Source organism: Microtus oregoni, unplaced genomic scaffold (assembly GCF_018167655.1).
Source record: "Microtus oregoni isolate MIOR12 unplaced genomic scaffold, Mior012 000026F_ref0000081, whole genome shotgun sequence".
NCBI classification, from domain to species: domain Eukaryota; kingdom Metazoa; phylum Chordata; class Mammalia; order Rodentia; family Cricetidae; genus Microtus; species Microtus oregoni.
The window spans coordinates 11,963,666-12,035,754 of NW_024543085.1; positions in this window are offsets into that span (position 1 = coordinate 11,963,666).

The window sequence follows — 72,089 nt, forward strand, 5'->3', positions numbered from 1 at the left end:
AACTGATATTTGGTTGAGTAAAAATCAAGTAGACCCAAAGTAAATGTCATTTTCTTCAATCTGTAGAGTTAATATAATAACACCAATAATTATAATTACTGTTAGTGAGAGAAATCCTTCTGAGCACTCAGTATATGTCAGGGACATTTCAAATTGCTTTACCTCTTTCGATTATTTCAAGCCACAAACAACCACATGAGGTAAGTAATGTTATTATTGGCAGACAAGAGTACCAAATTAAGGAGAAATTAAATAATTTTGCTGAGGTAACCTGTGAAACTAAAATTAATATTCAGGTACCCTCTCTCCAGAATCCATATTGGTTCTTCACAGGACTGTAGAATCAGATTATGAGTGTTGTACTTGGCTTGTACCTCCCTCATTTCTGTTTGTTATCAGAGCACTCAGTAAAGAGAGAAAAGGACGAACGTATATGGTTATATGGCAGAAGTCTTTGCATGGCTCCACAATTTAGGACTCAAGACAGTATATAAATGCCTGAGAATACTTCCACTGAATGTTTTCCAGACCGCTGCAGTGCATCTCCCTGTGACTGGGCTGGTTCACACTGGGGTGTGAAGAAGCATTTAGTAAGTGAACAGTGTCATTGCAAACAGGGGGTGGCGGGTATCAGAAGAGGAAGTGGGTAAGGCTGGCTATTATGCCGAGAGCACAAAGAACATTTCAGAAGGGACACGCATCTGGGTGAAATCAGCAGAATTTTCAAAGTTGTGGCTGGATCAAGGAAGAAAAAAAACTGGTTAGCAGGGCTGTGTAGTGTCCACTGCTGCTTGTGACTACAGGCAAGAGCACATGGATTCACACTTATCTCTTGTATAATGTAGGGGACCTGAAAGTAGCTATGGCCTCTATGACCAGACAACGATCTCAAAGGGCCTCTTTAACTTTCTAGGCTGCATTGTACATCAGAGCCAATTCAAAAAATTTATAGCTGAAATCTTACTTTTTACTCTCGAATCTAATGAGTCTTTCGTAATACATATTGGTAAGTCACTGCTCACATAGAAAATACATTTTCTACTTTTATCATCTATTACACTTTTGATTTTAAGAATTAACCCTCCTTCTTATACTTTGGACCTTTTTGTTATCTTTCACAGATTAATATGGAGGAGAAACTTGGCATGTTAGCAGCCGAAGATACCTGATATTATTCTCCACCCATCTGCGCTCCCTACACTTGTCTCCTTCTAAGCATCTGTGAATGTGCTACATACTCTCAGCACATCACTGCAAAAGCTGAGTTAGATGAGGTAGGACAAACAGAGCAACTCTAATGCCTGGCAATCACTAACATGACCCCAAATATTTACAGCTCCATAGACTTCGTCTGCCTTCGTAAGTGACTGTGAGATACATACTCTTAACACAAAGGATATATATATTTTTTCTTTTTTTAATTGATTTCGATTGAGCTCGACATTTTTCTCTGCTACCCATTCTTCTTCTCCCCTCCCCTTAAACCCTCCTGGAAGGTCCCCATGCTCCCAGTTCACTCAGGAGATCTTGTCATTTTCTACTCCCCATGTAGACTAGATCTATGTATGTCTTTCTTAGTGTCTTCATTGTAGTCTAAGTTCTCTGGGATTGTGATTTGTGGGCTGGTTTCTTTGCTTTATGTTTAAAAACCACTTATGAGTGAGTACATGTGATACTTGTCTTTGTGTGTCTGGGTTACCTCACTCAAAACAATGCTTTCTAGCTCCATCCATTTTCCTGCAAAATTCAAGATGTTGTTCAAGTTGTCGTGGAATGAGAGCGCAATTCCCTCCTTATTTGTTAATAACAAGTATCAGCTTGAAAGGATCTGAACCACCTTGGAGACCAGCCTTTGAGCCTGTCTGAGGAGAATGTTCTTCTTCACTGGATTAACAGAGGGGGAAAGACCCAATGAAGAGTGGTATTTTTGTCCCCTGCGCTTTGGCCTTGTATGAGTACCAAAGAGCCAGTTCAGCACTGCTACTTCCTGAAAGTAGGTATACTGTAGGCAGATGCTATGTAACCAGCTTCTTCAAACTCTGGCCACCATGATCCCTGCTACGATGGACTATATTATGAGCCAAAGCAAATCCTCTCTTCTTTTCTTTCGATAGGGTGTTTCATCATGGCAAAGGAAGATGGACTAATGTCCTCTCTTATTCCATGTTCTTTTTTTTTCCCACCCCCTCTAAGTGGTGGTAACAATTTGAGCTAATCAGTCAGCTAAAGGGCCTGCGCTGTCAATTTCCAGTCTGCTACTGTGTTTAATTAACGCTACATTCAACAAACCAAACACGGCTTTGAATTTTTCCTTTAGAACTGGGAAATTTTCTCAGAGCTTTTAAAATGGCAAGATGTGTGTTTAATAGAAAGAGTAATCTCCAGTCCTCTCTGTTTTCTAATGGAGTCCCATTATTTTTGAAGGCATGAAGGTAACATGAAAAGTAAAGAGACAAGAATCACGCACATTTTATTTATTTATTAAAAAAAACTTTTCTTTTAGATTTATTTATTATGTATACAGTGTTCTGCCTACATATATGCTTGCACACCAGAAGAAGGCACCAGATCTCGTAATAGATGGTTGTGAGCCACCATGTGGTTGCTGGGAACTGTACTCGGGACCTCTGGAAAAACAGCCAGTGCTTTTAACCTCTGAGCCATCTCTCCAGCCCCACATTTTATTTCTTTGAATTAAAGGATGACATACAAATGATGATGCACATGAATGGATGAATTAAATGTGAAATTACATAACCCTCTGCCCCGTTTGACATCCTCCTGGGTTATGGGAACACCTAGCATTCTGTTACTCTCCCTGTGTATGGCCCTGTCATTCCCTCTCAAACCCACGGGGAAGCTTCTAGTATTGTCAGCAAGTTTGCAGGCCTGAAATTTATGTAAATAGTATTCAATCAGGCTGTACTTTTCAAGACTAGATTGGTCATTCAGTGTATATGTAAGCAGCTTACGTCTACTTCTTTACACTGTGCGATTGTATGAATTTAAGATATAGGTGATCTCTCATTGATGGGTATTTATTTGTTGGCAGTGTAATGAAAAAGCTGTGGACACTTTTGAATAGCCTTTGCTTTTTGATCTGGAGATAAAATGAATTTCATTTTAGCTCTACCATTAGAACATATCAGTCATCTGGGAGTATTGAGGCAATTTTATCCCAGCACTCAGGAAGCTATGCAGGTAGATCTTTTTGAGCTTAAGACCGCCTTGGTCTACAGAGTGAGTTCAGTTCAGCCATGGTTAAGCAGTGAGACCCTTTCTATAATCAATCAAACAAACAAACAAACAAACAAACATTTATTCTTGTGATGTTCAGATGTATTGTTTCAATTCTTAAAATCAGAAATAAAATAAGAATAGAATCTGTAATTGGTGAATAAAGAGGAAGTGCCACTGGACCCAGTGCTAGGACTGTATAAAAGGTAGGACATGCAGGGATACAATAAAATGAAAAAAAAAACATTGAAAATGGTAACACATCCAATAAAAAAATGCCCAACATAGAGAAACAAACAAAAAATGTTCATAGTAACTATACTCATTAGACCTCAAAAATTAAAATATAGACAAAATTAAAAAATAAAACCATGAATTAAAAAAAATCTGTGTATCTTACTTTGACGGAACAGGTAAGGAACCAACTATCCTGAGAGTAACCAGCATTCTTAGTCTGTCATCTGGCATTTATATACGACTTCAGATTTAAAAATTTCACTTGCATCATGTAGCTAGTAAGTGGTGGACTTGGGTTGCTGGCTTTCGTGTTTCCCCATCACATCCTGATTACACCTCATCAGGAAAAGCTACACTCAACATGATTACTTCTGACCAAGGGTGTTTAATTTTTAATATTTTTAAAGCTGTGTCTCGTACTTTGGAGGGTTTTTCTAATTAGAAATAATTAGCTGCATATGCATCTGATCTACCCTTGTCAGTGGGTTTTAAATTTTCCTCTCTCGTACTTGTCAGTCACTTTAGCAAAGAACTTGTACCTTGTAAGGGGCAAGCTTCCCACTGTGCCAATGAGGAAGTTTATTATTGACACTCTGTTGTTACAGTTTCCATTCATGGGAAATTCAGAAAAATAAAAACAAAGTTTTTGTTTCCTTAATTTTATGCTGTATTTTTTTAAACTACTCAAAGCTTTTTAATGTACAACTCACCTGGTTACTCTATGAAGATCATGCTTAAACAGCCATTTCTATTATACCAGAACTTTAGAGAGAGTTCCAGACAGGAACTTTTATTCTATCTAAATAAGAAGATTCATCCCTAAGGGGGGATAAATAAAATTGAATCAAAGGGGGATCTTATCCACAGAGTAGTTGGTGTTTTCTTCCAAAAACAAACTAAATTCTATATAAGAGAGGGAGCATTAGCCAAATCAGAGCTAAGCTCCTTGGGAGTAGCCAAGCTTGGGTTCCTTCTAGTCCAAATGCAGGTGCTTGCTGAGAACAACAGGTTTAGAACCTAGGAGATTTTTTTATTTGACTTTCAATAATAATGGTCACAATTTAATAAATCAATATCTGAACCTCTTTAGAGATATTATGGATTATCTTCCACCTGGAATATAACTATTAAGCATCGCTCAATGTGTTTATTGAGCTCTATAGAATATGAATACCTTTCACAACAAGCTTTTCTAATAGATACTATAAATTGGTATTATATTAGGGAATAAATCCAGTGATAAATTGTACTGGATGTGTATGTTTAGCTATGTATGTGTGTGTATATGTGTTTGAATGAAATATATAGGATTCATTTGAGCATGAAATTATGAACATGGAACTAATATTAAAAACGGCTAACAAAATGTTCTTATTACTGCATTGTGTGATATTAGTACAGGAAAAAAATGTTCTCTGGTATTAACTAAAGCAGAAGAACAAGATAGAAATGCATGCTTTCTACTTTAAATCGGAGACATGGAGAGACCAATTGATATTTTTCAGAGGATGCCATCCCTAGATGCTGTGTCTCATTTACACATTACCTAGGAGAGCGCCGTGCGGCTGCATATTCTCAGCTCTTGAATGTATTGTGCTCATTTCCAGCAGAAGGACAAGTTTAATGCTTTCTTGGCAGTGTGTACTTTTCACTTGGGCTGTTTCTATTTACCTGTCTGCTTACTTATTTATTGTTTGCATTTAGCTTGCCCTGCGAGTGCTTCTGAGAATTGTAGGGTGAATAGACAATACCTACAAATAAATCTCCCTGTCTCTTCTCCTATTTTATCCTAAGTTTGTTTGAGGATTCATCCCATTATCCCTTTTCTTCAACTTGAAATTGTCTAAAGGACCACATATATTTAAACAAAATGTGAGGGATGTGGTTTTCCTTTTCAAATTTATGAAGCTTGCCCTTAGACTTTAAAATTCTTCTGAAAGAAGTTAAAGTTTAATGAATAGCTTTGTCCTTCACACAGAAGAATGCTTTTGCCAGTATGTAAAAGATAACGCCTGTTCCAGTGTGTTGGGGTAATTGTTAAAATGATTCCCAGATTCATCAACAAAAATTGAAATTGGATACCATGAGTCCTATGATTCAAACTGCTCAGTTTCCCAAAAATCTCTTACTCCAGGAGACTTCCAGAGAGTAAGCTTCATGGGTAGATTAAACCCTGAAAGATGGAGCATGGTGAATAAATAGGTAGCAAACAATTGGAAGGCAGACATGGGAAACAATCACAGCCCTGGCTATGTCAATAGCCACAGACCATGTTAATGATTTTGGAGGGAAGCTCAGCAAAATGCTAATTTATTTAATAAATATTTAATATTGTATTATTTCAATAAATAAATAAGTGTTTACATAGCAAAGAATACAAATGTTTTGTGCATACATTCGTGACCTTCTTCCATAGTCCCCTTTAGATAGTTCCCCAAGAATTATTTTAAAAAGAGATGAACATCAAAATATGTATGTTTATACCAGCTTATGATTGGTAAAATCCATAAAATAATCCAATGGGTTTATCCTGCTTATCTTGAGAATGTTTAATCAACTTTGGTATTTGCTTTACATCAGCGCTGTCAAATGTACATTTGTATAAAATCTCCCAAATCATGAAAGATTTATCATCTGAAATGTATTTGGATTATTCTCCAGTTAATCAGCTGGATAAAAATTAAGAGACCTGTACCTGGAACAATTACTTGAGTTGAGCAGAGTGTTATATGAAGAATCTTTAAAAAAATCATGTGTGTGTGCTGAGTCTATACAAATGAAATTGGTCCATTTGTTATCAAAAATAAAAACGATTATAAGGAGAAATGTGTTCTTCCCAGGCAGCTGGATTAACAGTGGAGGCATAGACCAGATAAGAGGGTAAGGAAACAAGCATGTTGATATTAAAACTACGGTTAGTAGAAATATGTGTGCTAAAGACTTCTGGAATGGCTGTGGTTATGAATGAACCAGTGCTGAGACCACTAAAGACAGGACCAGCAGGAATCCTAGGGAGGAAATGGTTTAAGAAAGAGAACTTCCACTCTCTTACTCCTCCCAGAGGCCCTGATCCCATGTCTGCTGCCTATACTTCCTCCTTGCTTTTAGTCACTATAACTCTCCTGGTTTCTTTCTTAGATGAGGAGTTAGAAAAGTAAAGGGGTTTAAGAGACTTTTAACCTCTACAATTTGTTACTTTAAAGAAATTATTCAAGGGCAGTAGCCTGCTTTGTTTAATCTCAATGTGGAGTTTTTAAAACTTACTTCCAGGACACTATGAAAAGGAGAAAACTGCTTCCTGTTTACGCAAAAAAGTTAAATATTGGAATATTTAAATATTCTAAATAATTTTATTTTCCCATATATTAAATATTGAATGCACGTTATAGAAAAACTGTGCTGCATAAAGCTATTACAATTAAAGTTAATATTAAAACCAATTCTCAATAAGAGAAACCAAAGTTAACTAAAAAGTTTGTTTTATTTCCCCTTGTCACAGAGATCTATGTGTTCCCCATCCCCAGAACTTTCCTCTTTCCTTCTCTGTATCTGTGGACTCTACTATGATTATCTTTTGCTTAACAGCTAATATCCACTTATAATACATATCATGTTTATCCTTCTGGTCTTTTGTATCTTGTTTTGCAAGCTTGGTTGATATCACTGGGTATCCTGCTCTTTTCTGAATGGAAACAGAGGGGCAGTAGATGGGTCAGGAGTGGGGAGGGAAGAAGGAAGAGGAAATGGAAGGAGGAGAGACAAGGGAGGCCATGGTTGAGAAGTATTATACAAAGAATAAAGTAAAATAAAATAAAGTTTGTTGACTGCAGCTGGTGCATTGGCTCTATGGTGTAAGAGTGTTTGAAGTTCTTTAAGAGGATCAATTTGTTGCCTAGCATCCATATCAGGTACCTCCAAACTGTCTGTATCTTCACACATCCTCTTCAGTCTTCATCCCCCCATATACACATATAAAAATAAAATAAAGATTTTAAAGAGAATGTTAATGCTCATTTAGCAGAAATCCTTTAGCAGCAATTATTTAAGGTCCAAATGAGGAGCAGAAGGAGGGAGAACATGAGCAAGGAAGTCAGGACCGCGAGGAGTGCATCCACCCACTGTGACAGTGGGGCTGATCTATTGGGAGCTCACCAAGGTCAGCTGGACTGGGACTGAAAAAGCATGGGATAAAACCGGACTCTCTGAACATGGCGGACAATGAGGGCTGATGAGAAGCCAAGGACAATCTCACTAGGTTTCGATACCATTGCATGAACTGGCTTTGTGGGAGCCTAGCCTGTTTGGATGCTCACCTTCCTGGGCCTGGATGGAGGGGGGAGGACCTTGGACTTCACACAGGGCAGGGAATCTGGACTGCTCTTCAGACTGGAGAGGGAGGGGGAATGGAGTGGGGGGAGGGGGAGAAGGATGGGAGGAGGGCGAGAGGGTGAGAGGAGGGGGAGGGAAATGGTAGGCGGGAAGGAGGTGGAAATTTTTTCAACAAAAAAAAATAATAATTCTTTTAAATCATAGTATAACTTTTGAATAAATTAGATACTACTTAAAAATGAGTTCTAAATATTATTAAATATGTAAAATATCACCAAGATCACTTCTTGCACACATATACACAAACATACACATGCACACAGACACCATATTTGGTAAAATTATAAAGCTACCGACCATTAACATCAACAGTCTTCTTTTCAGACTATTATTATTCACATTAATTACCACATATTTTACACACCTTTTTATATAATGTACAAATACATATATATTTCTACTGTGTATTTGGAGATTGGATGTACAAATACTTTATTTATTTATTTATTTCTGAGATAGGATCTCTCTCATTATGTAGCCCTGGCTGGCCTGGAAGTCCATATGTGGACCAATCTGACTGGGAACTCAAAGAGACACCTTTCTGCTGGTGCTTCCTGGGTGCGGGAATGAAAGGCCCGTGGCACCATGCCTGTCGATTGCTCCATTTTATGTACCTTCTGATAAACGTTTTTCCAAAGCGGTGTCACGGCTTCGCTCTTCATAGCAGCACACAAAGTTCTCTTTATTGTTTATTAAATGATTGTCAGGGAGCATCATACACAGCTTTTCTACTTTGTAACCTCCACTGATCTTCTGACAGTCCATCCGGGTAAGTAGCCATTGCTACATTTAATATTACCCAGCTTAACATCTTCTGCTTTACAGGTCATGTGTAATTTTGTTTATTGTAATTAACTGCATAATGTTAACACCATTTCTATACAAAAGTCCTCCCACAGTTCTGAAAGCTAAGATCTAACTTTGTCTTTTATGAATGCCATTGTTCTTGGCTTTATATTTTAAGCTAAAATGCATTTATGACCTATTTGGAGAGGCTGGAATGATTCACGAGGAGTCTTGGTTCACATTTTTCTGCGTATGGATACACAAATGATCTGATACTCTGGATCAGAAAGAGTCTTCCCCTGTGTGTATTATGGCAGGAGAACTACTGACCACATTCTAGCAGGTCTATCCAGGGAGTGGCATTCTGTTCCATAGTCCGCACTATTACATTACTGCTTTTATTATCTAACTTTGAAGTCATAATTTTTAAAATTACAAGTTCTCTATCTACATTTTATTTTTGTTGATATTCAAAATTTTGTTCATATTCTTGTCCCTCTTGGTTTCTATAAAATATAAAAGTTCATTTTTTTAATTTGAAAAAAATGCTAGCATTTATAAAATCTTCCAAGCTTTTTAGATTTTTAAAATTTTATTTTGTTTTTTTTAATATGTCTGAGTATTCAATATTGCAAAAATCATAATTTTTAACAGCTTGGAGAATTTCCTAGTTATATCTAGTAAGATTCCACTGTGACAGAGAAGATACTCTGATGATTTAAATCCTTTTAGTTATATTCAATCTTTATTATTCAAAATATTACCAGTTTTGAAATGGAGCATTTAGAACTGAGAAAAATATCAAGCCTGTCATTGTTGCGAGTGGGAACCTTTATATGACAATTAGATCTGTTTTTCAACTGTTAGCAGTTTTAGTCACATCTTCTATGCACTTAACTTTTTTTTTGTCATTTCTATTTGGTCTACATGTTTTAAAAATTAGCAAGTGGACTAGAAATCTGCTGTAAACTTTACTGGCAAAAAGTAACATAAGGATAGGAGAATTGACAAAGTTCTACTTAAGCTTTCCTGCTGAATTCTAGGCTGCATCTTCACTGCTATCAAAGTGGCCACTTGTATCCTGTTTGCTCAGGGTTCTCTGTATACAAACTTCCTAAAAATCTAAAAGAAGGGGAACAAAAAGATTATTGAGAAGATTCAGGTTTCTTACATTTTCTCCTTAAAGTGAACCCCAGGAATTATATTTATGGGAAATATTTCTCTATATGTTTTTCAAAATTATGTTATGCTTGAATATAATTTTTCTTAATAGATTTCTCATGAATCTTTAAGTTTTCAATACTAATTGCTTTTGTAAGTATCGATATCCAGAACTTGAATATGTCTTACGAAAGTGTTTTGTTTGCCTTATAAGTGTGAGGACTAGAGTTTGATTCCAGCACCTAACATAAGAGACCCAGGAGTGGAGGCCCATGCTTGTATTCCTAGTGCTGGGAGGCAAAGACAAGCGTGTCCCTGGCACTCACTGACAAACTACTTACCCTGTGATTACTCTGTGAGCTCCAGGCCAATGAGATATCCTGTATCAAAGTAACAGGTGGGAAAGAAATTACATGAGGTTGGCATGTGTGTATGCCCTCACATCAGGATGCATTCCCCAACAAACATATGCACATACACACACCCATGTGTGCACGCAGACACACATATGTACACACACATGCTTGTGCTACTGCACACACATACACACAAGTCATAAGTTTCGGAGAAACAAATATTTCCAATATTTTCTATATCATTACCCAAAAAAGCCTTTGAAAATCCTGTGACTGAGCAGATTTCATGTAAAGATGAACAGATTAATAGTAAGTCAGTCATGATCATACACTCACCAAAATATTTGTGATGCTCTCAGAGGTTTGATGCAATAAAAATGTTATATCCATATAAAGTGATGTCCCTTAAAAGTAGTGGCATTTCTAAGTGTTTGGATCTGTTCATCACTTTTCTTTCTTAGACTTAAAACAACTAGAAGCCTGTTCTCAGCAAGTCTGCCGCATCTCAAGGCCATAGAGATTTATTGCTTGCCAATAAATCTGTATGACTCGGCATGATATCAACCTTCCATATTCCAGATGGGAAGTGCATGAGAACATCTGTGGGGACCGTATCCACAAAAGAAGTTCCCAGAAGAGGGCACACCAGAGGGTGCTGGGGCAGACTGGGCTAAGTGTCATAATCAATGATGCGTGGACAGAAGCAATGACTGTGTATCACAAATGAAACCTGCCAGCAGTTCACAAAAGGTGCTGTCAGCACTACCTGACATGGACTGCTGAATACCAAAAAACAAAAAAATCTAAATGACAATATTCAAGTTAAACAAATTTGCACATGTGGATTAAAATTAAAAAAAAAAAACGGGCTAAAAAAAGTCAGGGAAGGAGAGCTACAGTGGGTGATCCTGAGAGTACACGGAAAGAGGATGCATTTACTGATGTTCCCATTATGTAAATATCTTGACTGCACAGGCGTTATCCCTTGGCAGAGGAAGTTAGCTTTCTTTTTATTTTTCTTTCTCATAAACACTTTGAGGGCTGTTTTCCCTTGCTTACAGTGAAAGCTGAAAAATGCACCTAAGTACAGTGGAAATAAATTCAATGCCATTCCCAAAGGAAACCACAGTTAATAGTTTGTAAGACATATGCTCACTCTTTCCCACATAAATATATATGCGTTTAAGAAGTCGATTTAATCACACTCTACACAGATGTTGTAAATATTAGGCAATCCATTCCTCCTAACTACTCTGATTCCTGTTTCCAGCCCTTCTCTCTGCCTTGCCACCTCCTTAGGTATCAAGAAAAGAAAAAAAAAAGAGAGAGAAGAAAAATGGAAATATCTATTCTCATATTATTTGTTCACTTACCTTGAAATTCATCCTGTCACACTTTTTAAATTTTAAAATTACGCACCTTTTCCATTCCTTACCCATCCTGGTTTAATTATTGTCCCCATACTTATTACTATTACATATGCTACGTGTCTCACCATAATTTTTTCAACATTTTTATACCTTAACCAGAAATGTCCATGGGAGAAAAGATTTTTTTTTTAAACTTCCATTTCATTGCTGTGTCCCCAATGCCAAGACCAGTGTTATTTACAGAGGAAATTGTTGTAAGGGGCTGCTTGTTTGTTTCCCAGCCACCCAGACTCCTGAAATAACCACAAAGAAACTATGTTTTTTTGCAATACTGTTTGACCAATAGCTTAAGTGCATTTCCAGCTAACTCATATCCTAAAGTAACCCATCTCCATTAATCTGTGTATCACCACGTGGCCGTGGCTTACAGACAAAGTTTCGGCATGTCTGTCTCTAGTAGTAGCTTCATGGCTTCTTCTTGACCCTGCCTTCTTCCTCCCAGCATTCAGTTTAATTTTTCCCTACTACCTATACTCTACCCTACACAGGCCTAAGACAGTTTATTTATTCACCAATGGTATTCACAGCATACAAAGAGGAATCCCACATCAGGAAATCTTCAAATCCTATGTTTTGAAACAAAAAATGAATGAATTGGTTGCCTAGGAGAGGTCTGACCTCCAATGTTCAGGATTCACTGTGGTCTTAGAGTTTTATTGCTGTGAAGAGACACCATGACCAGGCAACTCTTAAGAAGGAAAACATTTTATTGGGGTGGCTTACAGTTCAGAGGTTTTGTCCATTATTATTGTGGCTGGAAACAAGGCAGCATTCAGGTGGATCTAATGCTTTGAAGGGAGGCTGAGAGTTTTACATCTGGATCGGAGCCAGCAGGAAGTGATTCACTTACTGGGTATGGTTTGAACATCTAAGGCATTAAAGCCCACTCCCAGTAACCACTTTCTCTACCTGGCCACACCTCCTGGCTCAAGGCTACACCTCCTAATAGTGTCCCTCCATATGTGCCTGTGGAGGCCATTTTCTTTCAAACCACTGTAATCATTGTCTCTTTCTGCATAGATGGGACTCTCTCTCTCTCTCTCTCTCTCTCTCTCTCTCTCTCTGTGTGTGTGTGTGTGTGTGTGTGTGTTTGATTCTCTTCTCTCTCTGTACACACACACACACACACACACACACACACACGTAGATAGATAGGTAGGTAGATGTGCACACACACAGAAAGACAGAGAGAGATAGAGGGAGAGTAAAGATCCTTCTAGGTTCTACCTGCCAACGTCAGCAATGTCATGCTCTTGTGAAAATTAAATGAGCTCATTTTATTCTTTTTTTTTTCCTAGTTCCCTTTAAGCAACTCCCAACACAAGGCCATTAGGATCGACTCATCAAACTGAAGCCTGTGTTTTAGTGAGGCTTTTGTTTTGTTTTGTTTTTTTTTTTTGTTTTTTGGGTACCCTGACTATTCTACCGTGATCTAAATCTTTACTGTCTTAATCGTTTGGTCACTGGACCTGTTTGTCTATTGGGTATTAGAAGTGGATCAAGTCTGAACTACTTTATTGTAAACATAATATGCCATTGAAATTATTATAAAGAAAACATTTTTTTAATTGTAAGTTAACTCATTAGTAGGTTTGTTAATATATGTTGGACTATTATTCTGGTTATACCAGATTGAATGAGATTAATAATTAGTATGCACTTCACAAAATTATTTTCACAAGGCTACTACAAAATAGAATATTAACATGTAAGTTGGTTGCATGGTTTCTGTCATGTTTTCATTCACCAATGCTTTCTAAAGCTTCCTCCATCCACTGCCATGAGGGAGACTACCTAGCTCAATGAAGCTGGGTGTGAATCAATATCTCTCTCTCTCTCTCTCTCTCTCTCTCTCTTAGTATCTTGGGAATTTCCTGTGGGACCTTTGACTTTTCTTTCATTTGAAATGCTTCTCCTGCCCTGTGGCAGTGCACTATGTGCCCAAAGACTTTTACTGGAAAAGATACATATTCTTTAAATGTATGGGGGTGTCAAGGGCAGGGGTTTAAATTTGTGTGTAGGATTCCTGACCTGCCATAAGGATGTAGAACATCTCATTTCTTTTTCTATGTCATAAAACCTGGCTTTAAAGCTTTGCTGATAGACAATACTTGAAGTAATCGTGTCCCTCTTGATAGTATCTTATCTATCTCCAAAACATCAAAATCTTATCCTTTGCTATAAGGATGAGACATCCACCCAAAATATCATGTACATTTATGATATGAATACATATCCTACAATGCTGTGAAATATTGTCTGTATTACATAGGTGATGTTCCATCTCTTTATTCAAGGTAATTTTTGTCATCTGCAGTTTTCCCATTCAAACGCTCTATGACTAGAAGAATAAAGCTGGACTCCTGGCTGGAGGTTGCTGTAGGTGAGGTTCATAGTTGCTGCGAAGAATTTTCTAACTACATCTGTCAACAGCTCCCTAAGCTCACACACAACAGATTTTGCATATATATATATATATATATATATATATATATATATATATAATTTATTTATTATGCATACAATATTCTGTCTGTGTGTATGTCTGCAGGCCAGAAGAGGGCATCAGACCTCATTACAGATGGTTGTGAGCCACCATGTGGTTGCTGGGAATTGAACTCAGGACCTTTGGAAGAGCAGGCAATACTCTTAACCACTGAGCCATCTCTCCAGCCCCCACAAAAGATTTAGATCATTCATCTCTGTATACCTCTGGCTCCCACTTCTAGAAATAGCATGCTGAAGGAGAGTTTGGAGTTCATTGTAATCTTCAGTTACACAGTCAATTCAAGGCCAGGTAGGGTTGTAAAAACTCTGTCTTAAAGAACAAAAGCAACACACACACAGACATAAACATAGACACACTCACATACATATACACACAGATACACATAAAGACACACACAGAGACATACACACACAGACACTCACAAATAGACATGCATATAGACACACACATGTGTACACACAGACATACACACAGACACACAGACATACACATACAGATACACATCCATACACACAGACACATACATAGACATACACATACACACAACACATACACACAGATACACACATACATACATGAAATAGGAAACCCTACATCCCTACATAGAAACAATAAGTTATTTATTTGAATGGTTCTGTTGCTCTCAGAGTCTAAAATATGTATTTCAGAAGTGGCACTTTCCTTTGAACTCAAAAGTATTATTTCCCAATACATAGTCTCTGTTGTAGCTAGGTCTCACAGCGTCAAATACCAAGAGTTCTACATTGCTGTGGGTCAGGTATTTCAATCCTCATCCACACAAAGAAAGTTTAAGAGAAGGGAGAGGGTCAAGTGGGGAAACATCCGCATCCGACAGCAGAAAACTGAGTGTGAGAAGAATTTTCTGGCCCTGGCCCTGTGCAGACAAAGACAACCTTCTCCTCACAACGGTTTCTTTTTTTTTTTTTTTATTTTTCGAGACAGGGTTTCTCTGTAGCTTTTGGTTCCTGTCCTGGAACTAGCTCTTGTAGACCAGGCTGGCCTCGAACTCACAGAGATCCGCCTGCCTCTGCCTCCCGAGTGCTGGGATTAAAGGCGTGCGCCACCACCGCCCGGCTTCTTAAAGTCTACCCGACAAATGAAATTAAACATAATTAAAATAAGCAAATATTGTTAATTTTTTTTTTGTTGTTGGTTCATCTGAGACAAGGTTTCAATATGTAGCCCTGGTTGGCCTGGAACTCATCACGTGGACCAGACTGGTTTCAAACCTACAACCACCTATCTTCACAAGGGTTAAAGACATATGCCACAATTCCCTACATATATTGTTTTGAGATTAAATATATGTACATATATATTAACCTTTTGAAAGACAGATTATTATTAATATCATCAATAGTTTGATAGTGTCTTTTGAGACCCTTCTGTGTTTTGAATGTCAGGTTCCTTTGGCTACATGATTGCAAGTATCTTCTCCCATGGCATAGCCTGCCTTTTCGAACATTTGTTGAGATTATACTTGTACCATTTTTTTCTTCACTCCCTCCAAACCTACGATATAGCTCTCCTTTCTCTCTTTCAAATCTATGGCCTCTTTTGTATTAATTGTTGTTGCACAAATATTTGTATATACATATATATTCCACAAATAAATAAATACAACCTGCTCAGTCTGTACAGTGTTAATGTTCTATGTTCTATGTTTTCCGGATTGAATACCTAGTATTGGAAAACTAGTCAGTGTGCTCTTTTCTAGGAGAGAGCATTTCTCCCATTCTCAACATTTCTTACTTGCTTTTACTTCATTGTATAGGATTGAGACCTCATAGACTTTCCCTCATCTACTTTAGGATATCTATTGCTTTGTCCTGGTTCAGCTCACATTTAAGCAGTCACAGTGATAAGACTTCATGGGTGTAGCATTTGGCATTTGTAGGAGACATAATTTTGTTGACTGTTTATTCTGTAACATTCTGAGCAGAGAGGCCTGGAAACAGTGTCAAGAAGACTGGACATTGGATAAATAATTCTTTGTCTTGTTCTGTGCTTGGGTGTTTTCAGGTCCTGGAGGTCAGCTTATCTATACATAAAAACCTATTCCTATTTCTCAATATCAAGTAACCAAAAAAAAATATTTTTGCAAAGGAGGTAAGATGAAGGCTCCTGGGGCCTTCAGGGAGACAATATAGTTGCAGTTGAGTCGATATGAAGGAGAAATGGGGTTTTGTTTGTTCTTTATTTGAGACAGGATCTTAAGATCTAAAGGCTGTCTTGGTTACTGTCCTATTGCTGTGAGGAGGTACTATGGTCAAAACATAGAAGAAATAGATGCTTGGTCTTACCGTTTTCAGAGGGTGAATCTATGACTATCATGTCAGCAAGCATGGTAGCAGGCAGCCAGGCATGATGCTGGAGCGATAGTTGAGAGTTCAAATGGGACCCACAAGCAGGAGGCAGAGAATTAGAGAGAAAAACTAATGGGAATGGTACAAGAATTTGAAACTCAAAGCCCACGCCCACTGGCATACCTCCTCCAAAAAGATTACACTTGCTAATCCTTCCTGAACAGTTCCACCAACTGGGCACAAATTATTAAATTATACGAATCGTTGGGACAATTTTTGTTTAAACTATGACATTATTTCTGAGATGATGAGAAAATTTATAAAATTGTGTCATGATAGTGGATTGAATAATATTGTATGTATACATAACACAACAGAAGTAGACACTTAAAAGGATGAACGTTATGTCTTATATGCCTATTTTATTGCATTAAAGATATAAAAATAGAAGTAAAACCAAAAGTAAAGGAGACTTGCAGATGTATGCATGGCAGGAACAAAATGGTCAAAAACCTGGCACTCCCTGGTCTGGAGGGATGGGGATCCCTAACAATCTAGGGGAATCTCACAACATAGCACTCAGTACACACAAATGCACAGAGCAAGCAGCTGGCATTCACATTTAGGGAGAGTCCAAAGGAATTCCTTCCAATATGACATATTTAAGAAAATAGTTTGGAAATGATTGAACACAGTACAGGAAAATATGATATGTCTTGAAAACAGGTGGTTTGTGGGATACTCCACTGTATAACTTTTCTTTTTGAAAGGCTGCATTGAAATGGCATAGTGAGCACAATGCTAAATTACCTCTGTGATAAATATAGCTTTGGAACCAGCTTCAGTTTAGGCAACAAACTCATGAATTTTCTTTAGTTCTTCACCTGGGTCACACCCACATCATAAATGCTTGTCACATGTTGGAATGTTAATGTATTAATCATTTTTTCTTTTATTGAAAATGGATTTTTTTCATACAATGTATTCTGGTTATTGTTTTCCCTCCCCCAATCGTTCCCCTTATTCCCCACCTCCCCTCCCATCCATAACAACATGCTTTCTGTCTCTCTTTAGAAAATAAACAGGCAACTAAGGAATAATAAGATAAAGGAAAAGATAAATCAAAGCTAAACAAATTGCCACATAACAAAGCAGGCAAAAAAAAAAGTCAAAGGAGATGCACAGGAATGTATCTAGACACAGACACAATACACATAATTTGGCAATAATTCAGAAGACAATGTGCCTATACAATAATTACATTGTCGCCAGCTTGGTCTCTAAAGTTGAGTTGCAGTATAGGCATCTATGGTTCAAGCAGCACAAAACGATGCTGCGTTGAGTGGACAAAGGATAGATGACAAGATTACCAGAAGAAAAGATTAATCACGATAGCTAGTACCTCTGGAAGAAAAATCATATGACTCTAGCTCCAGCCAATAACTCCGACTAAGTTTAGGAGACATGTGTCAAGGAAAGTGAGAGGCTTCCCCTCTGTGGCTTTATCATGGAGTTAACATCACTCTTAGCCAGAGGCTGCCCTGGGCTAATAAACACAGAACACCAGCAGGAACAACAATGCCTTCCTCAATGAACTTCGGAAGGTTGTCAAACAGTAGAAAGGCTTGGTAGAAAAATCCCACACTGTGGGGCTGCCTTATGAGAACAGCAGCGGCATAGCGGCCAGAGCCGAGAGAGGAGGTCAGGGCCATCATTACGACTGGACAAAGTACTAGGGCGCTGACATAATGTGTATGACTGCCAACTGAGAGTACCTTTCCCAGCTACTTCCCTTTGGTGGGTGTGCTGGAGGAGAATCTTAGCTGCTGAAAGTTCTGAACAATTGGTTATCAATTCACTGATTGGAGATAGAGAAAGGGTTATTTTTTTATGCTTTCTGGTATTTGTCGTTATTGCATTCTTTCTCTTCGCCTCATCATTCTCAGTGTTTGTGTGTGTGTGTGTGTGTGTGTGTGTGTGTGTGTATATATATATATATATATATATATATATATATACAGTGTCTGTGTGTATGTGTATGTGTGCATGTGTAGAAATTTCCTGGATATCAACTACTATATACATATGCACACACATGCATGCACACACACACGCACCCACGCACATACACACACACATACACACACACACACACACACACACATGTATATGCCTATCCTATTTTGAGCATGGTGTTCTATTAGTTTTCTCATCCCTGTGACTAAATTCCTAGCAAGCAGCAACTTAAGAGAGGAAGAAATGATTCAGCATATAGCTGAAGGGATGTAACCATCACGGCAGTGAAGAAGGTAGCCACATTGCATCCACAATGATTGCTGGCGCTCAGTTCTGGTTCTTTCTATTTAGTGCAGGAAGCCATTCCATGAAATGATGCCACCCATTTTAGGGTGCGTCTCCCACCTCAATTAGCATATTCTAGAAGATCTCTCTAGGCCAGAAGTTTGTTCCTTGGTGATTCCAGAATTTGGTAACAATATTAATTTAGCCCTTAATACCATTCAGGGGGAGATTTTTCCACTAGAATACTCTTCAGATATAAGAACGTAAGTTCAGTGTGTAAATGCTGGCCTCACAAAGCACAGGTATAAAAGCCTCTGTAGCATCATGTTCATAGGCAACCTAAGTGCTTGTAGTAGTGCTTCATGAACCTTTGTAACTAGCAAATGGCAAATGTGGATACCAGGAACTCACTGCCTGCTTAATTGGGGGAAGGGGAGCAGAAAATGAAAGCTCTTTAGAGAATTCATTCTCCTACAGTCTCTTCCTGGTTTAGGGGAGTAATTATTGCTCCTGATATCAACCATCCTCATCATCACTGTCTTCTCAGGAGGAGAGAATATAAAGCCAACATTCTCTCTTCTGCTCTTCCTGAATAGCTTTCAAGCCCCCGCTTCTTTGTTACTATCCAAAATGTTAAACTCTTAAAACACAGGTCTTCTGGCTTAGAGCTGGATGTACTTAACCCGTCCTAGCAGCCTGTGCTTTGTGCTTTTAAATTATTTAGAGTTGCCAGATAAGTTGGAGTCTGTTTCATCTTCACCTTGTCTTTTATAATATTTTTTTTTTATCTTACAGTGTTCCCATTAGTCCTCATGGGCATGCTTATGGGCTAATATAGCCCTCGAAATCACCTTCTAGCATTGAAAATTTTGCCTTGGGGCTTCTAAAGCACAGGAGTGTCTGCTGGGACCCTCTCCTCCAGGCCAGTTGAGTCGATTCCCTGGATCTTCAGTGAAATAAGAAACACACCCTGACAGTAATTCCCTCCATTGGGTTCACCGTGCTACATACTGGCAATTGAATGTTACATGTGGATTTTAAGTTTATATTATTTAAAACATACACATGCACACTACCAGAATGCCCTGCTTTCTACTGTCAGTGCAAAGGTGACACAAGGGAAATTAAAAGTGACCTGTGTCTCAGGAAAAAAAAAATACCTGTACCATTCAGTGTGAAGCTGTTGAGACAGTGGTGTAACTGTGATGAGCCAATACTGGCATGGCTACCAAAAGCTCTGCCTCAGCCACAGGAACTAGATGATACAAAAACCTTCCTACACAATTCTGCCTATTCTTACCATACTCTCTAAAAAGAATATGAAAAACAAAAAAGCCAAAAACGTATCATCCTATTTGGTTTTAGGTGAAAATTTCAGACGTTAAGAAAAGAAAAAGAATATAAAAAAGAATATATGTCTGTGGCTTTTTCCAAAACTTTGAAGATAGATACCTCCCAATTGTGAAACATGACCTGAATCCCTCCCCTTCACGCTGCTTCGGTGGCCAGGAGCGTGGTAGCTCTCACCCTTCCTTCTGCTAATGTGTCCATGTAGAGCCAGGGCTCAGGCACTCAGGACGGCCTGAAGACTTAGAACACTGGCCTATGGCTTACATGCATGAGTTGCTCTTCACAGCTCTCTGCTAGAACTTCCATTGTTTGCTAAAATGGTTATAGTCATTTGAGATACCTTTGTATACTATTCGGGGGGAACGATTATGAATCAGTATATGCAATGAATTCCACTTTGATTTAAAAGGACACACAGAAGAAAAGACTGGAAGGGGATACAGCAATATGCTTGCACTGGTCCCAGCTTTGGCTGCTGTTACAGTGGTTTTCGTCACATAAATTTTTATATTGTCTTCAATGTCCTAAATTTTATGACACAATTTAAATCAAGAAAATAATTACAAGGGAATGTAGATACCTGTAAATTTGGCTTTTTCTTAAATAAATGCAAATTCTTTCCATTTTAGATGATCTTACTTTTAACTATGTATAGGCGTGTGTGTGTGTGTGTGTGTGTGTGTGTGTGTGTGTGTGTGTGTAGTTGTGTGTAAATGAATGTAGGTGCCTAGGGAGGCCAGAAGTGTTTCATCTCCTTGGAGCTGAAACCTTGTTTACAGGGGCTTGTTTGCATACACTTCTAAGGCAGTACTGGGAACCAAACTGGGTCCTCTGCAGGACTAGCATGTATCCTTTAACTGCTGAGCTATTTCCCCAGCCCCAAATGAGAATATTTTCTTAGGATCCGTTTTCTTACATAATAGTAGCTCTTATCCACATCTGTTTGTACTAGGCCATTCTGTATCAATTCAAACAACCCCTGGATGTCAGAGGCTCATATGTTTTCTTTCTCTCTTACTTGGGGCATGGGTATTCTTAGGGAGCTCCTTTTCTGTGCTCCTGACTATAGAAAGCTATCTAAGTCAGAACAAAAGAACAATTGCTGTCTTGGGACACGTTCTTCTCAATCTACAGGACAGGAACAATTGAGCTGGTGGAAACTCATGATGACATCCGGGGCTCAGAGATCACATGCATCACATACTGCAGTGACTTGCTTGCATGGCTGCTGCTGGTTGTAGCAGAGGGCAGGAAATGGCCAGGATCCACCCAACCAAACACATGCCAGCCAGAGGATCAGACTGGGCTTGTGTCTAAGATTTTATCCCAAAGGACAGATGCAGCTATAATTATGGAAGAGAACACTAAACTGTCCTCTTGAGGGGCAGAATCATTTCATATTTCTAAGAAAAATACATGCAAACATGCCCCTTGCTTTGCTCACTAGAACATAAGCATCACTTGAATGATCTTTTTAACCAATTTGATATGTTTAAAATCCATAAGTTTGTTTATTTCAATTTTTCTTATTGTGAATGAGACTGAACACCACTTACATTGAAAGGCCAGTTGCATTTTTTCCCCAAAAACTGTACATTTAAAGGAATCAGCCTATACATATATAAACATTTGGAACATTTAATTTTACACAGAAGTCTTTGGTCGTATTTGAACGGATCCCTCTCAGTGGTAGGAAGTGCGTGTCCAAGCATGTTTTCCTACATGATTGTCTGGTGTGCCAACATCAACCATGACGCCCATATGTACCTGCTCCCCTTCTGTACAGCAAAAGTGTCGTAAGTTCAGGCAGCTGAAGACACACACTTGTGATGCCATGGCGTTTCTCCTGTTCAGGAATCTGAGTGGCTTCCTGGCAGCTCTGTCTTACAACTGTTCACAAGTTTCCATTTAGTGATTGGCCAGGAACAAAGTCATCTGGATAAGCGATCAGTCAAAAACATGCTATGAAGACCCTTGTCTTGGATGTAGTCCAACTTTAACTTCTGAACTTGGCTGTTGTCTAGAGGCCTCTGATGCTGAGAAGTTGTTTCTCCACGGGCCTCTATATATCTTCATGATACAGTCTCTGGTTTCCTTACAAGTGTTTTAAGTCAGAGAGAAAGCTCCCAAGACAGAAAAAGATTTTGGATTGGTTTTACTAATACAGTCTTAGAAGGAACACACTACCACTTCAATAAATCACTATAAAAAGAGATCTCATTCAGAAATTGAACTATTTATTACCTTTTAACATTTCTTTATTCTGTGTGAGTGAGCCTCAATCATTCATGCATTTTGACACGTGAGGAGGTCAGAGGACAACTTGTTGAATTTTGTCCTCTCCTTCCATTGTGTGGGTTCCAGGTGCTCTATCCAGGTCACCAGGCTTAGCAGCAATACCTCTATCCACTAAGTCACGTTGCCATCCCTCTTTCTTAAACACAGTATTAAAGGAATGTGAATATATATATTTTTAAACTACCATGTCACCTATAGTTTGGCTACATATCCCAAAATTCTACCATGTGTTGGCAGTATGATCTTCTGTGCGATGGTATTGGAATGCTAGAGTCATTAACACTGGAATGATAAAGGACCATGCCAAAAGGTATTTGGCACAAAAACTTTGCCCTTAGATGGTTCTAAGTGCAGATTTCAGAAGGCTGGATTGGTTCTTATAAACATCAATTAATAAAAATAAGCCTGGCATCTTGCTGAGTGTCCATCCCTTTACACACGCTTCTCACCTCTTACACAGATATCTCTGCCATTCTGATACACTTGCCAGCTGAATCAAGCAGATGCCTGTATCATACAGAACCAAATAACTATGTTGTCTTTATATTGTCACATGGACTCGACTAATCTCTATGTTTTGGGCAACTATTACAAAGTAAATCCTAAAATCATGCATCTGTCTGTGATTTATCCTAAGGGACATGTTTGTAAACATGAGCTATTTTCTATTTCTATTTACCTAATGAACCAATTGAATGATGGATACGCAAACATTCAGCGAATTCTGAAGAAATGTTCTCCTTTGGCAGGCTTTATAATTACCATTTTTATGTGATGACACAGCCCAACATGTCTTTTTGAATTCTAGTTTTGATTTGCTGAAACTGGTTCTTGGATCCCCATTGGAATGTGAGTTATGGGCCAGTTATGGAATTTTCCATGATAACATTTCATGTGGATTCAAAATGAACTGAAACCCAACCCGGGAATCAAGCATAAATGTGCTAACAAGTTTACACTCTGGCTCATTTCTGCACTTCTAGGGATCTCTGTTGATCCTTTGTGTTGCTATCTAGACAGTTGCAGCTAGTGTAAATATGGGAGCGTGCTTAGATGTGAAATGAGGGAACACACGTCCTTCCAGAACAGTGCACAAAAGTTGCGTACCTTGTGTAATCTGGGAAATACTGGACAGGTCCTCCTGACTCTTGGCTCTCCTTTGCAATGCTCCTGTAAAGTCATCCCAGGGTTCTTCCATGACTGACTTTTTAATCATAAAGATCTCTGTGATGCAAATAACTCCGGATCAGAGGTGAATCCCAACTGAAGCTTAGTTGAGCCAGAGGGACAAGAGGCAAGAATGATAGAAAAGAAAGTATCTTTGACATGGGCAAGAGATTTGGATGCAAAGACAAACTTTGTCTATACCTGTCAGTTGGTCCTCACAATGATCTTGGCCTGGGTCTTATTATGCAGGCAGTCTGGTTCTGTGTCCATGGTGTTCTTCTTGCCTATAGTAATAAGAGCGGCGGGGCTGCGTCCCGGCACCCAGCCGCCCCCATGGCTAGCTTTACCCAAAATAATTACACGGAAACTGTATTCTTTTAAGCACTGCTTGGCCCTTTAGCTCTAGCCCTTACTGGCTAATTCTGATATCCCGATCAACCCATCTCTAATAATCTGTGAGCACCGGTCTTACCGGAAAGATTCTAGCCCACGTCCATCCTGGGTCGGAGCTTCATCACATGTGTCTGCCCAGGAGCTGGGAGCATGGTGTCTCTGCTGAGGTGTCTGCTCCCGAGAGGAGAGCTGTGGAGTCTGAGCTCACTTCCTTTTCCTCCCAGTGTTCTGTTCTGTTTACTCCTCCCACCTATCTTCTAACCAATGAGGGCCAAGCAGTTTCTTTTTATTTAACCAATGACTTTCCTCCATCACTTGCCAGAGTTTCAGAAGTGCTTTGGCAACAGCCATGTATTCTCCCACTCTATCTAGATTTTTAAACCAAGAATTTTTTTTTCCCAGTTGGAGGTTGCTGCACTGAATCCGACACACATCCCTGTTTTGTCTGACCAATGTATGAATGTTAAGATTGAAAAGCATCTTTTGTAAACTATTTTTTGTTTTCATTTCTTTCCAGACCCAGATAGACCACAATCCTAGGTTGTCACACTAACAACACTCTGGAGCTGTGCTGCTTGCTGCCTTTCGCTGGACTAGAGCTCGGCAGTTTATTGAAACTCCCTGCCTCTTCACACCATCTCATCTCCTGCCTCATACACCACCATTTACCATCCCACTTGAATTGTTGTTATTTGTGCAAAGGCAAATCCTTCTTTCCAGATTGATTTCTATCCCATATGCACGAGTTGATTGCCTGCAAGCATATAGGTGTGCCACTTACACACAACACTTACTGAAACCAGAAGAGGGCTTCCGATGCCCTGGAACTGGAGGTACAGATAGTTGAGAGCCAATATGTGGGTGCCAGGAAACAAACTCACACACCCTCAGGAAACTGATCTGGCAGCTCCACTGCCAGTGAGCGTAACAACACCATTCTCAGTACAGAGTAAGCAACTGCTCCTTGACTGTAGGAGAGACCAAGCCAATCACCTTGCTAGCAGGGGGCAGGGTCCCCCGAGGATATTTTTTACTTATAAAGATTGCGGGTGTGCTCCCAACCGCCCCTTCTGCTTTCCTATTCTCCGCGGGAACCTGTGGTTCTGTAAGTCTATTTCCCCATTAAAGCTATATATATTATTACAATCTGTCTGCATTCATTTACACCGCTACACTTGGCACCCAACGTGGGGCCTTTTTGCCTCTCCTTGAGCGGCTCAGGGATGTAGGCTTGAATTTTAGTTTGAGAGAACTACACTCACACAATCTTTACCATCATTTGCTTTCACAGGACCTCCTAAGAAGAATGTCGCCCCCATGTTAGCTAGAAACAATTTTAGAGGATGATGTCCCCTCTCCCAACAGAGTTTGCCCTCAGGGTTAAGGACATCATTTAGTGGTTGGTTTAGGGTTGAGGGGATGGGGAGATTTTTTATGGAATTAGGGGTATTTTCAAAAAAAGGGGGGATTAACTGGTTTGATGATTGGATTGGTATTTGTGAATTACTGTTTTTAGAAAATTGTATTGGTACTGTTTTGTGTATATTGATATATTGAATATTGAATGTGAGTGTTCCTACCTCAATTTTTGTATAAGAGTATGCTTATAACTTTGTCTATATTGTATTGATACATCTACCATATTACAATGTACATTTCTACCTCTGATACTATTTATATATTAACATTGTTTACATTTGATATGTAATGACATCATTTACAGTTGAAGATTATTGTCTTTATATATTGCACAGTTGTTTATTCTCTTAGTCTTCAAGTTAGATAGGTATTGAGAATTATATGTTTGTCATATTTATTTTTAGGTTAATCAGGTTTTTTAGAAACATAGAGGTTATATTTAGTATAGGTAGTATAATCTTCAGCCTCTTCGAAGAGCTGTAGAAAATGGCCTTTAATCTAACCTAGAATTCTGTGCCAACAAGCCACAATCACTCCTGGCGACACCACTCTACTCCCAAGAGAACGTTGAGCACCAAAGACACTCCACTGGGAGCTTGTCTTCTTGGCAGAACTGGCCTTTGGGTTAAGAAAAGCACATACCTCAACTACTGACAAAGATACAGATTATCCATAAGTGGATGAAACAGGATTGTCTTATCCTGCCAAGACAGGGTAGGATAGTTCTAAGAAAGTTCTTTGCCTTTAATATTGGTATGTCAGTTATGTTAGGCCTTAGCCAAAGTTGGTTGGCTCAACATTACAAACAAGACTTTGGGTGATTGCCCTGGTAGTCAGTTGTCTCTGTCATTTGTTGCACATTTTGGATATCTCTCATTTGTTAAGTAATATTTATTCCCTTCTCAGATCTTTGACAGAGTTGAAGATTATATAATTATAGTTACTCTCTACATTATTTAGACTCTTTGAGATAGAATGTTTAGCAAAACTTTTGTTATATGTTTCTTGCTCAATATTGTTTGTTATATTTATTATTTGTTACTATTGTATATAGTTGTCTTTGGTTTGGCTCTATCTTATTTAGACAAAAAGGGGCGATGTAGGAGATACCCAGCCAATCACCTTGCTAGCAGGGGGCGGGGACCCCCGAGGACATTTTTTACTTATAAAGATTGCAGGCATGCTCCCAACTGCCCCTTCTGCTTTCCTGTTCTCCACGGGAACCTGTGGTTCTGTAAGTCTATTTCCCCATTAAAGCTATATATATTATTATGATCTGTCTGCATTCATTTACGCTGCTACACTTGACAGTTTCAGTGTGCTTCTCTGGGTTGGTTTCTTTGGGTTTCTCTTCCTCTTTTTTTAGATACATTTTTAATTGATATTTATTGAGCTCTAGTTTTTCTTTGCTCCATTCCCTGCCTCCCCCTCCCCTTTTCAATCCTCTCCCAAGGTCCCCATGCTCCCAATTTACTCAGGAGATCTTGTCTTTTTTTTACTTTCTACTTCCCATATAGATTAGATCTATGTAAGTCTCTCTTAGTGTCCACATTGTTGTCTAAGTTCTCTGGGATTATGGTTTCTAGGCTGGCTTTCTTTGATCACTATGAGTGAGTACATGTGATAATTGCCTTTCTGTGTCTGGGTTACCTCACTCAAAATAATGTTTTCTAGCTCCATCCATTTTCCTGCAAAATTCAAGCTGTCATTATTTTTTCCTACTATGTAGTACTCCATTGTGTAAATGTACCACATTTTCTCTCTGCCCATCATTTGATCTCCTAATTGATGGCCTGGAATTCAAGGTTTCTATTCTATGTTCATTTTTTCCATATAAAATACGTTCTACAAATTACATATGACCCAGGTAAAAAGTGAAAACTGGAATATTGAAAATAAACAACAACAACAACAAGAACAAAAACCAACTTTGGTGGCTCAAGGTATGATATCTGTGAAGCCATTTGAGCTGAACATGGGAAACAGACTAGAGGCAGTTCTATGGCAGACCACAAGATTCTGCTTTTTGTTGCTGTTCTTTGTATTTATCTTAGACATCATCTACAATTCAGAACCATGCCATCAAAACTCAATACTTTGGCCTTATTGCTTTCCCTCTATAAGAAGTTGGCAATATTTTATTCTTTATCGTTCAGCTCTCTTATGTTTTATATACACTTTCCACTTTCATATTTGGTGCTTCAGAGTCCTGAAATGGTTGCCTCATCTTTAGCCTTAACTTTGCATTTAATAAAAAGAAACTTCTGGAAAGAAGAAGGAAGGAGAGCATTTTTATTGTTGAAGGAAAAGATCTCCCAGAAATATATGAGAGATGCTCCCTTGTGTGTCACCAGGTAGTATGCTGTTAAGTATCCATCCCTAGAAATGAAGCAATTTCCACTGGGTTCTTATGACCTACATTATCATACCACTCCCAACACTTGTGATTAAAAAAGGAACAGGGGGTGTGGATTATAAGCAAGCAAATGTCAGTTCTTAGGAAGCTGCAAAACCCTCAAAGTCTAGCTTTGAAACTACTTTTCTTCCCTCTTGCTGCCTCCTTTGATGGAAACAAGTGGTAACCTCTAGAAGCATTTCAAGGAGAAGACTGGATGTTTACAGAAATTGTCAGGCTTAACAATGGTACCTGGAACACATAGGGACCTGAGTACCCACAGAGCCAAACAGCACTATTGTTGGTAGATGGAATATGCATCAGACCTGCTTCATGGTTAATTTCACTTCCCATATTCTTTTAGACAACTCTCTCATCACATCTGCAGATCAGTAAAAGGCTGAGTCATATATATTTTTTATTAGTAGTAGTATTAGACTTTGGGTCTATAACCTGATGCAGTGTGCAAACAGAAACAAGCAAATACATGACAACATGAATAAATTCATTGAAAGTAAACTATCCTCTTATAATTACTTTCTTGGATATTTAGCATAATTTCTTCTCCTTGGGCAGAGTGGCCAGTTATAACTAGTTGTCAAATCATTAATATTAACAATATAGCATTTGTTGAAGACTTTCAGTATGTCATAGATATGTAAGAAATATGGCTGGACCCTGAAGATGAACTGATACTGTAAAATAAATGGACATGGTTGATTTCAAATAATAATAATTCTTCCATACAACTTCCATTTTCCAGGTGGAATGTGTGTAACCAATGGAATTCAATGTTCCTATAGTTTTGGTACATTTTTTGCCAATTTTATAAGGGCCACATATCTTTAATTAAGTCAAATATCTAGCCAAAATACATTAGTGTTGATTCTTAAGTGATTAAGACATTAATGTGACCAAAGTAGATATATAAAGTTTCAGGAAGATGGTGACCAAAGAGAAAAAGTACCTGGGAAAGTGGATATTTAACAGACAGCATGAAAGAAATCCGAGCTGTAGTACATCTATCTAGATTTCATTTATTCTTGTATATGGACATCTTGTCTTGTAAAAACGGTGTTCCAAAATCTGGATGTAGTGACATGTGCTTATCATCACTGCAGTGGGGGAATGGAGATAGGTAGACCGCTATGGCTGTGACTTACCGGTGAGCCAGTTTAGCATCATCAGTGAGTCTGAGTCCTGTCCTGTGTTCCAATATGAGGTCTTGTTTCAAAATATGAGGTGAATGACTCTGGAAAAATAATATCCTAAAGGGATCTCTGGCTTCTACATGAATACACACACACACACACACACACACACACACACACACGTCCCCTTTCACTTTAATCACCTTCAAATGCTTTCAATAAGAGTTTACACCAACGATGACCACATAGCAGCCAAGCAACACTGATGCTATCATCCTCTGCCGAAGCATTTTATCTAATTATCCTCTATCAATTAACACTCAAGAGACAGATATCAGAGAAAGAACCAGAATGCATGATCAGAGAAGCCACCAATGATCTCCTACCTCTCCTCATATGATCCAAAAAGCACAGAGAATCATTTGCCCCATCCTACTACTTCCTGAGTCTCCATATATGTCCTCCATCCCCCAAAACCTCTATGGCTAATTTTAGTCAGCTAGCTCGGCCCTCTGATTCCAAGTAAACTTTATTGGCTGTCTTGCGTGTGTCAGAGTGTGAACAAAACATCCCACAATACTCTGTACTCCACCTTCACTAATGCATCTGTCAGCTGTCTCTCCCACTTCCCTTTCTGGTTCATTTTGCTCATCTTCAGCTACAGAGGCTTTTCTCAACCCTCGTGTGTCTCTCCTTAGCTACAGTAAATAAGAGGCTGACCTGTGTTCCCCTCCCCCATTACACCCTACCCAAACTTCATTCCCATGTCCTTTTCATTCAGAAGTACCATTGCTCACTTTATACAGACAATATTTGTTACCTGATACATGGTGAAACCAGTTTTTGAGAATAAGAAGTCAAAAGAATGAATATGGCTTTAACTCCAACATATATTGAACACACAGGTTTATGCTTATATATTTTCTGTGATACCAAAGGAGTTTCTTGGCACTGACTTTCCTAGCTTCTCTCCCTGGCCTTGTCTTAAGTCTCTTTGTCTAATTATTTACAGCGGTAAGCCTTTTCCGTCATTCTTGATTTGATTTCTTAATTTATCCTCACTTCTGTCCTTAGGATATTTATTGGGTAGTCAAAGGGCAAAGGGAGATTTTTATGCAGGTCACACCTTCACCTGAATAACAATTCTGGATGGCAGGGAAGTCGGGCTCCTTCAATGGAGATTAAGAGCCTTACATCTGGAGGGTTATTTAATAAGGTAGGAACGTTCACATGTTGTCTTGCTGACTTTTAAAGGTAATTAAAACTATAACTGAGCTAACAGTGAAGGCCCTCCATGGATAGGAGGAGAACATTCTGGAAACTGACAAGTTGGAGAAGAAACCACCCCAAACCTCCCAAGCAAGCAACTCTGACATAAGTAGGCAGCGAGCTCATAAATCAAATTTAGTGCACAGAGTCACCATGCTCAGTGGATTTTGAAGGTTAAACATCTCAGTCGTTAATTTGCTCTTATTACTTTAACTCAAAACATGAATAGGCTTTGGTTTAAAATTTAGGTCTGTAACTAATGAAATTATAGCATTTTCAACTATGGGCTAAAATTTAAAGTATTCAGTATATAAAAATACTAAAAGATTTATCTATGTATAATCCCAATTGCTAAGAAATTAACAAGCACAAATATGAGATTTTTAGTTTCTTATGTCTGAGAAATTCTTAGACTCTGTGGCTTTTAGATTAGTTCCAGCAGCTTCTTGCCTTTTAGATTTAGAATCGCCCATAGTATACCATACTACCCATACAGAGTCAAGGATTAGGTCACCATTTGTCAGCTGCTTGTATTAGTTATTCGCTTGCTTTTTAACTTCTTTAAATTATCTCACAAAGTAAAAAAATTTCCATAGGTACTTATCATACATATTTTATCTCAGTTGATGCATGCCTCTGTCCCACTATACCCGAAATAAGCTTTTTGTAGAAATGGGACATTGGCTGCCTGACCTCTGCTTCCTCTCGTATTCATCCCTTCACACCTATGCCAAGGGTTCCCACTTTTAGTCATTGTGTAGAGTGATGTACCCCAATGGGAAGAAGTGGCAAATGTTCCACAATAGTCAACTAGTTTTTCTTTTTCTGAGTAGTGACAATTAGTTTTTCAAGAATTTTCTTGTTCCCCCCACCCTTTTTTGAACTTCTCACTGCTTATATTAGAAAGAATGGGAAGCATGGGAACAGGCTCAGCACATCCGACTTCTACTTCCTCTGATTGGAGACAAGTCTACCCTGACTTTCAAGTAGGCTACACTGGGTATCACTTACTTTTAATTATTGGCATGTATGCCTTTTTTTCAACTTTACACATTACTTAAAGGTTCAAAGAAAGTATTCCCCTCTTCAACCTGGAGAAGTTCATATGCTGAACGGAGTCAGTCTAAACAGTTGACAGTTTGCTGCTTGTTGAATCCTACTCTGTTTGTTTTTCAAAAACAAGGGGGGAAAGTTATCATATGTCTCTTCCAAACAGTACTCGCTGGGGTCTGTCAGTGAACTTGTCCTTTAATGTTCAAGTATTTCTTTGTAGGAAACCTTCCAACTTAGGCTATGCCACAGCTGAAGACAGAGCTACTGTCCAAAACCAGGGCCACCAAGACCCAATGCCAAATGCTCTGGAGAATTCCCAGGAAGCTACTGTCTCAGGCCATGCTCACAGCCAACAGAAAACTCCTCCCAGATTCCTGAAAATACTGGTGACTTTGACATTCTTTTCTCCTTAATGCAACAAAAAAAGAGTAGACGAGATGCATATCTCCCTCACACTTTTTTTTAATGATGTGAGTATAAATTTGTTAAGGGAAAGTGAGAAAGGAGATTTAAGCTTTTATAGAAATATTACATACTTCAAAGTGGTTGGGGGTGTGGGTGGATCCCTAAATTGTTATACTAACACCTTTACTTCTCACTTAGCTGTTGAAAGTTCAGAACTCAGCTTCTAAATATTGCTATGAGATTGTGTTTATTAATCTACGTATTTATTTGCATGTTTATCTATTGATAAACACTGAGAATCTAACCCAGGGACTAGTGCATGGTATATAACCGAGCTGTATCTGCACAACAAGACTGAATAGTTTCAGCTTTATGTCCAAATTAGTGATTCTAATTATGTGGTTGAAAACTAATAGTAATTCTGGTCAATTGTAGTGCACACATTTAATCTCAGCATTAGGGAGGCAGAGGCAGGTAGATACCTGTGAGTTCAAGGCCAGCCTCTCTATAAAGTAAGCTACAGGGTAGCCACAGTGGTTAAACAAAGAAAACCTGTATAGAAAAAGCAAAAAAAAAAAAGAAAAAGAAAATCAAAAATCAATATTAAGCACTAGAATATTTGATTTGAAATTGACAGGGATATAAGGGGATTTTTTTCAGTTTTGATGTACATTCCCTAGATGATCTCATAGTTGATTGTGAAAGTCTACTGTAATTAGAGTTCAGTTTGACCAGAAGTTGTAGCCTTCTAATATCTAACTTGAGATTAAAGTAAAAGGATAAATCACCCAAAGATAATGAGAGAGAGTTCAACTACCCAAATGCCAGTCTTCTGACTTATACATAGATGTTTCAGGAATAAATACAGCCTTTTGCTACTCTGATGGACGTCAAACCTATAGTTCCAAGGTAAAAAAAAAATATGTTTATTAAAAATTATACCACATGTCAGTAAAAATGGGCCCAGCAGATTCGATAAGTATGAGGTAATTTTTTTCCTGGTGATATGTGACAATCACTAATCTTTCTCCTGAAATCTTTATGTGTTGATGAATTAGCCAATTTGCACTGGTAAGCCATGTCTGATCCGGTTACTTCAGTCACCTTAATAATCAATGCAGATCACTGCATGATCGATTCAGCAGCAAGATGGGAATTAATCATAAAGACAGTTCTCTAGACTATGGCCCAATGTAGTACCCACAAATAGATGTGGCCGTCTGCCAAGGATTTCCCCCCCACATTGCTTTAGCGAAGCTTCCTTTTTCAGTCTTCTTTTTGTTGGAACAACTACGATTTCATTCCACTCCTAAAAGATCATAGGCAGTATTGAATTATAGACATCAAACTTGGGGGATGAGAGAGAAAGACCCTGAAGCTGGGCAGGATCGAGAAGAACTGGGGGAAGAGGGAAGAAAGTGAATATAATACATTGTATGAGAACTAAAGAAAATTAAATATAGAAAGGAATAAAAGAAGTGAGAATTTTGGAAAGTTATTTAGTTATTAAGTATTCATGACATTGAGTGGTATTAAGATCCTTATGAAGAAGGCTTGAGGCTTCCTTGGTGTTTCTTCCAGGAAAGGATGGACATAACAATAGGAAGACAGTGACATTTTAGACAGGGAGTGAATCATGCAAAGCATCAAGCTTGCTGGTACCTTAACTACAGACCTACTGAACTCTAAAATGTGAACAATACATTTACATTTATAAAATTCAGGCAGCCCAAGAATCACAGAGAGCTTAAGTCATCCTCCAACGGACTGTTATTTTTCTTGAGAGACTGAGGGAGGGAACAAATGACAGTATTTAAGGTTAATATGCATAAAAATGCTTAATATCACACGTCTGACCTCTGACAGCCTAAAAAAGTTAAGCCCATTAACACAAGGGCCCATAAAGCAAAGGTCTATACAATGAATTTATTTTTAATATGGATGGTATGAAGACGGTCATATAGTTACTCCACAGAGCAGCGCTGAGTTGGAGCCACATTGAAAAATCAATGTGTGCCCTGTTGAAAATTGCAGGCTCCGTGTGAGCCATCGGAAATCACATTGGCAGGTGAAGATGAGTTTGGGGATGACGGGGTCTGGCTTTTGCCAGGGGTTTTTGCATCCTGTGCTTTTCCATGAAAGCTAGGATTTGAGAAACAGCTTGTGCTTCTTAATGTTTTTCCATCAAGGATTTTCTTTGTACAGTACCTTACTCGAAATAAGGAACTTTCTAAGTGGATTTTCATCTTTTCCTTATGTTAGTCACTTATTTCAAGTTCATCGGGGAACAAATATCTCCAGTTCACAGAGGTCATTGTAGTCATCGATGTCCTTACACTTGGTCCCCTTCTGCCAGCAGTCTCACACTTTACGGGAAGCTCTGTCCAATTGTTTTTTAATGATTATTGTGCCAGTGGGCATGAAGGTCACATGACAGCGTGTGCATGGCCAAGTGAGGATTCAGGCCAGAACTATCAGCAGGTGAGGCAAACACTGAACTTCTTGTAGATGAAAATAAATGTTTTCATTTCATCAGCTACGATATTGAGCAGGCACTGCAGAAAGAGCTATAAAAATATTAACATCAGAGAGTCTACAAAAATGTGAGAGAAAATGTCTTTAGAAAAATCATCAATGCAGTATTATAAATAAACGTTTTTTTCAAAACTATATGGAACATAGAGATATTGAATCAAATCAAACATGTTTGAACAAGTGTCAGTAATACAGGCTTAACTTTTAACTAGTTGAGTACAATCATAAGAAGAAAATTAAATTAGTCATATTTATTATTTAAGCCATCATGCATGCATTCTTTTATTCTATCATATATATGAATATGTATATGTATTTATATATTTTTACCCTAAAGACCAAATCACTTTTCCTGAGACAAAGAGACCTGTGATTTATCCTAGAACATGGTTGATATGCCAGGATCTCTCTACTGGAGTATTGCATGGAGGATTATATCATCACATACAAGTTCTAACATTTATATTCAAACCATACTTCCCAATATTCAAATAATAATAATAATGAAGTCTTAAAAGATGCAGTGGCTTGAGACATTTCATCTCTTAAGGCAAAATGCTGAAGATGTTTAAGCTGTGTTCTCAATCTGACCCTCAAATAACTTTAGAAAGATTTTTTTTATTTGTTTGTCTTGTGCTCCAACAAACCACAAGTTCTGTCATTTTGAAACCCAAAAAATGAGAAAATATTCAAAATATATGATTTCCTTTTCTTTTGCAAAAGCATAAAGATACTGAAGGACCAACTTTTAGTTCCTTCCTCTTATTAATGACTAATACAACCCTAGATATCTCAAGGCTCTAAATTCTGTTTGTGTTTAGTCCAGAATAGCTAGTTTGAGCATTGTGGTATTTGCAGAGAAAGGTACAATAATCAAACGTGAAGGCACTCAATGGGTAGCAGAGAGAAATGTTTTTAAAAGCTGAAGCAGCTCAGTCCTTATTTTATGTGATAGTTGTTCTAAGAAGGCTTGGAGGTTATGAAACATGGGTGATGTATATCATCAAAAGGAGGAATTCTAAAATTATGACTGTTGCTAATTGCTCATTTTAGTTGTATGGGGTTTTGTTCGTTTGTTTCCCAGTAAGTGATCCTATCTCTCTGTCTCAGTGAGTGGGGGAAATGTCTTCAAAGCTGAGACTGTTAGTCACTACTGTAGGAATTGACACTTTTCTAAATTTGAATAGAAATGAATTCAATAAAAAAGGGACTCAATGACAGATTTATGAACGTAATGTTCCTCCACATGATGAGATTCTTATTCTAATGTTTCTTTACTGTAATCCATTAAAATTATGCAAAAATTTATTATTTAAGTGATAGTAAAGAATTCATTAAAAGATTAATGGTTCTGGTTTACCAATTCACTTACTAGGTCACTTAATTATTTAGCTCATTAATTCTATAAATGTCAGGCTTACCACCAACTCTAGTGATTTGCATAAGTCAGGTTGTGATTCTACTAGTAGAACAGTTTAACAACTTCAAATAGAAATTTGACAGCATTTATCCAATTCCAGTTAAATAAAGGTGTTTTTTTTTTTCTTCCAATCCAACAAGGAAAATCCAGCGCTGAGAAATTCTAACATATTCTTTATGGGTTCATTCTCCAACGCTGTCCATTTAAAGTGTCTGATGGGCAGGTGATAGGGCCAAACAAAATCCCCAAAGAACAGAAATATTTCCCAGATTAAACAATATGAAGAATTCGACTTTAGTAATCATGTCTTACTTAAAATCATTCCTATCAGTGAAAAGAAGGATCCCCCTTCAAGGGACCCCTATTTTATTTTATTGTTTATTAAAAATGGATAATTACTAGCAAAACTTCAAGAAAATCACCACCTCATTTCTCTACGGGTCCTAGAGCATCATCATGGGTGAAGGATATCACCTACACCATCCATGTAATCACATCTCTCTTGGCCACTGTTTACATTTAATACGAGGGACTCTTGTGATATAAAATTGTGTGTTATCCGATTTAGCAGTGGATTAGGATGAATAGCCATTGGTGATTATTTAAGATTCACCAAGTGGTACTTAGACAATGCATGGAATGGGATATTCTTTCTATATTTTATTATACTGCTAAATTTTTCAGTTCCCTGAGATTGAAATTAGGCATGGGAATCTGCTATCATCTATCTATGTATCTATCTACTTATCTATCAATCTATCTATCATCTATCACTATGTGTATATCTTTCTTGGGATACATTTTTATGAAGCTAAGGAAATCATTAAAAATAACCAAGTGGGTCTCAATTTTACAATTGCATATTGCATAATTAATAATAAAAATAATAATAAAATAATAAGCAACCACTTGACATCTCTATCTTTGTAGCTATTTGTTGATAAAATATTACTATTTAATTTTAGAATACAAATATGTGTGTACTAATATATGAGAATAACCTGCCTTAAATCAATCATTCTGATAAGAAATTAATTTACAAATGTCAATTTTAATATTGATGGAATCAGTACTCTACGCAAAGCCAAATTATTTTTTAAAAAAGTATCATTTCACCTAAGGAAAGAGTAAAAACAATAAAGAAAGGTTCACCATTTGCCAATAAAAATTTGAAAGTATCATCAAATCTTCAAGACTATTTTCCATCCACAAGTCTTACTCCACACTTGTGGAATAAAGATTGGTTGTTGAAGCAGCTCTTGTCTTGCTCTCAAACATAGTGCATCCTGCAGAAGAAAAGGGAATACCACCACTTGATCTCTGCTTTAGCAACAGGAAACCACTTTCTATAGACATTGCCAGTATTTATTAGATACACTGACCATCATATAATGGAAGTTAACTGGAACTGGAACTCCTCAAATGATGTCAAATTTAACTAGGGCTTCCCTGAAAATCCACCTCCCTATATCATCTCTGACTCTGCAAGAAAGAAGCCAGGGCTAACAAGGTTCTTTCTAAGACAGACAGAGTAAACATGGCCACTCCTATGGCTAGAACATCAGAGGTCACTGGGAGGAATTGGCCACTCGGGACAGAGGTGCTTGGTCATTTGTCATGTGATCTTCATCTGGGAAAAATGTATAGTTAATAAACAGTTACTAAAAGAACATGATTCCACAAGCTCTTGCCCATCCTCTTCTAAAGTACAAACATCAAGGAGCAGTGGTAACTGGATGAGATTGGGGATGGCATGTGGAAACTCACAAAAAATGCCTTAGCTGGCCCAACCATGCATCTCTCAGAATGCCCTTCCCCAAATTGGTAAGACGTGTATATAATGCCTGCCATGCCAGGTTGCTGTGAGGACTCAGGTAACATCTATGATAGAATTGGTAGATAATGAAGCTTGATGCGACATAATTGGAAGGTATGATTGTCTAATGAATCAGTTAGTTTAACCATGGCACCATCACCCTCTCCAGCTGTTTGGTCCAGTTTTCCTGCTGATTCACCAAAGTAGCTTCCTGCTGTCTCATTACCACTTTATGTTTAACATGGCAAAGATCAAGATTTTAATTTTTTACTGGAACATAACGCTTCTCGTTTCAACTCTGCAGTCCCTGTGGGGAATATTACTCCAGTGTCAATCAAACAAACTGAAGGCTGAGCCCATTTGAGATGCTGCTTCCTCGATCTCTCGCTCCACAACCATGATTTCATTAAGTCTCTCCACTTGCTAAGCAGCATCTCGAATTCCTGGCCTTTTGCTCTTTAAAAAAAAAGAAGGAAAGAAATCCCAATAAGTACATTGTTCAGTTTCCTCTCATTTAATACACCTCATGCATAAAACACCTGTAACCTTAGCAATCAGCATTTTTTTGTGCTTTGTGTGAAACCTCCCCCAAGATAGAAGTGAGACCTTGAGAATTCCTAAATGACATCTGCTTCCATGTATAGGCAAACACACAGAGAGCATCTCTATGCCCACTGTAGTCCTGGGGAGAGTCCTCTGTGCTCTGTCTTTCACGCATGGTTAAGCTAAACAAAGAAGACCCAGTAAAGGTCTGCAAAGTGCAGGGCCTCCAAAGAACATCAACATTTTTGCCACCTTTTCCCCAAAGCCCTAAGCACTATAGAACACACTCCATGATAGGAGACTCTATTCCCAGAGTCAAAGTGAAAACATTGGCAGATGTAGAGTCTCATGGGTACCCATCTCAGACTGGGCACTGTGCAGGATTTATCTTCCAGTTCAGAACAAAATGTCTTGGTGCAAGCTATGGTGGCAATAACACCAGAAGAAGAAAGGACATTTGGATAATAGTACAGACGTGCCTATTGCAGGAGTGTAGTAACTCTAGGTCATAGCAAGCTCCTGGGAGATAAAGGAACACAGAGATGATGCCTGAACACAAACAGGCTCCTTAGTGGTCTGATGAACCTTAATTATGGTGAATATCGACTTCCAAAGAAGAATACCACATGGATATATTATATTGAAATGGTTACCAAATAAGTAATTAGTGAATTTTGAAAATAAGTTGCTGAACCCTCCCCCTTCAAGGATGTATTTATTTCACTTGGCGCATGTTTACTTCTTTATTATTGGCATGCAAAAGAGCTAGCGATTGACCAGTGTTTAACCACAAGGTCTTTCCCATCTATTCACATTGAATTCAGATAATAGATTATCTGAATAGTTAAGAAGATTATGCCTCCCTTAGGGATGAAAGAATATTAATGCCACTAGGAAAAAAGAATCTTTTTAGTAATTGTTGATCCACAGTTTGGATGATTATCACAATGTCTGCATATTAAAGATGGTTCTCTTAAGTGCTTCCTTGCTCTCCATAACAGAAGCGAAGTGGAAGTCTTATTGTATAAACCTCTTCGGATTCATTTCTTTCCTAGGCTCTTCTAAACTTCCTGCATCCGCAGCAATTCCCTAGTGAGTGCTGAATCTTTCATGTTGTGGTACAGTGTTAACAAAAGAAGTTCACAAGGATTTTAGAGAAAAGTTTCTCGGCTATCAAAAGTGTTCTCTTAGATATTTATTCTCACTTGTTATTTACCAGAGGCAAGTACACTGCATGAAAAAGAGCAAGATAGCATGGCTTAAGTTTCTGTGGTGTTTTCTTTGCTTGCTCTTTTTATACCTGGCTACCTTAGGCAAGTTCTTTAACTTTTTCTGAGTCTTTATTAGAATACTTGAACTGTGAAACCTGCCAAATTAGTCTTGCACGGATGCCCTATAGGAAGACAATTCATTTAACAATCCAGCACTGCGAAGAGAGACTTTCCTAATTCATTCACCGTCTGCTAGTTCACTCCTTTGTTTCACCAATAGGCAATCTGTCTGAATTCTGTACCATGCCATTGGTTTGTTCCTTTGATTATACAGATGAATAATTCAACTTAAATTCTGTCATCCAGGAATTTGTCTTTGGGAAGGAGGAAGGAGACAGAATAATAGGAAGAAAATAAATGATAGATCTCAAAATGGGGGGTGTATATGATCCTTGAGCCAGGGGTCAGAATGATTAACTCTGTCTAGGGAAGCCTTTATGATAGTACAATGGAGAAACCGAACAAGCACTGGCAAGATGCAGACAGGGAGAGAAGGGGACTTTCAGGGAGTGTTTATCAGTTTGCTCTCAGAAGAAAGAGAGCTAACATGCAGTTTGTGACAAAACATACAGTTTCAGAGTGGAGTGGAGCAACTAGGTCTTTACTCTGGAAGGGTGATGACTACAGAAGCTGTGTGGTAATGAGGAGGTTTTTTTGGGGAGCAGAAATGGAAACTAGTCCAGCCATTATGAAAACAGGCATGGACTTCCACTTTTGATCTTAGTGCAAAGGATAAGAAGTGACAAAGTTTCCTCAAAAATGTAAAAATTTACTCAACCTACCATCTAAGCCAGCTATACCACTCCTGGACATTTACTCCGTACACTCCAACATGTCACAGAGATGCTTGCACATCATAACACTTTTCAAAAGAACAAAATTATGAGGCCAACCGAAATATCCATCGACACATGAACAGAGAAGGGAAATGTGGTTTGTAAATGAAGGTAGAATTTTTCTTGTGTGTAGACTACCCAGTCCCCAAATAAACATATAAAAGTTTATATTAATTACAGAATGTTTGGCCTGTAGCTCAGACTTTTAGCTTTTAGAACTTAAATTAACCCATTTCTATTAAGCTGCATTTTGCCACATGGTTCCATGGCTTTACCTGTTACCTAGCACATCGTGTTCCTCTGGTGGCTGGCTAGCATCTCTCTTAACTCTGCCCTTCTTTATCTGATTCCTCAGGCTGATTGTTCCATCCAACCTTATCCTCTCTGGCTATTGGTCAAACAGCTTTATTATTAATGAATGACAGGAATACATGTTCACAGCATAAAGAAAGATCATCCTACAGCAGTGGTTTATATGCACAGTGGAATTAACTTTCAGGCCATAAGAGAGAGTAAAGTTTTGTCATTTGTAGAAAGATAGATGCAACTATAGACAATCATTTTAAAGACATTCTCACAAAGGCAAATATTACATTTTTATGTTGTGTATTAGGTTCAAGATTTTACATAGATTCCTGAAAATATATATGTACAGATAATCAGAGAAAAGGAGTGAAACTGTCTAGAGGACAAGGGACCTAACAGAGGAAGAGACATGAAAGAGAGAGAGCAACTGAGTCTGTGTGTGGAAAGTATGCCCAGAGTACATTAAATACTTCCCTTATGTAATCTAGTAGAACAAAACAAACATGATTAGAAAACAGAAAAACAGTGGAAAAATCATTAATGTGGAATTTTGGTAGGGACAGTAAAGATAGGAAAGCAGAGAGTAGGGAACAAGGATTTCTTTCCATTTTTTTCAAAGATTTTTTTTTTTTTTTTACTGAGCTATACAATTTTCTCTCTCCCCTCCTCTACAACCCTCTCCCATGGTGCCCATGTTCCCAGTTTACTCAGGAGAGTAATGTGTGTTTTTCTACTTCCTATGTAGATTATATTCATGTATATCTTTCTTACATGATGTCATGTTGTCAGATTCTCTGGGTTTGTGAATTGTAGGCTGATTTTTTCTTGCTTTATGTCTAAAATCTATTTATGAATGAGTACAAATAAAAAAAACAGTGATTTCAGGGACAAAGATCTAGTGTAAATGTATGGGAAAATGACACTAACCAGTTTCTTTCCCCAGAATTCTATCATACGCACCCTAAGTGCCTGGTAGTTGAATTCACTGGATGCAGTGATACAGGCACAGAGATTTGATAATGACTTCTTTCCAATTGTACGTAGGAAATCAAGATTCACAGAGAAAGGTTTGTACTGCCATTAAAACTGAACACACTAAAATTAGGATTCAAAACCTGAAATTTCTCTTGCTTTAACTTTAAATCCCAAATTTTCTTATGTAGCCTCCTGGTTCCTTTGTTTCAATTTTATCTTTACTTTTTATTTTAAATTTAGCTTTGTTTTACTTTGGCAAATAATGATTCTTTGAAAATATATCTATCAAGGGTAATAATGACTATTACAACTTTTCAAGGTTGAAATATATAGAAGCAGGGCTTGGAGATGAGCACAGTCTAGCTGAGTGAGGTCTTTCAGAAGAGGTCTTCATATGTGATGGCATGGGGTTCTGTTTCCTTGTAATTTGCCTGCACTACAGCCATATTATTAAAAACACCAGTCTAGATGCTTTGATAAATACCACTTGAAAATTAGTAGGCTAGGTGACTGTGTAAGGAGTTGTTTTTAAGCACAGGAGACTATGAGAGACAACGTGGGTGAGCTCATGGGACGCCTCCATTACTACTACTTTGTGTTCTTCCAAGCTCCTCTTCTGATAGGACTAAGCAAAGAGCTTAGCAAGAAACTAGGTTTCTTGACTGGAAGTATTTGCTTAGTAATTGTTGTCTAGACAACAATTCTACTTAAGAGTTGAAACAGAGCTGAGTGTGAAGATAGAAAAATTGTATTAGAAGCTGGCTTTAAAAAGGAATAGGATGTGCAGATAATTGAGAGCTTATATGTCAGCATAGGCTCTCTAAGATGGGATTCATTAGCCAGTGGTTCTATGAGAAGACACGGGTCAAGTGCTTTCTACCCTCCAATCAATAATATAGTACTGAATTGTGACTTTTTGTAGACACTGGGCTGTGCCAGTTGTGGTGGGTATGACCTAGGGATACAGTGAAATATTGTACAGAGTAATGATGTGAAAGTGGGTAATTAAAAACAGGAAAAGATGACTTGGATCAATGTGATATGCTCTAAGGGTTGTATGTATAGAAATTAACTGCACACTTCCAATCCCAAACCAGCTATACCTTCTACTCTATAAGACAGATATATGTATTAATATATGATCCCAAGTCCATAGTTCATATCAGTATTCATTCCTCGTGCCCATTGTATAGCTTTGGATAAACATATAATGGCTGGTATCCATCGTTAGCACCACACAGAGTGGTTGCACAGCCCCCAAAGTTCTCATGTGTTGCTAATTACTTCTTGCTTCCACCTTTTCCTGACACCCACTTCTCTGCTTTCTGCCGTCATAGTTTGACTCTTTCAGAACATCATACAGTCAGGATCACGTCACTTTCCTAGTTTGCCTTGCTTTACTTAGTAGTGTGCAGTTAAGTCTCTCCAGGATTTCTTGTTCATTGTTTGTTTTTGTTTTGTTTTGTTTTCCATGGCTTGTATAATGGTTTGTGTTGATTGTCCACTTGATGGGATTTAAAATCATCATGGAGACAAATTTCTAGGCATGACTGTAAGGGGTTTCCTAGATTAAATGAGTTGGGTAGACCAAACCTAAATGTGGGTGGTGCCACACTGTGCGATTGGTTCCCAGCTGCATCAATAAAAAAGTGAAATGAGGGCAGACTTTTATTGCTCTCTCCTTCTTGTCTGTGGATGCAGCATAACCAGCTGCATCATTCTTCTCTCCTGGCATGCCTACACCATGATGGATCTACCCTTGAACTGTAGGCTGGGCTAAATAAACACTTTCTTAAGTACCTTTTGTCAACAACAAAATTTTGTATTTTGACACAACAAGGCAGGGACCTAAAGAGCTTGATAATTCTTAATAATTCTTCTTTTTAAAAAAAATACTATGAACAGATAGCCCATTGTTAAGATGCAGGTGAGTTACTTTATGCACTAAAGATCTTCTTCTCAGAGTCTTTTGAGTGAGTTTGACGAGTTATTCCTGTGTATATTGAGCTTGAGAATGTCACTCTAGGCAATCGCAGCTTTGGACTGTGCTCTAACATTGAGGTTAATTCTATTGTTCTTCTTTGATTCTGAGCCTCTGTATTTCATAAATAAATAAGAAACTTCATGTTTCTTAAAGAATCCCGTGTATGACTATTAAAAACTGTTTTCTTGTCTGGGAAGCAGAGGCCTTTTATTTACTAGCATAATGGCATTTTCTGGTCAGCAATGCTGGCTTTGTAAACTGGAGATTGATGCAGAGCTCTTGACTGAGTCTTAAACCTGATTTCAAATGTGAACTACACCCAGGGCCGCCAGATGCTTGAACTGTAATGATGAATTAGATGGTACTACCCTCAAGAAGGAATTTTTCTCAGTCATTCAGGTCAAGAATATCTGGTGTCTTCTATGATCAATAAATAATTCATTTTCCTTCATACCTGTAGTAGATGGTTAGGATAGACATCTGTCTTAATTTGCCTCTGAGAGTCCCAATTCATTTTAGTTATCTTTGAGTATAAGTAGCACTCCTTTTCTTTCCCCAAACAATTCCATTTGAACAAAAATTTTAGTATCATTCTATCCATAGTAAAAGATTATGGTCAAAGAAATACAAAGGTTCCTGTCGAAAGATGATTGGATAATGATCAAGTGAAGGAAAATGAGTGGACATTTAGCGATGGAGCTGTCACCATGAACTCGATTTCCCAGCCAGCCAGCACAATGGGGGGGGGGGGTCAAAGAAGAGAATCAAAATACTTTCTTCATTATAAAGTAAATAAATAAATAAATAAGTCAAGCAAGGTGGTGGTGGCGCACACCTTTAATCCCAGCACTGGGGAGACAGAGATAGATGGATCCGCTGTAAGTTCGAGGACAGCTGGTCTACAAGAGCTAGTTCCAGGATAGGCTCCAGAAACTACAGAAAGTCTCTGTCTCAAATACAAACAAAAAAATGTCAAAATAATATAGTCTTTATCAACGCATCCCATCCCAGTCCATTCCAGTACGCAGATTCCCAGGCATGAACTTCTGGGTGAAGCTGTGGATTTCTGAAGAACCTATATAATAGGGACGATTCAAATCAGAATGATAAAAGTGTACTGTTGGTGACTTGTAGCCATGTACAGCATTCCTGGTGATGCTGTGCATTTCTGAAAATAAGGCCAATAAAGCTCAATCTACTTTGTCTTGCACTGTGTCATAATTACTTCCTAGGAACTGAAAATGTATTAACAATGCAGAAGTGTCCTGGTCTGTATGTATAACACATGTTTCATTATAAACATATTAATCATACAAGCACATTCTCTGAATATTCGATGCTGGGCAGCACATAGCACAATATGTGGCTATTTCTGATGAATTGCAAGGTTCCAGTTACCTTGGGCGCACTTTCTCATGGCCAGGTTGACCTTCTATAATTTTACCTGGCAAACCCAAAAGCCTTGTTCTTCTCCAACTCTGTCAATTGTACTTTTGCACATAATTTCAGCTGCTCCGGGCTCTGGTGATGTCTTAGCATCTAGTCAGTCACTCCCTATCCCTTCCTCTTTCTTGCTCCTTTGCTCCCCAGGTCACTAACTCCCCTTCTCATAATCAGAGTGGATAAAAGTATAGTCTTTTCTTTTCACCCCCAATTCACTACTTTCAGACTTTTTGTACCCATACAAACACAAGGGCTTTGTCAAAGAGCCCTGCACACTGGTTACTCTAGCAAATGAGCTCCATGCTCAAGTTCTCACATGGCTACTAAGTGGGACAACAGGCACTGTTTAGGCTCTCAGATCATACTGTTCCATGGAACTCCACTGAACTCTGCTTCGGCTCTCTTATGCTATGGACATGGCTTAAATATTTAACATAATTTTCTCTATTTATCCAAGTTTTAATAATTCCTGAAACTATATTGAATATGTAGATCTTCCTGCAAAAGATTCAGATGTGCATCTTCAATTGCCTATGAGTTCCTGCTGTCTACATCATTCGAAGTCAACCTAAAATCACCTAACAGTCAACACAAATCTTTTCTAACCTTCCTTCTGTTTCTCTCTCATCCACAACCTTGATCATCACACAGCATCTACCAACCACTCTTGCAGAAACTGAACCCAAGGGGGACTTCATTCGTTACTCCCCTGTGAATATGAAAAAGAAAGAATTAAAAATAATCCAGGAGAGTAACAAAAGAAAGTTCAAAGCTTTTTCTCTAATTTGAAGAGTGCTAGTGGCCCCATGGCTCTTGGGAAAGGTACCTAGACTCTCTATGGCTTCCAGTATTAAATACCCATATCTATTCTTTCTCTCCCCCCAGTCATCTCTCTGCTAATGGTTTTTTTGGGTTCTTCACCCTTACTGTAGTTATTAAAGTTCATACCTTAAACAGAAGTGCTGTTGAGTATTAAGAAAACAAATTTGGAGAGAAAAGATAAATAAAAGTAAACTTAAGTCTGAAGCTATACTTTTCTTTAATATTCAGATTCTCTAAAATGTGGCAGATTTTCTTCCTAAGATTTAACTTAGTGCCCTTATATAATTGGAAGCTCCTTACTTGTTCCCGGCTACCCAAACTCGAAATAATCACACAGAAACTGTAATAATTACAACACTGCTTGGCCCATTAGTTTAGGCTTCTTATTAACTAACTCTTACATCTTAAATTAACCCATTTCCATTATTTTATATTTTACCATGAGGCTCGTGTTTTACCGGTAAGGTTATGGATGATGAGTCACCTCTTTCTCCTTCAGCGGCCACATGGAGACTCGTTGACTCCGTCTACTCTCTCTATATATATATCTATTTCATTTAGCTGCCATAGACCAAAGCAGCTTTATTCATTAATCAATAAAAGCAACACATATACAGAAGGACCTCCCACACCACCCTTGCTTCTCATTCCTTCTCACGTGGCTCATAAAGTCTCTGCTTTTTCAGAGATTAACCTATGATTGAACATACTCACTTCAAACTTTCCCAAGAGCCATGGGGCCACTAGCACTCTTCAAATTAGAGAAAAAGCTTTGAACTTTCTTTTGTTACTCTCCTGGATTATTTTTAATTCTTTCTTTTTCATATTCACAAATATGAACTGAAAACAATACGTGACCATAATATTATAGTAGAGTTTTCTAATGAGTGTTTTTTTTCTTAATTAGGAATTTCTTTTTCTGACCCTTTGTGAGTCATCTTTTCACTCTTTGAACATTTTCCTTAATGAACACAATACAAACTTTCCTCATTTAATACCAAGTTCTAATATAGCCCCCGAGAAGGAGCACTCTCTTGCCAAAACACAATACCCATTTTCAGGGGGTTTTATGAAAAAATAGGCAAGAAGAATGGCATTGAGTATACTCAAATTTTTATCCTAACATAAGGAATTAATTTAGTTTTTTAGTGACTTAGTGACTTGATTCTTAATGATTTTGTTTTAATTTATGTGTCTGTTTGAGCCGGCTTGTGTCAGTGCATCATGTGAGTGTTTGGTTCCGCAGAGGCCAGGACAGGACATCACAACCTTGGGAACTGGGTACTTGAGCTGCAGTTGTGAGCTGCCATGTGGTCGTTAGGAATAATTGAACCTGGGTCTCAGGAAGGGTACCTAGTACTATTAACTGCTGAGCTATTTCTTCAGCTCTGAAACTCCATTTTAAAAAATGACGGGGTAAGGTTACCATAACGTTGTGTCCTTATTAAAATAAATTAGTTAATTTTGTGAAGTACAGTGTTAGGCACATAAAGCATTGTGGCAAAACTTTCATATATAGTGAAATTGGAGAAAAACCAAGTTTTCAAACAGAGATATGATATAATTTATATGTTAATCTGGGAAGATATGCACAATTCTAGGAAGAAGAATTTATATATTCATTCTTAAGAATACTGATGAATTTCAGTATATAGTGGTCCACTTTTATCAATTAACCCATTCAATGAAAGGCTATACTAGATGGCACAAATGCAGTCACATGTATCCAGTTGTTTCCATGGCTCTGGCACTTTGCTTTCTTCAGGTCTTTGCTCCAGAGGCATTTCTTCAGGTTTCTCTTAATCCCTTCTGCACATCTTATAATCATTCTTTTGTCGTATTGTACATACAGATAGAAACACAAACATACACACACATACACAGAAATGACAGAAATGCTAGTCTCCCACAACTGAAACATTTCTTTCCCAATACAATATGTGTTAGGTTCACTGATATGTCCTTGCAAGTAGAAAATATTCACTAAATATTTGTTGAAAGGAGTTTATATAATCTTGGTGTACTCAATGAACTATAGAAGATGTGTTGTTTTATCTTTTTGTTATAAACACATAAGGCATAATAGTTCTGTCAGTAGATAAAATCAGGGTGTCCTTAAACTTGAATGAGAAAAAATTATATCTCTACTTTACTTGCCCCAACTGAAACTTAGCACTAACTTTTACTAAAATTTTATTTAAATTTTAATTAGTATTTCATCATTTTATTTTTCATTTTTTAAATCATTGTTTTACTTTTGTGGTTATAATCACATTATTTTTTCTCTTCTCTCTCTTTAAACTTTCTCATGTAAACTGCCCATTTGCTTTCAAATTCATGGCCCTTTCTCTTTAATTGTTGTTACATATTTGTATGTATGTATACTCTTAAATACATAATATAGCATGCTCAGTCTTTATAATGCTATTTATATGTATATGTTTAAGCACTTATATTTTATTGAATGTAAGTAATAAACAGCAATAGTCGTCTTCTTCTTCTTCTTCTTCTTCTTCTTCTTCTTCTTCTTCGTCTTCTTGGACGCAAAAGGAGGATGCAAGACACAACAAAACCCATGTGGAGTGCCAGGTTTATTGCAGAGTGTGGGAGAGAAGGGGAAAAGAGAACTAACAGAAGGAGTTCCAGCTTTTTAAAGGGTCCCCCATGCACGTGCATCAAACGTCACATTCTGCGCCTGCGCAGCCTTTGTGTGGAATGCTAGGGACTCCTGGGAAATGTAGTTCCCCAGGTGAGCTACACTCAGGGGCCTTCTGGGGAATAACATTTCCACTCTTTTTAATTTATTAAAAATCTGGGGGGTTGAGAGTCTTAATGGGTAGGGAATAGGGGTGTAGCCCAGTATCTCATAACTGCTTCCTGCTGACTTTGGGCATTGAGGGATCCAGGGCGTATCAATTGACCTGGTGATGTCCTGTTGATCATGTCCTGTGCGCTGAAGTTCTTAGCACATGGTTGAGGTAATGAGTGGTCGGTAAAATCCCACAGTAGTGAGCGTAGATGGATTAGTAGTGGCTTGAGCAGGTGATCAGGAAGGGGGGAGGTTTTAGGTGGGAGGCTGGGGGTTAGAATGGGTGGCCCATACATGAGTTTGAAAGGTGAGATAAAAAGGGGACTTTTTGGGAGGGCTCTAAGCCTGAGGAGGGCCAGAGGTAGGAGTCTTACCCAGTCGAGGTGAAGTTCCTGGGACATTTTTACAAGGGTGTCTTTTAAAGAACGGTTAGTCTGTTCCACCTTACCTGAAGACTGAGGGTGGTATGGGATATGAAAATGCCAGGGAATGTTAAGAGCCTTGGACAGGTTTTGAGAGATCTGGGAAGTGAACTCAGGGCCATTATCTGGCTTTGGAAGACTGAGGAGGCAGAGTAGGGAGGGAGGGAGATGGGGAGGATGAATCTGAAGAGGCTTCTGATAACCTGTATGACTTAGGACGAGGGGGGTGGGTGGGAGGAGGCGGAGCCTGAGGAGCTGGATGGAGACCTGCTGGCGGAAGAAGGGTGTTTAAGTGAGACTCTTTTAGATCTGGAATAGGATTTGGGGGGGTCTCCGGGGACCTAGAATGAGAAAGGTTAGGTGAGGTTCTCTTATGCCTGGACCTGGAAGATTTACATGGGACTTCTGGAGACCTAGAACTGGAAGATTTATGTGAGATGTCATAGTGAGAAAGCACAGATGAGGGCTTTAGGTGCCTGGAAGAAACTATGGAAGAAGAAGGCTTAGGTGAGGTGTTGCTTGACCGGGCAGAGTGGGAGGAGGTGGCTCTCCAAGACCGGGAAGGTGGAGGTTCGATGGCTGGGTCCATAGCAGGATTGGAGGGTTCCAGAGTAGCAGATGGCATAGCTAAAAACATGTGAGCAGGTGAACAGTGGGCAAGAACAGAGGGGTCAGTCTTAAGAGCCATATAAAAGAAAGCCATGACATAGAGGAGTTCCTTCCATTTGCCTGAACAGCGACAGTACTTAGCTAACTCCCGTAAAATGTTGGGATCAAAGGAGCCTTTAGGCGGCCACTTGAAATTACCCTCTAAGGAATATCTCGGCCACTTCTTTGAGCAGAGATGGATGAGTGTAGATAACTTAACAGAGGGAATTTAGGTGTGAGGCCAAAGAGCATCCAATAGTCGGCCTAGGGGGGAAGATGGGGGAATAGCTTTTGATGACTTGGCACCCGTGGCTAAAACCATGGAGACACTGGCAAAAAAACGTGGCACCTCAAGCCATAAGGAGAGATGCAGATGAACGAACACTCAGGCCCTGTAAGCAGGCATCCGAACCTACAGGGGGAGTGCTATAGCCTGGCTAAATCGAATCAAGTCTCCTACTGGAGATAAATTCCCGGGCAGGAGGGAACCAGGCAAGATAGGAAAGAACAAAAAAGGAGAAAAGGAAAGAGAGCTGAGGACTCCAAGTCCTCAGGGGCGGGTAGGTGAGGGGCTGGCTAAGGCCAAGCCCTTTGAGACGGGTTTAGCCGAGGATAGGAGCTGGGAGTGAATGCTAGCTAAGGGAACAATCAACCAGGAAGTTCCCCCTGACCCCAGAAAGCGGTGGAGATTGCCGAGAGCTCAAACAGACAATCTCCAGGCTAAAAGGGGCAGTTCAGCTAGCCGAAAGGGAAAACTCACGATTGAGCCAGTGGTGGTCGTGGGGCCGCGTTCAGGCACATGGAATACATGGGTCTCGTTGTGGAGCGGTCCTCGGTCTTGACCATGCCCCAGAGCAAGGAGGGAGCTCTGGGCAAAGCTGAAGCTCCGGCCCTGAGTGGAGATCAGGGCGGGCAGGTCTCCTGAGTCGTTCAGCACCAAATGTTCTTCTTGTTCTTCTTCATCTTCTTGTTCTTCTTCGACGCGAAAGGAGGACACAAGACACAACAAAACCCATGTGGAGCCCGAGATTTATTGCAACCTGCAGAACAGAAGGGGAAAAGAGAAGGAACAGAAGGCGTTCCAGCTTTTTAAAGGGTCCCCCATGCATGTGCATCAAATGCCACATTCTGCGCCTGCGCAGCCTTTGCGTGGAACACTGGGGCTCCTGGGAAATGTACTTCCTCAGGCAAGCTATGCTCAGAGGCCTTCTGGGGAATAACAAATAGTGTTATATCAATAGGAATATCATTATGCTATCAGTAGATATGGTTTATTTCATAACACATTGCTGTAGCAATCTGCGAGAGAATTGTCTGTATTCTGTCAATCATGTTTTAAATTAACGTTTATTGGCCAGGCAGGAAGTATAGGTGGGAAAACCAGACAGGAAGTCGAAATGATGCAATGAGAACAGGAGAATTCTGGGAAGGAGGAAGTTGATTCCTTCCAGACCTACGCAGACCACTGAGGAAGCAGGATGAAAAAGGTACAGAGCCATATGGCAAAAATAGATCAGAATAATGGGTTAATAAAAGCTACAAGAGCTAATAAGTAGCATGGCCTAATGGGCCAATCAGCTTATAATTTATGGAGAACTATATGTGATTTTCTTTGGGTCTAAACAGTGGTAGGGTACCAGGCGGGACAAAAACCCCAACAACAAGCAGGCCCTGTTCGTGTTACAGCTATCTTGAAATATTTACATTCATTAGTATTTCAAAATATGGTATGTATGAGATCCATCTGTTGATACATATAGTTAGTAATAAGAAATGCATTTATTATTATACCAGAAAATTAGAATTTGGATACTTTAATAAGCCTCTGTTTTTCTTTATTCAATTACAAGCCTCAATCTTCCTGTTACCTAAGCAGTAGGGAGGCAGAGGCAAAGAGTTGTCAAAAACTTGAGGCCAGCTTGGGCTACTTAACATGTTTCAAGACAGACAGTCTGGGCTGAAGGGTGCAGCCTTGCTCTATAATTAATAATAATAATAATAATAATAATAGAAAAGACTCAAAATGATAAGAAAATAAAGTAAGAAAGGAAGACAGAAAGGAAGGAAGGAAGAAAGGAAGGAAGGGAGGGAGGGAAAGAAAAAAATTCATTCTGGCAAAAGTTTCTGAGATTTTTGCCAAATGGCAGAAAATCCTCACATCACACAAAACAAACTAAGAACCCCTGGTGTTGAAGGTCATTTGTCCAAGTGCATGTACCTGTAACTGGGGCCCTGGAAAAGAGCCCTCATTCAAGGGGTTCTGTACCTGTAACTGGGGCCCTGGAAAAGAGCCCTCATTCACGGGGTTCTGTACCTGTAACTGGGGCCCTGGAAAAGAGCCCTCATTCAAGGGGTTCTGTCCTAGGAGTCCAGCCACCCACACAAAGGAAAGCAAACATAAATATCAGTAAGAGTTTAGTAAAAATAATTTGATTAAAACTGTCATTTTAAGGTTAGAAAAGGAACATATTTTATCTCATCTTTGTAGTACTAAGTTGGGAAAGAAAAAGAGTAGGCAATACAGAGAAATTTCCTAGTATAACTTAACATCTTGGATCATTTGTTACCTCAGCTCTGGTTCTCTCCACAGTGGCCCAGAAATAGTACTGATTAATTGAGAAGATGGTCCATTTCCAAGGTGGCTGCTTCGATGTGGTGTAGGATGCCCTTCTGTATTTGTGTTGCTTTCATTGGCTATTAAAGAAACTGCCTTGGCCTAGTTGATAAGGCAGAACTCAGGTAAGCAGGGAAGATAGAAGAGAATTCTGGGAAGAAGGGCAGAGTGGCAGACACCATGAATTTCTGGCCTGAGATGGACATAGTTTAGAACCTTGCCAGTAAGCCACAGTCATGTGGTATTACACAGATTTAATAAAAAGGGTTAATCAAGATGTGAGAGTTAGCCAATAAGAGGCTAGAGCTAATGGGTCAGGCAGTAATTTAATTAATACAATTTCTGTGTGGTTAAGCTATCCAGGTGGCGGGATGCAGCCCACTCACCTTGCACAACAGATTAGGGAAAATTTTCATTATGGGCTGATCTGTCCGTGTGGCTCTGGAAGTCCGAGAATCCAAGGAGACTAAGATGGTAACTGAAGCCTTTTAGATACTGTTTACACAGTGGAGGTTGAATGACCCTTTGATAGGGGTTGCTTAAGGCCATGAACAAACAGAGATAGTTACATTATGGTTCATAACAGTAGCAAAATTACATTTATGAAGTATAAATGAGAAACTTTGCCCCAAAAAACAAAAAAAAATTATTTTATGCTGTTGTGAGGAGCAGCAATGGGCTGTGTCCCGCCACCTGGCTAGATTTACCAGATATAATTATACGAAAACTGTATTCTTTTAAACACTGCTTGGTGCATTAGTTTTAACCTCTTATTGGCTATCTCTTACATATTGATCTAACCCATTTCTAATATTCTGTATAGCACCATGAGCTGGTGGCTTACCAGAGAGATTATTTTTTTTTCGTGTGTGTGTGTGTGTGTGTGTGTGTGTGTGTGTGTGTGGTTTTTCGAGACAGGGTTTCTCTGTGGATTTGGAGCCTGTCCTGGAACTAGCTCTTGTAGACCAGGCTGGTCTCGAACTCACAGAGATCCGCCTGCCTCTGCCTCCCGAGTGCTGGGATTAAAGGCGTGTGCCACCACCACCCGGCACCAGGGAGATTCTTAACCTGCGTCTGTGTTGGATGGGAGAATCATGGCGACTGCCTGACTTGGCTTCTTTCTCCCAGCATTCTGTTCTGTTTACTCAGCCTACCTAATTTTCTGTCCTATTAAAGGCCAAGCAGTTTCTTTATTAATTAACCAATGAAAACAACAGATAGAAAGATGACCCTCCTCCATCATTATGCAAAAAAATATAAATGAAAAAATTAAAAAAAAAACAGTAGCCAGGTATGCACTTAACTTTAACCCCAGCACTCTAGGGTCAGAGGCAGGTGAATCTCTGGGTACCAAGCCAGCCTGATCTACAGAGAGAGGTCTAGAACAATCAGAGCTGCCTGAGCAACCCTTCTCAATGAATAAATGAATAAAATAATTCTGTGGTTGTGGTCACAACAACATGAGCACCACAGCATTAATGCTGTGACTAGGAATGTTAAGAAACAGTGCTCTATTGGGGTTTGGACCAAGCGATTGTAAAAGTCGCTAATAAGATGCCTCAGTTATTCCATTTTTTTTCCTTGACCTTTATTCTGGGATGAGACAGGTTGGATAGTGCCAGTTTTTAGATATTCCTTGAAGATTTGCACCCTATCTGACCCAAAGTGAAGGAGATGGATATAAAATGAAGACGGAAGTGCCAGGTTTTTTATTGTGGATTCAAGGGAGGAGTAAAGCATTTTCAGGGAGAGCAATTTTGAGTACCTGCTATGTCAGGAAAACAGCAGTGGTTGAACTAGAACCTACATCAGACCTCTTTGTAAAGCCCTATGCTCTGCACAGGACTTGAATAATGGTAGAAACGGGACTAATCCTTTATCAGTCAACATTTTTGCCTACATCTTCCGCTTAAAATTGCACAATTCCTCGCGATATTCTAAGGAGAGATAATTAGATAAATTTGTCTGACTAGCAACACAATGACTGCCTAGTGATAACAAGGTTCTCATTGACTGGCATAAGTGAATTTCCTGGCCTGTTATTTACACTGTCAGCGCAGCATCTCAGTTTATTTTGGTAGATTCTTGGTGTCAGGCATCTTTTCCTTTGAGGAACCACCCTCTTCCTTTATCTCAGAGGAGTGTGATTAGTTACACTTCGACATTACCTGTTACATGGCAGTTGTTTCTCAACCTATTTCCTAATAACATTCATTTCAGCTTCCTGTTTCTTTAACAGGACATATTTATATAGGTCTAGGTCTACACCTAGCTGCTCTTCAGCTTCTTGTCTTGGAGTTTTTTTAACTAGTGAACTTCTAAACTAGGTTGGGGAATCATTATCTAGTTATTTTGATTTCAGTCCCATCCATTCCAGCCTTCTTTAAAGCCAAGTAGGAGGGTTGACTCAGTCAGTCTACCCATCAGCTTCCTAATTCATACAGTGCGTCACTAATAGGCAAGCCATGGTGATACCTCAAATCACAACACCTTTCTCCTCAAGACATGTGAACTTAATAAGTGGCTACTCACCACTAGAAAAAGTCAGCAGGCAGCATCATAGATTCCCATCAGATAGACTCAACAGGAGAGGTGAGGTAGCAGACATAGAGGTCACATGATTCCAAAGATTCATAGCAAATTGAAACTAATTGTAAATCTTCAAGAAGAAATGGAAAATATTTGCAGCAAGAAAATAAATTTTTCCATGAGATAGAAATTTTTGCAGCATTAAAAGTCAGTTTAAAGTATCTCATAATGATACAATATTAAAATAATTTACTAACCAAATAACTGGATTGTGAATAGTATCAGTTATTAAAGAACTTATTGTCTTCATCAACAGGGAACCTGTGTCTAGTGTTATCCTGTTTGTGTTAAGCATTTTCTGAGCTGGAATCTACCACATTAGCAATCTGGCTGTGTTGTTTTACATATAGAAGCTTTCATTCTGCTTGAGAATGTTAAAAGTAGAAGGGACAAAAACAAATCTCTGTCTAGTGCATGATTATCTGAAATGGTCTTTCTTTTTTTTTTTTTCCTACAAGGAGTTGTGAAGAAAAGCAGGAAATGGGAAAATGAACTTTTAAGGAGGTGATGGAGAAAAACCACACTGATAAAAATGATAAACACTACAGGATAGGCCCCTCACAAAGTGAGCTCTCTAAATACCAGAGAAGGCATGTTTACTCCAAGAAGAAAGATGGGCTTGGCTGGCGCCTCCTAAGTGTGCACACTCAAGAGTTCAGGACACACATGTGCTTTTGTGTGCATTTTCTCAGAGGACCTTTTCAGACACCCATCTTTTTCTAATCTCAGTTGTCTTTTCAACTGGAGGAAAGTATGAGGTTTCTGTAGAGGACAGATATGCAAAATCCCATTAGGAAGTTATCTGATATTTAAATGCGGAGAAAATGTTATTAAAATCCCACTATATTTTTCATAGATTGTTTTCTTTATTTGAAGCAGTCGGGAATTAAAAATAACTGAAATCACTTTTTAAAAACCTTTCAAGAAGTTCATTTTTGGATGAAGCCCAAAAAGAGTCAGTAAGCCAAAAATGGACTATTTTCACAAAGAGTTGAGTGATGGAAAGCAGAAACTGTCACGGAAAGTGTTATGTGAATACTCCCATTAAAAACAAAACAAAACAAAAACCCTGGCTGTGGACTGGAAGTGGGGATTGCTTTACCTTAAAACGCTAGCAAATGATTTCCCTTTGGAAATGATCATTTGAGCTAATTTGCCTGCATTCCAAATATTATGGGTCTTGTGACAGTACAACATTTTATTTTTTTACAAGTCCCTTCCACCATATCCCTTGGTCTGTAGGCAAACTTTGAATATAACTCAAACAAAAGTCAGAACTGTACAAACTTTACGTGCAGTGACCGTGTTATTGATTTTGATGGACAGACTGTTGTAACATAGAATTTAATTAATAATATAAGTTGTAAATGTAGTTCATGTGCTTTCTTTAACTTCCATTAAAATATCATAGTATGGTGTATTTTAGGAAAAAGTATCCACAAATTTTATAAAAAATTATTGGACTCTATGAGGAAGAATTCTCAAAGTGAGTTTCCCCAGTCAGTACTTTGTTCCCCTATTCAGCAGTTTGTTTCACTACAAGACTTTATTACTAGAAGACCTCCACTGGAATTTTGGGGCCAGGGTCCATCTATTTGTGATTTTGCAAGCAATCTTGGTGATTTACCTGAGCTAAAAGGAAACTAATGTTTTATGGGATAAGAATTGTAGGTGCAACAAGTAAAATTGGAAATATTTTCTGGTCTGAAAAGTAGCCCAAATATCATATTTTTTTATTCTAGAGATGGCTTGATTGTGCATGACGTCATCATATGCTGTCTGCTAAAAGTGTAGACATAGGCAGCCCCAGTTCATTCAGTGAACTTCATCTAAGTTGCTGAATAATTCTTAAACAGTTGTCATCTCCAAACTGATACAGGGATGGTGTGGTATATATTATTAATATTCAAGATGATATTTGGGATGCAATGAGAGTCAGGGAAAATTTAACTCAACCAAACATAACTCTTCAAAGGTTCTCCTGACTTCAACATTCACGTAATAGTCTAAAAGAATGTCAATTGGCAATATCATGATGATTGAAGATCATAAGATTCTTAGGCATGAAGTCAATCTTGTCATTCAGAATTCATACAACTTAGGAAAGAATATCTAAGAAAACACATGGTAGCTTTAGTTTGACTATGATGAATATATGCATATTCATATATGTCTATTAAGATTATGCTTAAAATGCCATTTGATTTTACAGAAATTTCAGGGGCTTGTTGATAGGCATACTTTGATCTGTCTTTTTTTTTTAAGAGGACAAAGATAGGTAGTATTTATAAAATACAGAAAGTTCTGACTGATTCTCTGGGGGATATAATCTCCAAACCTGGCTCTGCTACCAATGTATAAATATAATTAAAGCATTGGGCCACTTGAGGCTTCAGTTGCTTTATCTTAAAATGGGGAGATTGAATTAGATCTCCCAATCGTACTTCCTTTAGCTATTCTGGTATAACCAACAAATATAGCAATAATGGTTTAAAATAAGAAAATAAATCTGACTTATCATGAGTCTACAAGTAATTTGGGTGGTTCTTTGCCTGAAGATTTGCTTGAGCAAACTTGGTTGGACATCTTTTTAGTTAATCAGTAAGGTAGCTAGGAGTTGACCAGTCTTTGATACTTCAGGTCTCTCATCTTTCTAGAAACCTTCTGACCTTGCCCTAATATTTATGGAAGGGTCTAAAAGGAACAAGTGGCAAGCAAGCTGAAGATCAGAGGCTCTCAACACCATGACGACATGGCTCCTACACTCTATTGGCAAAGGAAGTCACAAGTGAGGCAGATTCAAAGGATGAGAAAATAGATTTACCCTTCACGGGCGACACTGCTGTCACAGTGCAGTAAGTTTAGGAACAAGGAGAGTGGAGCTGCTTCTGCAGCCAGTCTACCTTCCTTACTGCAAAAATGCTGGAAAATAGTAGGGACTGGCTTCAAAATAATTCTGTAGAATGTGGAGTGCTTCAGGGGCATGATGTTATTTAGGAATATGGAGGATCAAGAAAGGAAGCTCTAACATATTTGTGAAAACAGGAGGTAAGCGTGTTTTAAGCAAGGCTTCTCTTTAATTATTGTCTGAGTTTCACATAAAGTCTGCTTCATCAACTGGATAAATATTTGACTGCTGTTCAGTAAATTGCATTAGTTTACTTTGGCGGTGTGCTCAGCCTCACTCAGGCATCCTGCATTAGGCAATGTAGTGTGTAATGCATCTCTGCAGGTGACCAGAGCTACTCTCTGTATGAGGTAAATTAAAACTCATATTTTAAAAATTAAACATTCTTGCACTTCATGATTTCAATATTTAATTATAACCTGTGTCAAGGCCTAATCTCTGACTGAGTCAGGCATGAAATTAATCAAAAAAAAAAGAGGCAAAAGCTTAGCAATTCTTCTGCACAGTAAAAATACTGTGGTTTCTTTAGTCGCATGGTAATAATCAAAACTATTTTTTGAGGAATCTATACAAAGTGAGTAGATTAAGTTACAACATATGAGGATAGTGACCTGTCCAGAAAAAAAATCAGTAGCCTGAAATGATCTTTATTAGTTTTTAACAGGAAACCAAATCTCTTTCAAAAGTAAAAAGTTAATTTATTGAGCTTATTGAAAGAGACAAATTAATATATTGATGACCTGTATGGAGTAAAATAGAAGATTTCCAGGGGTTTATTTTTTTAATTACCATGTTTTTTCCCATTTATGTTTTCTACTTAATGTTCCTCAAATCTTTTGTATGAAAGAAATCACATAAAATGTCATAGATACTCTCTTATAGAAACAATTTGTTCTGGACTGGAGATACAGTATAGCAGTTAAGAATATTTAGTACTCTTGTAGAGGACCAAGGTTCAGTTTCTAGAACCCACATGGTTGTCACAACCATCTATAACTCCAGTTATAGGAGACCTTGTGCCTTCTTCTAACCTCTGCAGCAACAAATAAAAACAAACATTTGCAAAAATACTCATATATATAACAAATAGGTACAAAAAATTTAAAGGAATAATATATTGTATTTTTTCTGTACAAAATATTTTAGACTATAAGATTATATTGTCAAGCGTAGTGTACCTCATCAGAGGATCAGTGGGTCAGGATCAATTAAACAAATCAGGTAACACTGAACTAATGATTTCACAACAGGTTGTACTGCTTAGCAATTGAGACAACGCAAACATGTTTAGGAGAATGACCACATTATTTTATTTACATAAAGACCCAGACAAACTTAATTTGTTTTAAATTTGATAACATATATGCAGAATGTCCTTCTGTATATGTGTTGCTTTTATTGACTAATAAAGTTGCTTTGATCAATGACTTAGCAGAGTAAAGCCAGGAAGGAAATCCAAACAGAGATATTTATAGAGAAAGAAAGCAGAGTCAAAGAGACACCACATAGCTGCCAAAAGAGGACACACAAGAACCTTAGGTAGACCACAGCCTCATTGTGATATACAGATTAATAGAAATAGGTTAATTTAAGATATAAGAGTTAGCTAGAAATATGCCCAAGACATCGATCAACCGGTATTGTAATTAATATAGTTTCTGTGTGATTATTCGGGTCTGAGCAGCCAGTATGATGAACAAGTGGTCTCCAACAACACATATAATACAGATTTAATTAACACTTGTTGATTTAATATTGCCTTTTCTGAATGATTCTCTCTCCTATGTGATCCTATTGAAACCACATTTACTTCATATAAAGAAAAGTTACGCAAGTAAATTAAATAGTGCATGGATTCAGAAGAATGTTTGTCGTCATTGAATCTACCCTATGAGACTCTGGGGTCAGTGCTGGAGTAAGTGATGAAAGTGAACATGGAGGAAAGACTTTACTTTCTGTGCTCTGAAGGTCAATGGCCTGGAATGTCTTGGATTCTGCCTTTCCCACTAAACAATGACAGTGTTCTGAACTATCTGTTCTACTTCATGACACGGATAAATAAAATAAGTAAATCTGAAAATGTAAACCTAGACTGAAATCTAACATAAACATCTTGGAGGACTAGAAATTTATTTTTTAAAATGCAAAATAATGAGTAGAAGGAGCTGGAAAGATGGGTCAGAGTTTAGAAGCACATATTGCATTTGGAGAGGACCCTAGTTAGGTTCCCAGCATCCACATCAGGCAACTCACAATGAGCTGTATCTCACCTCTGTGTGGAATCAATACTATGCACGTGGCTTCCTCCAGCATGTGGACATACACAGAGAGAAACACACACATACACACACACATACACATACAGCCTAAATATCATGAAACTAAATCTTAAAAACAAAAACTAAAGCAATGTGGGGAGAGGTAGTGGCAGTCATACTGGGTTAGAAGTGGCAATCAGCTAACAAAATCTATATGATGGGTCTTGTGTTTGCTATTTGCTGCTGAGGAGGGGATCCATGCATGTAAAAGAAGAAACAGTTGCCAGCACCCTCCTAGGCTTCACCTCACAGGATATCATAGATCTAGGGTTTTGGTGTGAGAGAGTAGTTGAAATTGTATTTTTACTTGATTGTCTAGACCAGCTATAGTTAATATTTTCAGAGCAGGGCGATGATTCCTAATCTCCATTAAAAATCAGTCACAAAAACAGTGTGAGGTAAAGGGAAATTGCAAGATGGAATTTGTGTCTTGATCAAAAAACTTGAAATTGTGAGTATCTTTAAGAAGTTTTAGATAAATTCATAGTCAAATGTGTGTTGCTATTTCAATTATTTTAAATGTGAAAATGGAAATACACTTTTAAATGGGGCACATTTCTTCTAAGTTATGCAAGGTGTGCCTGTTAGTTTTATGTCAACTTCACACAAGCTATAGTCATCTGAGAGAAGGGAGCCTATACTGAGAAACTGCTTCCATAAGACTGGACTGTAGGCAAGCCCATAGAGGACTTGCTTTACTAACAATTGATCCAGGAAGGTTCATCCCTAGGTGGGCTAGTGGTCCTGGATTCTATAAGAAAGGAAGTTGAACAAGCTATGAGGAACAAGCTAGAAAGTAATGCTTCTCTGTAGCCTCTGCATCAGTTCCTGCCTCTGGGTTTTTGTCCTGCTTGCATTCCTGAGCACTCTGTCTTCATGATGAATCATGATGTGACAACCTAAGCCAAGGAAATACTTTCCTCTCAAAGATGCTTTTGGTCATGGTCAGCAGTGTGAACCTGGTCTAAGACACAGGGGAAAACAGAAAACTTTAAAAACCTGACATAAAGAATCAGAAGAAAAAAGAAAGAGGAAGGAAAAGAGAAACTAGAAAATATGAAGAAGTTGGGGGAGATATTAGCTCTCGAGGTTATTACACTTGATTAAAAGCAAATTGAATGTCCTTCCTAGAAACAGCACAAGAAGCACAAAGACAACTGAGTGTTGTTTAGAACAAAGTGACAGATAAAAAAGGCGTGCTAGTTAAATTTCAACTTTAAAAAGAAGTCAAATGACAATGCTAATATTGAGCAAAATGGAATTTAATCAAAAGGCATTAGCAGGGATCATCCACCAAAAATGAAATACTCATAACCCTCTTTGCATCTAACTACATAATCGTAGAGAAGCTGCAAAATCTCTTGAAGTTGTAAGGCTAAAACTGACACCTCCAGTCATAAAGGAAGACTTCATAAAAGGACATCTTTATAAAAACAGATAGAGAAAAAGAAAATGTTGAGGACACAGAAGACATAGGTAAAAAAAAAAATCAAGCCTTAACTAATACAGATGGTTAGAGTCCTGCGTTAATTATAGAAGGAAATAGCCTATAAGAAGTCTCAACATATTTTAAGGAATTAATAGTGAGATAGATAATTTACTTTGATTAAAATGGAATAAAATTTAAAGATCAGAGTCAAAAGAACCAGCTAAAATAGATTTCAAAAAAACTACTGAGAAAAATATCTTCTTGATAAAATAGAATTGACATTAATAGGTGATTGACATTAATATCAAAAACTCATCTGTCATTATGTATCTCTCCCTAAATTTACCTTTTATCTCCAATAAAATATGTTTTGATCTTGAATTTCTTTGTTTTATTCTAGATTTTTCATTGTGGCATCTATTTTAATAGTCAAAATTTGAAGGCAAGCTGTTTGATAGCAATAATGAAATATGATAAATAATATACATATGCATGTATATAAACACACATATTATAATACATAAATATGTATATATATCAAGAATTTAAGATTTATATATGTCCTCTTGGATAAAGCATTAAAAATTATTCATCTAATTGACATTCTGGCACTTAAAAACTTGCAATATTATGTATTGTGCAGTACTGTATTTCTACTACGGTATACTCAAATGTTTGCGTGCTTGTGGAAACAAAGGGAAACCAGATTGAAGACGTACCAGTCACAGGATTAAAACACAGCTGTAACTCGACAAACAAAATGTCTGGTTTCAATATAGCTGGATGCTATTCTAGAAAAATAGATGTGAATCTTTCTCTCATTTACCAGGAATAGAAAATGTGAGTAAAGAGGAGAGTCGTCCTTTTGTTTTTCAGATTTAATTGGTAGCCTATCTTGGTAAATTTTACTATTTGTAGTTTTCTTTCCCATTTCCCCCATCATTTTAAAATCTACATTCAAGGTAGATTTTTAAATATCTTTAGAGAATGAACTGCTATTTTGAAGCATAGGAGGCATATGGGATGAAAACCTGGTACCATAGAAAACACATCGGCAAGGAGTAATAATTCTGTCTGCAGCAACAGAGATCTAAAGTATTCTGTATTTTAAATTCAGTGTGTTGTACTATGAAGGTATAGGAGGGAGATGAGCTGTTGTCTAAGGTTTTTTTCTACAAATGAATGCTTTTTCAATATCTAACTCAGTACTAAAAATAGTTACATTAAAGCCCAGAACTTGCTCTCTGCTATGTGAAAATTACTGTTTATGTCCCTAAAATGTTGAACCAATGATTGGGCTTGGTGGATGGCTTGGTGAACATTCCTTTTACAGAACTTGTCACTCATCAGAGCCTTCTTTGTTAATATTCCTGTTTCAGAGAAAGTTCACATAAATGGGCACTTTTGTCTGTATTAACTACATTGGTTAAAGTGTTCAGCCATCTGTTCTTACATTTAACCCTGGAAATGGCGTTGCTATGAAATTCCCACTGAATCAATGTAATCAATAATAACTGAATCAGTAATGGTTCCTTGATCAGATAACAGATGGTGATCAAGAGCAACTCCTTGATTAGGTAGTACATGCTGTCTAATTTGCTTGCCTCCAAATAAATTATTTCCATTACATGGAAAAACTGATTTATCACAAATTTTATTATGTAATATATAATTGTATTTAATAAGGAATATTACTTGTGATTAGGGCCAAAAAATATGTTTTCTGATCATTTTGTAAAGCTTAATATCACAGAAGTTAAAAGAATTATCTATGTTTATAAGACATAAAAATAGCAAAATTCATTTCCTAGTATGTGTTCTTGAGAAACAGTGAAGAAGATGGAGGGAAGATTGTACCTTTATTATTACATCAGTTAATAGTAGTCTTGTTCTAAAAATTATTTTCTCTTGTCCTATTTTTTTCATAATCTACACTTTTCTGATGGAAAAGCCAACACATTAACTTTTGTTTCCAAGCCCTCCCAGTATTGCCACAATCTGAATAGTAAAACCTTTTGCTTTATCAAAAGATAACATTGTCACTTGCTATATTCTGTGGAAAGTTCTCATGCCAAACTTTGGTGTAGATTATGAAAAAAGTCGGACAAGAGAAAATAATTTTTAGAAGAAGACTACTGTTAACTGATGTAATAATAAAGGTACAATCTTCCCTCCATCTTCTTCACTGTTTCTCAAGAACACAGTACTCAGTCCACAATTCCAAAAGGTATGTGTGTGCGCGCGCGTGCATGTGTGTGTGTGTTTGTGTGTACGTGCGTGTGTGCATGCATGTGTGCGAATGTGCTCAGGCATGTTTGTGTATGTATAAATGCACATATATGCCTCTGTGTGTGGAAGTGAAAGGAAAATCTTAGGCTTCAAGTTGTTCCTTGAACACATTTTTTTTTTTTTTGTTCTTTAGAGACAGTCTCTCATTGACCTCTCACTTCCCAGGCTTCCCAGTGAAACCCTGGTATGATCATGCTTGGTATGGGGCCCAAGAACTTGTTATTCTTCAAACACATACAGTAATTATTACCCTCAGGCAACTTTGTGAGAAAATTACATCTTCTTACAGGAATCTCACCTAAAGATCCTGTATACCAGTCAGGAACAAGCAACTACTCAAATTAGAACTATATTTGAGCAAGGCTACTCACTGGAAATCCTTTTCTGTGTCTAGCCTGTTTTCTCCGTCCCACCTCCCCAGACCAGTACCTTGCCTCTTCTGTTTCCTTCAGCTCTTCTTGTGACTCCAGAGCTGGTGAGGGAGTAGAAATTCCCCAGTGTCCCTAAAACGTTAGCAGGGCTTTGGTGGAGCAACTGCAGTCAGGAGGGATGTTTGTGACTGGCTCACGTGTATTCTCACTTTGCAGAGAACGCCTCCTCTCCAGCGTGTGGCCTCGTAACTGTGAGTGGCAGCTTTTACTGGGACCATTGTTGACAGCTGTTGTTTTTCAAGTTGGGAAACATTTGGCTCTCTAGTTAATAAAACCCGGAAACAAGGAAGGAACATTGAGGGGCAGTGATCATCTTTGTTATTACAGGGGAAGAATGGCTGCCACAAAATCTACAGCATGGGAAGTACAGTAGTTCAAGTGGGAACAGTGCTCCGTGCATTCAGACTGTGGTACAAATCTTGCCTGTACCTAACTTCAAAATGAAGATTCATACAGTGTATTCTCTCACAGGTTCCCTGTGGTGTCCTCCCAGAACCTCCCTAACTCCCCACCCATCCAACTCTATGATTTATTTTTCTCTCTTTAGAAAACAAATAGAAAAACCAAAGAGACATAAATAAAAAAATTTCTATAGACTGCAGCCATAAAGCATTAGCATAATAAAAGATTTTTGTGCTTCATTATTTTGATTTTTATTTTATTTATTTATTTATTTATTTTGGTTTTTCGAGACAGGGTTTCTCTGTGGCTTTGGAGCCTGTCCTGGAACTAGCTCTGTAGACCAGGCTGGTCTCGAACTCACAGAGATCCGCCTGCCTCTGCCTCCCGAGTGCTGGGATTAAAGGCGTGCGCCACCATCGCCCGGCAATAAAGCTTCATTATTTTGAAATAGTGTCAAGTTAGCCTCAAATTCAATATGTATCCCAGGGTACCATATACCTTGTGACATAATCCTCCTGTCTCATTCCCCAGTATTAAGAATATAGGTGTGAGCTAGAAACCATACTCATCTAGAAGTACCTTTTGTTTGTTTGGTTGGTTGGTTGTCGTTTTGTTTTTACAGTGCCAAACATAGAACCAAGGGCCTTGGATAGGCTAGGCAAGCACTTTACATATATCCCAAACCTTTTATACTTGAACGTCTTTTATTGGTCACCCTGTAAGAACTTTTATTTCTAATAGGAATTAGTTCTTTTTAAAATTACATTTATTTATCTGTGAGGAAGGAGCAAGCACCAGCCACAGTGACTACATACAGACTAGTGGACAATATGTGGGAGTCAATTCGTTCCTTCCAGTACAGATTTGTACTCAGATGTTCAGATATTGCAGAAAGTACCTCTACCCACTGAACCATCATATCTTGAATATAAAAATGATATGAATAAAAATTGAGTTTTAAATAATTTCCGTATTTCTTCTGGTAGTTTGAAAGAAAATGTCCCACCAAAGAGAATGACACTGTTAGCAGGTGTGGCCTTATAGTAGGTATGGTCTTGTTGGAGAAAGTATGTCACTCTGGAGGCAGACTTTGATATGTTATATATACTTAAGCCACATCCAGTGAGACAGATCACTTCCTGTTGCCTGCCTCTCAAGATATAGGACTCTCAGCAAAGGCTATCATTGGTGTTTTTTATTTTAGCCATTCTGACAGGTGTAAGATGGTATCTTAAAGTTGTCTTGATTTGCATTTACCTGATTGCTAAGGAAGTTGAGCATGACCTTAAGTGTCTTTTGGCCATTTGAACTTCTTCTGTTGAGAATTCTCTGTTCCGCTCAGTGCCCCATTTTATAATTGGGTTGATTGGCCTTTTACTGTCTAGTTTCTTGAGTTCTTTATATATTTTGGAGATCAGACCTTTGTCAGTTGCGGGGTTGGTGAAGATCTTCTCCCAGTCAGTGGGTTGCCTTTTTGTCTTAGTGACAGTGTCCTTTGCTTTACAGAAGCTTCTCAGTCTCAGCAGGTCCTATTTATTCAATGAGGCCCTTAATGTCTGTGCTGCTACTCATCCATTGCTGGTGCGAATGCAAACTTGTGCAATCACTCTGGAAAGCAGTGTGGCGGTTTCTCAGGAAATTCGGGATCAACCTACCCCTGGACCCAGCAATACCACTCTTGGGAATATACCCAAGAGAGGCCATATCATACAACAAAAGTATATGCTCAACTATGATCATAGCAGCATTGTTTGTAATAGCCAGAACCTGGAAACAACCTAAACACCCTTCAATGGAAGAATGGATGAAGAAAGTATGGAATATATACATATTAGAGTACTACTCAGCAGTAAAAAACAATGACTTCTTGAATTTTGCATACAAATGGATGGAAATAGAAAACACTATCCTGAGTGAGGTAAGCCAGACCCAAAAAGAGGAACATGGGATGTACTCACTCATATTTGGTTTCTAGCCATAAATAAAGGACATTGAGCCTATAATTAGTGATCCTAGAAAAGCTAAATAAGAAGGTGAACCCAAAGACAAACACATAGGCATCCTCCTGAATATTAACCTTCATCAGGCGATGAAAGGAGACAGAGACAGAGACCCACATTGGAGCACTGGACTGAAATCTCAAGGTCCAAATCAGGAGCAGAAGGAGAGAGAGCACGAGCAAGGAACTCAGGACCGCGAGGGGCGCACCCACACACTGAGACAATGGGGATGTTCTATCGGGAACCCACCAAGGCCAGCTGGCCTGGGTCTGAAAAAGCATGGGATAAAACCAGACTTGCTGAACATAGTGGACAATGAAGACTACTGAGAACTCAAAAACAATGGCAATGGGTTTTTGATCCTACTGCACGTACTGGCTTTGGGGGAGCCTAGGCAGTTTGGATGCTCACCTTACTAGACCTGGATGGAGGTGGGTGGTCCTTGGACTTCCCACAGGTCAGGGAACCCTAATTGATGAGGGAGGGGGACTTCATTGGGGGAGGGGGAGGGAAATGGGAGGTGGTGACGGGGAGGAGGCAGAAATCTTTAATAAATAAATAAATTTAAAAAAAAGATATAGGACTCTCAGCTCTAGCATAATGTCTGCCTGAAGGCCGCCATGTCCCACCACCATGATAATGGACCAAACCTCTAAAACTGAAAACCATCCCATTAAATGTTTCCCTTTATAAGAGTTACCATGGTCATGGTGTCACTTCAGAGCAATAGAAATACTAAGAGAAGTTGCTACCAGGAGTGGGATATTGCTGTGATAGGCTAGATCATGCTTTTATTTGGAAGAGTTTGGGACTTTGGGAGTTTGGGTTAGGAAAGAAGTGGGAGGCTTTAAATGCTGCCTGATGGGCCATACTAGAAGGAGCATGGAAAACGGTGCGAAGAGTTATTTGTGCTGTGGTGGCCTTGGTCAAGAAGTTTCAGATGAGAAGAATATTAATATGAGGCATAGAGGTTGCTCTTGTGATATTTTGGTAAAGAACGTGGTTAACTTTGCCCTTGTCTGAAGATTCCACCTGAGGTTGAAGTGAAGACTTTTGGATTAATTCAATTGGCAGAAGAAATTTCAAAACAGCCAAGTATAGACTCTGTCATGTGGTTATTAGTGACAACTTTAACGAAAATTTAAATAATGAAAGTGAGGAAACTGAGCAGGATAAATTACAAAATGTAAAATATGTGGATGTGGAATAGAGCTAAATCATGTGCTCAAGGAGAAAAACAGAATAAGAAATAGAACAAAGGGAGTGGTGACCTCAAGGCAATACCCCACCCAGCTAAATTTCCTCCTTGTGAAAGAAATTAAAGAAAACCTTACATTCTGGAGTGCTGGTGCAGTCCTTTAATCCCAGCACTCCACAGGCAAAGCCAGTTTAGTCTATAGAGCAAGTTCCAGAACAGCCAAGTTTAGGCAGTGAAGAAAACCATCAAAAATGGAAAGCTGGTGTAGATGTCATTGAATGGGGGAGCCATGTCTAGTCTGAGCAAGAAGCTGGACTTGGCAGCTTTGGCCACATGGTTGTGGAGTTAGGACAAAAAGGTGGGTTATGGAATATTTCTCAATGACAAAGTAAAGCCACTAAGGTCAGCCATGTGTCAGATGAATGGTGACCCAGCAAGGCCATTGTATGATGCTGTGAAGAAGCATGCATTGCCTTGGAGACTCCAAGATGTTAAACATGCCAGAGTTATGGGTTACCTGCCAAGCAAAGCTACTAACAGAGAGTGGAATCATCTCAAGAGGGAGAAGTGTGTTGCAGTCAACAAAGCTGAAAGGAGTCGGAGATCTAAAGAGCTTTTCTTTCTTTTATTTATTTATTTTTATTATTAAATTTTTTTAATTAAAAATTTCCACCTCCTCCCTGCCTCCCTTTTCCCTCCCCCTCCCCCCACTCCCCACGCCCCACTCCTCTCCCCCTTCCCTCTCAAGTCCAAAGAGCAGTCAGGGTTCCCTGCCCTGTGGAAAGTCCAATGTCCTCCCGCCTCCATCCAGATCTAGGAAGGTAAGCATCCAAACTGGCTAGGCTCGCACAAAGCCAGTACATGCAGTAGTGTACAAAACTCAAGTCCAAATGGATTAAAGATCTCAATATCAGTCTGAACACACTGAACCTGATAGAAGAGAAAGTGGGAAGTACTCTACAACATATGGGCACAGGAGACCACTTCCTATGTATAACCCCAGCAGCACAGACATTAAGGGCAACATTGAATAAATGGGACCTCCTGAAACTGAGAAGTTTCTGTAAAGCAAAGGACACTGTCACTAAGACAAAAAGGCAACCCACTGACTGGGAGAAGATCTCTAAAGAGCTTTTTAACATCAGACTTGGAGCTGCAGAATTTTGCATTTGTCCAGCTGGTTTTCAGTCTTGCTTTGGGCCAATATTTCCTCACTATGTTCCTTTCCCTAAGTCTTGGAATGGTAATGCATATCTTATACCACAATATGTTAGAGGCAAGTGATCTGGTTTTTGATTTTGATTTTATAGGAGATTACAGTTAATAATTACATAAATCTCAGAAAAGACTTTGAATTTTAGACTTTTAAATAAGTTTGAGACTGCCACAGACTGGGATTTTTGAAGTTTGACTGAATGAATTTTTGCACTATGATATGGCTACAGTCCTTTGGGAGCCAGGGAGTAAAATGTGGTAATTTAAAAGAAAATGGTCCCCAAGTAGAGTGGCTCTATTAGGAGGTTTGTCCTTATTGGAGGAGGTGTGGGCTTGCGAGAGGAAGTGTGTCATTCTGGAAAAGGACTTTGAGGTCTCGTATAAGCTCAAGCCACTTCCAGTGATACAGTTTCTTCCTTTTGCTTGCCTATCAAGATGTAAGACTCTCAACTCCAGCACCATGTTTGCCTCCAGGCCACCATGTCACACCATGATGACAATAGACTTTATCTCTGAATCTTTGAGCCACCCTACTAAATGTTTTTCTTTTATAAGGGTTGCCACGGTCATGCCATGGTCATGGTATCTCTTCATAGCAACAGAAACCCAAAAAAGATACCTCTGATCAAGTTTTATTAGTAATAATCAAGTATAAAAATCAGCAAAAATCTATTATTGACCTTGCTAGGTTGTGACTAACTTTAAGAAGTCAATTTGCATTGGAATTATACTCTTTAAACAGATGGAATAAACATGTTACAAAAGACTCATCGACAGAGTATCTATGTTTGATTTTTAACTTGTCCTTTCACTTGACCACCCCTGGGACATTTTCCCTGTGAAACAATGTAATATGAATTAGCTGTTAGTGAAAAAATAATGTTTTTTTTTGTTTAATTGGGAGGAATTAAGTTAAAAGAAGGCATTGTCTTTCCTACACTTGGCAGGATTTCGAAAGAGGATCACTTTTAAAAAGTGTAGAGAAGAATGGGTTTTTGATCCTACTGCACGTACTGGCTTTGGGGGAGCCTAGGCAGTTCGGATGCTCACCTTACTAGACCTGGATGGAGGTGGGTGGTCCTTGGACTTCCCACAGGTCAGGGAACCCTGATTGCTCTTCGAGCTGATGAGAGAGGGGGACTTGATCGGGGGAGGGGGAGGGAAGTGGGAGGCGGTAGTGGGGAGGAGGCAGAAATCTTTAATTAATAAATAAATTAATTAATTAAAAAAACCAACCAACCAAACAAAAAAAGTGTAGAGAAGTAATGGATCTAAAGGTTAGTTGTGGCAAAACAACTCTAGTCTCTTTCTCTTTGGAGACATTCTATGAATTCCCAGGGATTTGAAAGACTCATTTTGACATGTTGTCATGTTATTTCAAAAAAAAAAAAAAACCTGGCCATGACTCCATCCCAACCCACTCAAGATTCTCGAAGATGATAGCTATTGAGTGATATAGGTGATCTGCTAAGTATTTTTGCAAGAGCCTTCGTGCTTACTTATTGAAGTAACTGTGGAGGCCCCAAAATGTGAGCTTATTGCCACCTTGTCTGATAGAGAGTTTGGAGGTTTCCCAAAATAGTTTTTTTTGAGCATAGCTGCACATCTCAACTCAGAATGAGATTATTTGGTTCTTTAGACGTTAAGATGGCTCATACAGGTAGATCCATTCTATCTACCTGAAAGATGGACAGGATATGCAACGTACTTCTGCTCCTTCTTTTATAATATGAGGTTACCTTCAGAATGGCTGCCTCCAGGATTCTTGGTCTAGGGTCGCTTCACTGCCTGAACAACAGAATTCTAATGACTTGATGTCTCAAAGTGTTAAAGCAATTAACTTTTCAAGTTGTCCTTTATAGCATCTTAAATAAGGTTTTTTTTTTGTATCCTTCTTCCCCTTTTGTATTGGTGTATAAAAGTACATGGAAAATTAAACATAGACAATTTTAGTATTCACTGCAATGCCCTCCTGATTCTGTTCTATGGATTCTGTTTTATTATTTTACATGTGTCTTCGTATTCTTTTCTAATATTTCAAAGTCTCATGCCCCTATCCTGGTAAGAAGTGTTTTTGTTGAGGCTGATCCTGAACAAGCAACTTTGTAAGAATGACTAGATTCACTGCACAGAAAGGGTAATTTGTTTGGGTCACACAAATTCCAAGTGGCCCGATTTGGGACTCAAATGAATTTCTTGCTTTTCTTCTCTCTTTTTATTAGGCTAGTATGAGTTCTGGAGCATGCAATTCACATAACTCTGTGGGTTGGTCTTCTATAAATACTACAATAGTATCACTCTGTCTTTTTCTAATTCCTAAAAATAGCAAAAAGCTCAATAAAAATAAATAACTGCATATCATCACATGAGGAGTTTATATGAGTACAGCAGACACCCATCCCATCTACCTGAGTTTGAGTTCTGGTACTCACATGATGTAAGAAGAGAAACAATTTCCACGAGTTTTACTCTTACCTTCAATTAAGGACTGCGGCACGTGAATACACACACACACACACACACACACACACACACACACACACACAGAAAGAGGTGAGGGAGAGAGAGAGAGAAAGAGAGAGAGAGAGAGAAGAGAGAAAGACATTTGTATAATAAATCAATAATTTTTAGAAAGAAAGAACCTCTGATTGATTACTCCATGAACCTTAGTAGAACACAAGTGAACAATTTACATCCCCGTCCCCACTTTGAAGGACTACAGAGCAGGAGATTTGTAGCTCAAATCTAAAACTAAAAACTAAAACTAAAAACTAAAGCACAGATTGTATATTGTAGGGATAATTGTCTGTAGTTGGGGAAGAAATCCCTCAATAATAGTTTTCTTTCATTTTAAATATTATTTATTAATGCAAATATCTTCTCTCTCTCTCCCTCTGCCTTCCTCCCCCACCCCGTGTGTGTGTACACATGCCACAACCCTTAACTGAAGGTAAGGGGAGAACTTCTGGAAGTTAGCTTTTTTCTTACACCATGTGAATTCCAGGAACCAAACTTGGATTGTCAGGCTGCATGGCCCCATTTTCCTTGTATAAGTAAGGAGTCTGTAAAGCCAAAATCCTCAAATGTAGCACAGTCTTATTTCTTACTGCGTTGGGAATTCAGGCCTTATACATAAGACTGCATAATTTATTCCTGGGTTATAAGATAATGTGAGGCTTAGCCATCGTTATATAAATAGTGTAATAAAAGCACAGACCAACACCTTTCAGTTA